Source organism: Stegostoma tigrinum, chromosome 6 (genome assembly GCF_030684315.1).
Source record: "Stegostoma tigrinum isolate sSteTig4 chromosome 6, sSteTig4.hap1, whole genome shotgun sequence".
NCBI classification, from domain to species: domain Eukaryota; kingdom Metazoa; phylum Chordata; class Chondrichthyes; order Orectolobiformes; family Stegostomatidae; genus Stegostoma; species Stegostoma tigrinum.
This window is the reverse complement of record NC_081359.1, coordinates 11,693,890-11,765,978: the sequence shown is the minus strand read 5'-3', so window position 1 is coordinate 11,765,978 and position 72,089 is coordinate 11,693,890. Positions and strand designations below refer to the sequence as shown.

The 72,089-nt window shown below is 42.9% G+C and overlaps 1 protein-coding gene across 1 annotated transcript; it reads left to right on the top strand.

The window, feature by feature from the left end:
• The first annotated feature begins 18,116 nt into the window (after positions 1 to 18,116).
• Positions 18,117 to 68,436, top strand: LOC125453548 (insulin receptor substrate 2-like). Its single transcript, XM_048533288.1, has 2 exons — positions 18,117 to 21,497; positions 66,511 to 68,436. The coding sequence occupies exons 1-2, from the start codon at positions 18,320 to 18,322 to the stop codon at positions 66,513 to 66,515; spliced, it is 3,183 nt and encodes a 1,060-aa protein (XP_048389245.1). The 5' UTR covers positions 18,117 to 18,319; the 3' UTR covers positions 66,516 to 68,436.
• The last annotated feature ends 3,653 nt before the right edge of the window (positions 68,437 to 72,089 follow it).

Here is a 72,089-nt window from a genome sequence, read left to right as displayed (position 1 = left end):
GTGTGGCTCCCTCTACATTGGGGAAACCAAGCGGAGGCTTGGGGACCGCTTTGCAGAACACCTCCACTCAGTTCGCAATAAACAACTGCACCTCCCAGTCGCAAACCATTTCCACTCCCCCTCCCATTCTTTAGATGACATGTCCATCATGGGCCTCCTGCAGTGCCACAATGATGCCACCCGAAGGTTGCAGGAACAGCAACTCATATTCCGCCTGGGAACCCTGCAGCCATATGGTATCAATGTGGACTTCACCAGTTTCAAAATCTCCCCTTCCCCCACTGCATCCCAAAACCAGCCCAGTTCGTCCCCTCCCCCCACTGCACCACACAACCAGCCCAGCTCTTCCGCTCCACCCACTGCATCCCAAAACCAGTCCAACCTGTCTCTGCCTCCCTAACCTGTTCTTCCTCTCAGCCATCCCTTCCTCCCACCCCAAGCCGCACCTCCATCTCCTACCTATTAACCTCATCCCACCTCCTCAACCTGTCCGTCTTCCCTGGACTGACCTATCCCCTCCGTACCTCCCCACCTATACTCTCCTCTCCACCTATCTTCTTTACTCTCCATCTTCGGTCCGCCTCCCCCTCTCTCCCTATTTATTCCAGTTCCCTCTCCCCATCCCCCTCTCTGATGAAGTGTCTAGGCCCGAAACGTCAGCTTTTGCGCTCCTGAGATGCTGCTTGGCCTGCTGTGTTCATCCAGCCTCACATTTTGTTGTCTCCCAGCAGTATTGGTCACCAAAAATGGGATGTCATTTACCAGCAGAGAATTTGAATATTTCCAAAACTTAAATGGCATTGGCCACATAAGGACAGGTCCATATCATCCATCGTCCAATGATCTAGCAGAAAGAGCAGTCCAAACATTGAAGATAGGCTTAAATAAGCAGCCTATAGCATCAATTGATACCAAACTGTCCCGTTTCCTGTTCAATTATAGCACAACTCCACACACAACAACTGGGATAGCTTCAGCAGAATTCCTGATGAGGAGAAGAGTCTGCACCAGGCGAAACCTTGGGTAGGGGGAGCGGCAGGGTGAAATGGCAGCAGGAACGCCAATATTGGCCATATGCCTTCTCTAAGCGAGAGAGACCGTTTAATTCAGGGGATGAGGTTTGGTGCCAGGAGGTTGACAGAAGGTCGGATCCCGTGACTTACAGAGTTCAGGTAGGTGATACAGTCTTGAACAAACACATGGATCACCTCCAAAGCCATTACCTCATAAGTGGGACAGGAGCAAAATTTCCCTGGAGAATCAGAAAAGCCAGAAGGCCTGTCAGAAACTGCAGGTTCTGCCCCTCCATCTAGCATTGAGGAAACCTCAGAGTTCAAGATAGATTCTGGATGTGAGTTTGCTCGCTGAGTTGGAGGGTTAGTTTTCAGACATTTCGTCACTTTTTTTTATTTGAAAAAATATACTTTATTCATAAGATGTACAAAAAATAAAACATATTTACACACCTACCCAGTCATGCAGGCCGCTCTGGGTTACCCAGGGGGTACATACACCAACTAAAGGAAAAAAACCAAACAAAAAAGAAAAAACAAAGCAAAGAAAATACCCCGGCAGTCGTCAACCCGCACAGTCCCCGTTGGCCCACTGACCAGTTGGGGGAGGCGCCAGCTGGGCCCAGTTAGCAGGTAGGGCCCTTTTTACCATTCTGGACGAGGGTTTTCATACCGTGGTCTTTCCCCATCGCGCCTTGGCGGCGGCTGCCCCAAGCTTTAGCGCATCCCTCAGCATATAGTCCTGGACCTTGGAGTGCGCCAATCTGCAACACTCGGTCGGGGTCAGTTCGTTCAGCTGGCAGACCAGCAAGTTGCGGGCAGACCAAAGAGCATCTTTCACCGCATTGATGGTTCTCCAGGCGCAGTTGATGTTGGTCTCAGTGTGCGTCCCGGGAAACAGCCCGTAGAGCACGGAGTCCCGCGTCACGGAGCGGCTCGGGATGAACCTCGACAAATACCACTGCATCTCCCTCCAGACCTCCTGCGCATAGGCACACTCCAGTAGGAGGTGATCGACAGTCTCGTTCCCCCCCGCAGCCACCTCAAGGGCAGCGTGCGGTGGTGCAGAGATTCCGGGCATGCAGAAAGGATCTCACTGGCAGAGCCCCTCTCACCGCCAGCCAAGCAACGTCCTTGTGCTTGTTTGAAAGTTCTGGCGATGAGGCATTCTGCCAAACGACTTTGGCAGTCTGCGTGGGGAACCACACAATGGGATCCACCCTCTCCTTTTCCCGAACGGTCTCGAGGATACTACGTGCTGACCACTGCCTGACGGCCTTGTGGTCAAAGGTGTTTCTTTTCAAAAATTTCTCCACTAAGGACAGGTGGTACGCGACGGTCCAACTATTCGGAGCGTTCCACGGCACCGAGGCCAGGCCCATCCTTCGCAACACCGGGGACAGGTAGAACCTCAGTAAGTAGTGACACTTGGTGTTTGCATACTGAGGATCTACGCACAGCTTGATGCAGCCGCACACAAAGGTAGCCGTCAGGGCGAGGGTGGCATTCGGTATGCCCTTTCCCCCATTTTCCACGTCTTTGAACATGGTGTCCCTGTGGACCCGGTCCATCCTCGACCCCCAAATGAAGTGGAAGATGGCCCGGGCGACCGCAGCGGCGCAGTTCCAGGGAATAGGCCAGGCCTGCGCCACATACAACAGTACCGAAAGCCCCTCGCACCTGACAAGCAGGTTCTTACCCGCGATGGAGAGCGACCGGAGCGTCCACCTGCCCAGCTTCTGCTTCAGTTTGGTGATACGCTCCTCCCAAGTCTTAGTGCATGCCCCAGCTCCACCAAACCAAACACCCAACACCTTCAGGTAGTCTGTCCTGACGGTGAAGGGGATGAAGGAGCGGTCATCCCAGTTCCCGAGAACATGGCCTCGCTCTTACCCCTATTGACTTTGGCACCCGAGGCCAGTTCCAACTGGCCGCAGATGTCCAAAAGCCTACTCACCGACCGACGATCGGTGCAGAAGACGGCGATGTCGTCCATGTACAGGGACGTCTTGACCTGAAGGCCTCTGCTGCCTGGGATAGTCATGCCCTTCAGGCTCACGTCCTTCCTGATGGATGCGGCGAAGTGCACCACACAGCACACGAACAAGACAGGAGAGAGCGGGCAGCCCTGCCTGACTCCAGATCTAACTGGAAAACTGTCTGATTCCCACCCATTGATCGAGACTGCGCTAACAATGTTGGCATAGAGCAGCCGGATCCAATTGCGGATGCCCTCCCCGAACCCCAATTTGGAGAGGACGTCCCTCATGTAAGCATGAGAGACCCTGTCGAAGGCCTTCTCCTGGTCCAGGCTGACGAGGCAGATGTCCACCTGCCTGTCCCGTACGTAGGCGATCGTATCCCTGATGAGCGCGAGGCTCTCAGCGATCTTCCAGCCCGGCACAGCACAGGTTTGGTCAGGGTGAATCACCGACTCCAGGACAGAGCTGACCCGGTTGGCTATGACCTTGGCCAGGAATTTTTAGTCCACGTTCAAAAGTGAAATGGGACGCCAATTCTTAATTTCTTCCCTCTCCCCCTTCCTTTTGTAAATGAGGGTGATGATGCCCTTCTCATGGACTTGCACATTTCCCCTGCCCGAAGCGCACTATCGTACACCTCCAGCAGGTCCTGGCCGACCAGGTCCCACAGTGCGGAATACAGCTCGACCGGTAAGCCGTCGCTTCCGGGAGTCCTATTCCTCTCCAAGGACTTGAGGGCTCTGGTCAGCTCGTCCAGGGATATCGGCCGGTCCAGCCACTCCCTTGTGCCGTCGTCTAAGACCTCCGTGATAGATGACAGGAACGACTCGGAGGCCGTGCTGTCCGTGGGCTTCGTGTCGTAAAGTCCGGCATAGAAGGATCTGCTGATCCTCAAAATGTCGGGCCGAGACGACGTCACCGAGCTGTCGTCCTCCTTCAGCCGGCTAAGCACAGAGCTCTCTTTGTGCACCTTCTGAAAGAAGAAACGCGAGCACGTCTCGTCCTGCTCCAAGGAGCGGGCCCTGGACCAGAAGATTATCCTGGAGGCCTCCGCGGCGAAGAGCGAGGCTTGCTGGCCCCTCACCTCACGGAGGTCCTCCGTGACATCGACCCCCATCAACTGCAGAAGGAGCAGGTTCTACACCCTTTTCTGGAGTCGCGACAGCTTTTCCCGCCTCTCTCTCTCTCGCCTTCTGAACACCCTTGAGGACAAAGAACCTCTTGATGTTCTCCTTCACTGTCTCCCACCAGTCGCCCGGAGACTCAAAGAGGGGTTTCACGGTTCTCCAACCGGCGTACTCCCTCTTCAGCTCCTCGACGTTCTCTGGGGTCAACAGAGTCGTGTTGAGCTTCCACGTCCCCTTGCCGGACGGCTGGTCGTCCTGTAAGTGACAGTCGGCCAGCAGGAGGCAGTGGTCAGAGAAGAACACTAGCTCGATGCCGGTGGACCTGACCGAGAACGCCCGTGACACAAACAGGAAGTCCATCCTTGAGCAGATAGACCTGTCTGGCTGCGACCAGGTGTATCTCCGCTGCGCTCCGTCTGCAGGAGTGCTGAAGACATCGAGCAGCTTGGCGTCCTTCACCATGCCCATCAGGAATCTGGACGTGACGTCCAGTTGACTCCCCCCACCCGCTGTCCCCACACCGGATCTTCCATCTGCAATGATGCATTTGAAGTCTCCGCCTAGGATGACAGGCCTGGACGTAGCCAGCAGGGGTGGAAGCCGATGCAGGACGGCCAACCGCTCACTCCGTACCGCTGGGGCGTACACGTTGATCAGCCTCAGGGGAGCGTTCCTGTAGATGACGTCAGCCACTAGGAGGCGCCCCCCCACCACCTCCTGAACTTGAGAGATGGTGAAGTCGCGCCCCCGCAGCAGAATAGCCAGGCCTGAGGAGTGACAGTCGTTAACCCCGACCAGATCGAAGGCCCACAGGTCCAGGCACCCGACCATTTCCCGTACCTGCCGAGGTGCGGTATCCCGCACTCCTGCAGAAACAGGAGGTCCACCTTGATGGTGGTCAGATAGGCCAACGTGGACACACATCTTGCGGTGGACTTGACACTGCGCACATTAATGCTCGCAACTCGTACCCCCATTGTGGGCAGTGACCGCAGTACCCTCCCCAAGTCCAAGGTCCAGCCCCTCCATCTGTCCCTTCATGCCCATTGTCCGGGCTAACTGCTGGACGCTCTCCAGGCTCAGGAAGCCGTCTGTGCTGCCTTTTGGGTGACATCCCCCCGTCGGAGGTGCGGAGGCAGGAGGGTCCGGCTCTGGGTCAGGCTGGGGATGCGCTGTTTCTTCCTTCCCGCCTGGACGTACCGGGGGGCCCTCCAGTGCCCCAGCGGCACTTGACTGGGTGTCGGAGGGAGCCTCAGGACGCCTCCCGTCACCTGGAAGCGAGGTGCTGCTTTCCTTCTCCCTTGAGATCTTTAACCTCAGCTTCGGGCGGGCCCTCTCCGAATCCCCCTCGTCGGAGGAGCTCTTATAGCCACCCTGTAGCTGCCTCTTCCCGCCTGATGGTTGCGATTCCTGGGCCCACTGACACGCCTTCCTCCTCGCATTCCGGACCGTCGTCCACTCCCCTGGGTAGCCTGTTGCCGCCTCCATCGACTCCGGGATGTCGGGGGGGGAGCGGAGCCTGCAGGGGCGCTTTGCTGGCCTCGGGCCCATCCTGCGGGGCTGGGCCCTCCTGCACGACCTGGCCCTCCTGCACATTAGTGGGGTCCTTGCTGGGCTCTGGTGCCTTCCTCTCCTCTGGGGGTGCTGGCCGCGCATTTCCCCTGCCGGCGACCTGGGCTTAGGTGGTACCCCACCGCGGGCATGCCCTATAGAAGTGGCCCGCTTCCCCGCAAAGGTTGCAGCTTCTATCTCGTGGACAATCCTTTGCAAGGTGACCCTCCTCCCTGCAGTTCCTGCAGATGGTGGCTTTGCAGTCGGCCACCATGTGACCTGACCTACCACACGCATGACAGGCTTTAGGTTGCCCTGCGTAGGTCAGGTAGCCCCTGCTCCCGCCGATCGCGAAGCTGGACGGTGGGTGTGCGACATTCCCGTCTGCGCCCAACCTCAGCGTCACCTTGACCTGCCTCTTCCTGGTCCAGATGCCAAAGGGGTCCACGATGTCAGTTAGGTCCCCTTCCACCTTCACATACCTTCCGAGGAAGGTCAGGACATCAACTGCTGGCACATGCAGGTTGTACATGTGTACAGTCACCATACGGCTCCTCTGTGCTGGCATCACAAACAGCGGGACAGCGGTCAATACAGAGAGGGGGCCCTCACCTCCTTTCTCCTTGAAAACCTCCAGGAAGCGCTCGCAAAGCTTGGCACTCCTGAAGGTTACATCGTAAAAACGTCCTCCGGGGAAATCCTGCAGGCAGTAAATGTCCGCAGCAGCAAACCCACAACAGTCCAACAGGACCCTCTTCACGAAGAAGGTGCGGTCCACAGGTGCACCTTCATCCACCTTCTTTCCAGAAACACGGATGGTGTTCCGGACCCCCTGACCTGGGGCACGAGCACTTGCCGCAGCCATCGTTGCAGGTTGGCTGCTTCCCTGAACCAGCGTTAGGCCGAAGCCAGCATTAAGATCCACTGGTTGCAAGGCTGCACAGCCAACCTGACGTCCTCCTTTCACCTCCAAGACAGCACTCTCCTCCTCTCGGTCCACAAGAGAGTGGGTCTTTATCGTGTTCGAGATGTAAGCTAGTTCACTGAGCTTGCTGGTTTGATCCCAGATGTTTCGTCACCATTCTAGGTAACATCATCAGTGAGCCTCTGATAAAGCGCTGGTGTTATGTCCCGCTTTCTATTTATCTGGTTAGGTTTCCTTGAGTTGGTGATGTCATTTCCTGCATTGTTGATGTCATTTCCTGTTCTTTTTCTCAGAGAATGGTAGATTGGTTCCAAATCAATGTGTTTGTTGATGGAGTTCCGGTTGGAATGCCATGCTTCTAGGAATTCTCATGTGTGTCTATGTTTGGCTTGTCCTAGGATGGATGTGTTGTCCCAATCAAAGTGGTGTCCTTCCTCATCTGTGTGTAAGGATACTAGTGATTGTGGGTCATGTCGTTTTGTGGCTAGTTGATGTTCATGTATCCTGGTGGCTAGCTTTCTGCCAGTTTGTCCGATGTAGTGTTTGTCACAGTTCTTGCAAGGTATTTTGTAGATGACATTCGTTTTGTTTATTGTCTGTATAGGGTCTTTTAAGTTCATTAGCTGCTGTTTTAGTGTGTTGGTGGATTTGTGGGCTACCCTGATGCCAAGAGGTCCGAGTGGTCTGGCAGTCATTTCGGAAATGTCTTTGATGTAGGGGAGAGTGGTGATGGTTTCTGGGCCCGTTTTGTCTGTTTGTTTGGGTTTGTTGCTGAGAAATCGGCGGACTGTGTTCATAGGAAACCCATTCTTTTTGAATACGCTGTATAGGTGATTTTCCTCTGCCCTGCGTAGTTCCTCTGTGCTGCAAGATAGATGCAGCTTCAATACCATTATCACTGGAAGGAGGAAAATCTCCTGGGAACACTTTGGATGCAAGAGGTGGGCTACAGTCTGGAACACATGCCCATCTCAGAGTCTGAAACACAGGAACTGGACCTGGGGTGAAAATATTACAGGAAAAGCTAAAAGCGAAAGATCAGGCCTCATCCCCGGACTTAGATGGGAAGGGGAGGAATGTAAAGATATTAAGCAGGGGGGCCTCATTGATTAGGTTTGTTAACATGGACCAATCAGGAAAACCCCAACTGATCAATATAATCAGGTCATACCTTATGAAAGAGGTGGGCACCACCGGGTGTGGAGTGCTTCCAATTCCAATTCCAATTCCAATTCCAATTCCCTCACTTTTTCTTTCACGTAAACTTTGGCCCTCAGAGGCTCTGTTTGATACCGATTCTTTGGTCACATGGGTGATTTTCCTGGCGGTGGTATGTTAATTAAGTTATTTGCATACTTGGTGTTTTTTTTATTGTGTGTCATGCCTGCACACACACATAACAAGGGTGCTGGGGAAGATGAACAGTACTGCTATGTGGCAGGAGTGAAAGGGTTTTAAAAAATATATAACCTGGGGATGAGAATCTCCTCAGATCAGGGGACTGACTCCAAGCTGGCTGGTCACAGCCAGTGTACTGTGCATGGGTAAACAAGCGGTGATTTGGTGATGGCTACCACCCTTTGTGCGGTTATTTTAATTTCAAAGCATATGGCCAAAAAAACTTATTTATTCCCAAGCACCATCACTTTACATTTAATCAAAATTCAAATAAAGTTTACTTCTCTGTTCAATCTAAGTTTAATTTAACTGTTTATTCACAACTGTTTATTGCCAGATGTGTTGCAAGTCTTTTCCTTGAATACTCACACAATCTTAGGCTTTCTCAGCTTTGAATAAAATATGTAGGATTCTGAAAAACACTCCTGGTTTGGAACTTTTTACACTGATGTAATTTATTCCCCTAACTGCTCTGAACAATCTCCATTCTTAAGAGAGACTATACCTACATTTGACCCCAGCCAGATCTACTTTGAATTTAACCCATATATTTCTGAACATTTTCTAACAAAAGAATTTGCTCATCTTGGATTCTGCTAAAGCTAATAGCTTAATATTTTGTGTTTCCTGTTACAAACCCCTCGTGGTGTAAAGGTTCTGCAATTAACGTTCAGGAGCTCCATAGCACATGATGGTTTAAAAGCCATGGCTCTGGAAAGACTGATCTAAGTTTTTTTGAAATCACGAACCAAAAATCAGCACCCATATGTTGCTAGTTTAAAATTCAAATTTGAAAAAAAATCTATAAATTACACACTTTTCACTACATCAAAATCTTAAATGTCTGCCAGATTTAAAGAGTAGCACTATTTCTATGCTCTAAATCCCATGTGATATACAAAGACATTTTGTATTACAAATAATTTACCACTGAAAAGTAAAACAAAACTGGCAATCACACAAAAGCAGAACCAATCACACTGCATTGTTTAAGATAAAATCATTTTTTCTGGCAAGACTGCAACAGTTGAAATGTACAAATTGTGTTATGAAAGAATTGGGATAAGCATCTGAACTGCATATTTTAAAAGTAAACATCTCATCTACAACCATCAAATCATGGATGTGATTTGTAGCTTTACACATTTATGTAGGTAGTATCCATTATTGAGGGATAAAGAGGGTATAGTAATGAATAAAGAAAATATTCATCAGAAGTGAATGTTGAACTAATGTTCAAACAAAGAGAAATAAATGTGTATGCATGTCTGGCAGATAAAAAAAATTCTTTTGGGATTTTAGGGACCCAACTGCACTGCTTTCTCCATCCAAAATCAGGACTAATGGCTTGGAATGGTAAGGAGTACATCAAATTCTATTAGCATCATACAGCATTTCAGGATATTCAGTTGTGCTTGGGGATTTGAATTTTGTGGCACTGAATATTTTTCTGTGAAACCCACAAATAAATAGTTGTCATTACAGATATCAGTCTGCACAAAATAGATCAAAAGTGGCCACCTGGGGGCAGCATTCACAGCTCTTCATGAGATTACTCTGATCATTCCCTTTATAGATGTTTTCTATCCAACCTGTTCAAGGATGTTACTGCAGATCTGAGGAGCAGGTGGGACTTGAACCCAGACCTCCTCGCTCAGAGGTAGATACATTATCTGTGCCGTAAGAATCCCCGCAAAAAAAACCTTAATTTACACACAAGCAATCTGACAGAGATCACCCTTCATTCCTTTTTGTAAGAATGTAAGAAATTCAAGCATGCTCAATTTCAGAATTCATGTATCTTTTATGAAATGTAGATGGCAACACAATATATCTAATATACCACTTTGAGAGCATATTTTCCTCAATGACATGAGTAATAAGTAAAATATTGTTGATTGACTGACTGATTGATTGATTGTCACATGTGGCACACTTATGTCGCATACTAGGCAATGGCCCAGTGGTATTATCGTTGGCCTGTTAATCCAGAGACCCAGGTAATGTTCTGGGAACCCAGGTTTAAATCCCACCATAGCAGATGGTGGAATTTGATTTCAATAAATATCTGGAATTAAGGATATAATGATGACCATTAGTCCATTGTCAATTGTCAGGAAAAACCTACCTGGCTCACTAATGTCCTTTAGGGAAGGAAACTGCCATCCTTACCTGATCTGGCCTACATGTGATTCCAGACCCACAGCAATGTGGGTCAGTCTGAACCGCCCTCTGGGCAATTAGGGATGGGCAATAAATGCTGCCTAGCCAGCAACACCCTCATCCAGTTCATGAATAAAGGAAAAAAATGTACTGAAATACAGTAAAAAGCTTTGTTTATGAGCAGTACAGGCAGATCACAGCAAACAAAGAATGTACAGATCGAAAAGATTTAGAGGCATACAGTTTACACTATTTGAGGCTAGAATCCATTCAACCATCTGATAATAGCAGAAAAGAAGCTGTTCCTGAACCTGCTCATGTGCGTATTCAGGCTTCTGTATCTTCTACCAGATGGAATAATTGGAATATTGTCTTAAGTGCTCTGAAGTTTTCATGCTTACACAACCTGTTAACTTTAGCAATATGATAGATTATAATGCAGTTATTACACAGCAAAGCAGTGAGTGGAGAACCATTCCAATTACATTTGTGATAACACCAATACCAGAACTCTTCAGATAAAGGATGGAAAGTCCCACAGTTGAAATCTGGCCTTGGATTATAAAGCAAATCAATTTGTGTTTGTCCACTCAGCCAAAGATGCTTTCAGACTCACCTTTGAACAGTGAAGTTTTTTTTAATAAACCATGAGAATTATTAATACAATAAAACATTCTGCACAAAACCAAAATCCTGGATACATTATAAAGTAGAAAATGTAGAATATATATATAATTGTTGATTTAAAGTAGGAAACATAATGGTTATGGCATGGTTTAAAAATGTTGCACTGGACTCCCAAAGCTTTTAGCAATAATTTTCATTAATGCAATATTCCATTGCATCACCTTGAGAACATTACAAACAATTCAAACTGAATTATTTCATCAGTTTGCTCATCATCATTTGATCTCATTTTACCAGCATCCTCAGAGATTGCAACAAGAATAAAACCAATAAGAATAGATTCGAAAAAAAATTACACTATTTCTTCCAAGAGAAAATATCAGTCATGAGATCTTGTCTATGTGAGATTTGTGGTGTAGAAGTCCATGTTCTTTTCTTGGCATCTCTCCTGGAGCTGTCTGCAGTGCAAATGTTTACTTAATTCAGCAGCACAGTTTCTATTGAGTTGACTGCATTGAGAGATCAAGGGATTTTTGGAATACGTGTATGCTTCAGCAGACTTTGAACTTCAATCTGGGAATGGAGAGCTCCAAGTCTACCTATCAAATTGAACATCTATGGAGCAATAGACCTGTCCACTCTGTTTCATGTATGAGAGTCTTGGACTGTATGCCAGCATCATATCACAAAGGTTAACCTTTCACTTCAGCAGCTTCTGGAGAAGAACATCAGGGTTGAGGTCCTTTGTCAAGCTGAGATGTCACACTTCCACACCAATTTGAGACAGTCACAAGTGAGGTGGACTGGTCAGGTAGCCCCAGTGTGTGATACTTGCTTAACAAAGCAAAGCTTCAGTGGAAAGCATAAGCATGGGCCGCAGTCTAAAGACATGCTACAACAGCAGTTTCAAAAATTCACTTGTTTCAGTACTGACTTTTGAGTCCTGGAAGAAGCTCACCCAGGATTGTTGCATCTGGCATGCTCAAACAAATTAAAATAGTGCAATTCTCTTTCAAAACGAGAGAGAAAATGCAAGAAAATTCAGAGCAGAAAACACATGCCAAGCTCCCTCACCTAAGGGGTCCTATCTCACTTACAGCAGAACATTCTGGAAGCAGACTGGCTGTAGCATAGCCACCAAAATACCAAATGCACCAGACAATAAACATGTCCATCTCCACCCTGCAGGATGAACAGGACAGGAATGTGAAATGTGATTGTTGTGCCAAAGATCTGGAAATTCATTGGTGACAGAAATTGATATGTAGGCATGTAACATACGAGGTAATATCAAACAACAAATCAAATTTATTTTAACTCAACTTGAAGCTACATATTTACTTGCAATGTGGCCAATTATCTTATACCATCAAAACTTGCAAGTGGAATGATTTCTAATATAGCTTGTCACCAAAGGAATGAGTTGCAGAATCGTTCAGGGGTACAGGGAGGCCATTCAGCCCATCCTGCTTGCCTTGGATCTCCAAATGAAATTATTATTGTCAATTTCCTGCCTTTTCTCTGTAACACTGAAAATTGTTTTTTTTTCCAAATATGACAATTTAATATCCTCTTGAATGCTTCAATTAAATCTGTCTCCATTATACTCCTTCAAGGTACTGTATTCCACTCATTGCATGAGAAAGCATTTTCCTACCTGACTTTTGCTTATTTTATAAATTACTTTGAATCTGTGCATGAGAGATAATGGGAACTGCAGATGCTGGAGAATCCAAGATAACGAAGTGTGAAGCTGGATGAACACAGCAGGCCAAGCAGCATCTTAGGAGTACAAAAGCTGATGTTTCGGGCCTGGACCCTTCATCAGAAAAGGCTTTTCTGATGAAGGGTTTAGGCCCGAAACGTCAGCTTTTGTGCTCCTAAAGATGCTGCTTGGCCTGCTGTGTTCATCCAGCTCCACACTTTGTTATCTTGAATCTGTGCATTCTTACTCTTGGTCATTTTAACAAATGGGAACTGTTTCTCCTTACCTGCTCTGTCCTAACCACTCATGATGTTGAAAATATCTGCTGTTAGCCTTCTCCTCTCTGACGAAAACAATTCCCAATTTCTTCAATCTCCCATCATAACTGAAGCTTCTCATCCCTGGAACCATTCTCATAACCCTCTTCTGCACTCTCTCCAATGTGTTCAAATTCTTTCTGAAATGTAGTGCTCAAAACTGGACATAATATTCCTGCCGAGGTCTAACAAATGTCCTGTACTAGTTTAGCATAACATCCTTCCTCTTGACAAAAACCGAAGGAACTGCGGATGCTGGAAAGCAGAAAGAAAAACAGAAATTGCTGGAGAAACTCAGCAGCGTCCATGTAGACAAATCAGTGTTCATGTTCAGGTCCAGTGAGGAAGGGTCTGAAGAAGGGTCACTCAACCCAAAATGTTAACTCTGATTTATCTCTGCGTTTCCAGAAATTTCTATATTTGTTTGGATCCCTCCTATTGAATGCTTTGGCTCTATCAATAAAATCTGAGATAATGTATATTTTACTAACGGTTCTCTTCACCTGTTCTGCCATCTTTAATGGTTAATGCACATATACACCTAGTTCTCTCTGCTTCAGCACATCCCAATCACTTCACACTTCTCCACACTGAACTTCACCTGTTTCCTGCTTGACCATTTCCTCCAGATTGACAATATCCTTTTTGGAGTTCTATACTTTGCTCGAAACTTTCCAGTTCTAACTTGGCTCAAAAATCTGTTGTGGGGCATGTTATCAAACCATCTTCACAGGCCTGGGGACACCACATTAACAGCACATTGTTGAAATTATAGCAAAGTCCACGTCAATCCTTCAAACAATCTGGAGAAAACAATCAACACATCTTATAATGAAAACAAAAATCAATCATTGAGCATTTGACCAGTTATTTTTATAAAAAAAACGAAGCACGTAAATACGAGGTTATTCTAAGGGAGATGTTAATTGTGTTCGAACGTTGACTGTTATCACTTGAAACAATTCTACTTCATAATGAGGATTTTTATCCGTTTACGTGTACAGTGAGCCAGATACGACGATGTTATTTGTAATTCAATTAAGAATGTTTGAGCGATCGTCAGGACGGAACTAAAGATTATAGCAAAAATAGAGAACATATTACCATAATGCTGTTTTAAGGTCATGCACACTGACCCCAAATCTCATTCAGTGAAGCAAAGAGCGATTAACTATGTATGAAATTTGAAAAAAAAGTGCATCCGCAATCCTTCTGAAGAATTAATTCAATTTAAACCTGAAATCACAAAACGGCAATGGAAAAATACAGTAATGAATCACTCGGTTTTGCTGAGGTCTGTGTAGATTAGCATTAAACGCGCACGTCAGAGTTTTCACACACAAACGCCAGCTGTAAACAGGGATAGGGATAAGGAAAGTATGTGTTCAAACAGGCGTTTTCATTTTCTCTTTGAAATCGTGCGGTTCAATTACAAATTAACCGTGCTCAGTGCGAGTCTAACTAGATACGGGATTGCGATAATACTTCTAGTCTGGGGACAGGAATCTGCTCCGAGCAAAAAGCCTGCCAGCTGGTAAGCAACCTGCAAAACCACTTGCTTTCCAAAGTCAACGACGTCAATAACTTTACTCCAACGCCTCATTGCTGAGGTGAACTCCGCCCCCTCTCCTCATTTGAAACAACAAGCCCCTGGCTTTTGCTCGATGCTCGGGGGCGGACTTGTCTCAATCCGTGATTTAATCATCATTATATAATTTATTCAGTGTGTAGGCAGGTACAGCAAAATAAAAAAACAGTAAGCTCTGTGTAATTTGTGTGCAACTAGAATATTAAATGGTGTTCTTTTTCTTGCTGTAGAGTCGTGTTTCTGGTGACATGAGTTAACTCCACTGAGCTGTAACACTGCAGCTTTCTATCTGGGAGCTGGTGAACGTCACAGTTACCTGTCACGGGGCTTTGTGTGTGTGTGTGTGTGTGTATAAATTCACACACACACATTTATAATCTCCACATATGCATACAAATACACATATGTATATAATCTTCACATACATTCAGACATGTGTACGCACACACATATACCTTCACATTTATGCACACATTACAGCTATGCACACACCTACATAAGGATTGATCACAGAGAGTGGGCAAGTTGTAACTGTGTTCTGAGTTTCACTACAGGAGGTTTACTCGTCTGAGATGAAAGTGCACCGCCAGCGTCCTGCTCTGCGCTTGCAGCTATGGTAACGCTATTGATCGTCAGCTCAGCCTGACGCATTGGGTGATAAACAAGGAGCTCCCTGTCTCACAACGGCAACTCACTTTAAAAGGTTCACCTTCCCTCCCAGGCCCTTCACAGCCACCTTGATTTGCTGCGATCGTACAGAACCCGAAAACAAAAACAGGGAAAGAATTGAATTGGCGCCTGGATCTTTGGGAACACGGAAATATTTATCCATTGTGAAATAAGCGAATGATTTTGTTGTTTGTTGATTGGCATGATCTGGTTGTATTAGTTAAAAATAACTGGGTGACTGTCACCATCTCCACCCCGGGAGTCTGAGGATAGGGGTTAACTAGGCAGCCTGGGGGCCAGAGGCTGCTGTCCGAACTATCAGTGGAGGCCCCCTCCGTATCTGGTCCATTGATAATTTTTTTTGCTATAATGTTTCTACAAAAGTGGAAGCTTCACCTGAAGTGGCAACTTTCTCTCTCAAGACTGGTTTGTGCCATGGTGCTCAACTCTATTAAGCTCAGAAGCCCCACTCTAGCGTAGCAGTATCTGCTGCCTTTGGGACCCAGGAAGATAGTGGTCGAACTGCTCAATCTATTGATATTTTTATGCAGTCCTAGTTCTCTTTAAAGTTTGCTGGAGGTGGGGGAACCTATGCCTTCCGTTTTGAGTGCAGAAAATTATCAAGATTCACTACTCAGTAGACCTCAGCCCCTTTCAAGTTAATCAATAGTTACAAACGTTGTTCCTATAACTTCCTAACTGCAGTTACCCTGTTGTTCACTTTGAGCAGTGCCTTCCTGTGTGTGGGTGATCAATTCGACCTGAAGTTACCGTAGTTACCACTGTCACATCCCTAAAGATACCTTTCTTTTGTAGTGCAAAAGGCACACTGGTGACAATGATGACTGAAGATGCATCACCCTCTTAGATTATCCTTTCTTACACTTTGGAACAATCCCACATCCTGGACTGGATTCATAAGCATCTCAGTAACATGTGAAGGTGATTTAGACCTATCAGCATTATCAATTGCTGGCTGTATTTTGTTCTAATGGGATTAGCACTTCCAAGGAATGTGGTTTCATGCTCTGACAGACTGGAATTCGCAGCTTGATGGGTGGTAAATACTGTTTATGGTCATACAATTTGCCCATAGGAGTTAAACGCTTGAGACAAATTTACCTGGATACATGCATACGTATTGTGTGGTTGCTTTTACCATGCCTTGAGAAGTTTTTCAGGTCAGTTCACTGCCTTTGTGTTTCATTTCCTGTTTCTTTACCTCCAGGGCCAAAGACGTGTGGAATACCGTGTAGCAAAACATGGCCAATTTCTTACAATTGCCTCCTACAAACAGCAATCTCATTCACCTTCTAAAATGCCTTTTGGAAATCCTAATAAATAAATTGAATTTATTGGTTCCCCTTTATCTACTTTCCTCATTATACCTTCAAACAACACTAATGTATTTGGCAAATGTGATTTAATTGTTCATAAAACCATATTGTTTCTGCTTGATTATTATGATTTTCTAAGTGTCCTGCGATGAATGAATAAATTAATTTCAGTATTCTCCTACTCACAGAAGTCACACTAACTGACCTATATTTTCCTGCTTTCCTGTATTTACATTTTTGGTTATCCATACTGCTGGAAACTTTCCAGAATTTAGAGTCTGTCTTTAAGCCTCTTGGATTCATGTCCTCTTGTCCAGATAACATGTCATTCCTCAGTCTCAATGGTAATTCTTCTCTAGTAATGATTGTTCAAATTCTCCCTCCCCATTTACCCTTGAATTTCAATTATTATGCAGATGCTTTTAATGTTTTCTATCCAGAATCCAGCTACATAATAGAATATTTGTGCAAAGTCCACTTCTAGCCACCGTCCTTCTTCTTTCTTTTCCTCCTTTACCTGCCTCTTCTCTTCTGGGTTTCTCTCCTGCCCAACTCTGTCTTATGCTTCCCTCTATCCTCCAGCCTGTTCCGTTCCCTCCCTCTCATCACCTCCCCACCACTCCTCCGTCTGTCTGTCCTTTTCTCTTCTCCCTTCTATTGATCACATCATCCTCTCTACACTCTCCACAATCTTCCACTATCATGCCTTCCCCTTGTATCGCATCTTCCTCTTCAATCATCTTTTCTTTTCCTTTTCTCCTCTGTTCCTCCCCTCGCTCCCAACTTTCTCTTTTCCTCTACCCCTCCTCCATTCCTTCCCTTATATTTTCATTCTCCTCTACCTCTCCTCCACTCACTCTACCTCCCTCTCCTTGCTCCCTTCTTCCTTATTTTTCGTTCTCCTCCTACATCACTTCCATACACATTTTCCTTAGTTCGTTATTATTTCCTTTTCTCCATCGCTGCCCTCCCTACCATCCTCTCCTCCACCCCTTTCCTATATTTTGTCTTTTCTTTAACCCCGCCACTGTTCAGCGCCCTTAGTCTTTCCTCTCCCCATCTTAGTATTCCCCTTCTTTCCCTTCACCCACCTTCACTTCCCTCCTCCCTTTTCTTCTTCCTTCCCCTATTACACTCCTGCCTAATTCCTGCTCCCTCTTATTCCTTCACCCTATCCCCTCTTCTTCTCCCTTCCACTTCTTCCCCCAACTCCTGTTTCTCTTTTTCCCATTTCCCCTTCCTTTCCTCTTTCCCCCTCCTTTGCTCCATTCACCCCTCCTTTCCTTTCCCTCTCCTCTTCCCCCTTTCCCCCCTCTCACTCTCCAGGCCGCGCTCTCTCTCCTCTTGCAACCATCTCCTCCTCCTCTTCCCACCCCCTGTCCCTCCTCCACCCCTCTTCCTCTCCCTTTTCCCTATTCTGCTCGCCCCTCCACTTCTCTCTTCCCCCCAACCCACTATCCCTCCCCCTACCCCTGCCACCTTCTCTCTGCTCTCTCCCCATCCTCCCCCCTTTTACCCCTCCTCCCCACTCCCCCTATCCCCTCTCACCCTCTACCCTTTCCCCCTCTCCTTCCCCTTTCCGCAATTTCTCCCCTTCCCTTCAGTTCTCCCCCATTGCCCTCCCCTCTCTGCTTCCCACCTCTTCCCCTTCCCGTATTTCCCTGTGGTTGACTCCAGCACCTTCCTTACTATGCAGAGCGCTGCCGTGTGTGTGTGTGTGTGGGGAGGGAGGTCACATGTTGTTTTGCTGTGCAGCCAATATGTGTGTGTGTGTGTGTGTTATTTACAGCTCCCACTTCCACTCTGGTACCGGCAGAGAGACACACACTCACACACAGAGAGGGAGTGAGAAGCACAGAGAACCGGAGGAGAAGCAGCAGAATCTGTAGCGGGCTGGCTGTTGTCGGGGGGAAAAGGATGGCCAGTCCGCCGGTGCTGAAGGCGGGCCATCTGTGCTTCACCAAAGTGAAGAAATGCGGCTACTTGAAGAAGCAGAAACACGGGCACAAGCGGTTCTTCGTGTTGAGGGAGAGGAGCGGGGGCTGCCCGGCTCGGCTCGAGTATTACGAGAACGAGAAGAAGTGGAGGAACAAGTCTGCGGCGAAGAGGATCATCTCGTTGGAGAGCTGCTTGAATATCAACAAGAGAGCGGACGCCAAACACAAATACCTCATCGCCCTGTACACGAAGGACGAGTACTTAGCGGTGGCGGCGGACAGCGAGCAGGAGCAGGAGAGCTGGTTCCATGCTCTCACTGAGCTGCTCACCCAGGACCAGCTCCTCCAGCAGGATGAGGTGGGTTACAGTCTGTATACCCCCGCCTCTACCCTCTACAAGGAGGTGTGGCAGGTCAACCTGAAGCCCAAAGGCTTGGGGCAAGCCAGAAACCTCACTGGATTTTACATGCTGTGCCTTTCCAGTAAGAGTATGGGCTTTGTGAAACTCAACTCCCAGGTGCCCTCCGTCAACCTGCAGCTCATGAACATTCGCCGGTGTGGGCACTCAGAGAACTTCTTCTTCATCGAAGTGGGCAGGTCGGCGTCCACTGGGCCTGGCGAGCTCTGGATGCAGGTGGATGACTCGGTGGTAGCGCAGCACATCCATGAAACCATCCTGGAGGCGATGAAAGCGATGAAGGAGCTGTGCGAGTTCCGGCCCAGAAGCAAGAGCCAGTCTTCGGGTTCCAACCCCATCAGTGTGCCCAGCAGAAGGCACCTGAACTACCTGCCCCCCAGCCAGACTGGCCTCCACAGGAGGTCCAGGACTGACAGTGTCAATGCCCCTTTGCCACCCAATAAGATGGCATCGTGTCGCATGAGGACGGCCAGTGAGGGTGACAGTACCATGTGCCGGCCTGAGTCTATCACCGGTAGCCCCATCAGCCCGAGCATGGTGAGGACACACTTTAGCCGTTCAAATACCGTCTCCAGAAACTCCAGAGCGATCCCGCACCATTCCCTCCACCACAGCCGGTCAATGTCCATGCCAATGCCCCACTCGCCCCCATCGGCCACAAGCCCAGTGAGTCTGTCATCCAGCAGCGGGCACGGATCTGCATCAGACACCATACCACGACCGTCTAGTGGCAGCGCATCCGTCTCAGGTTCCCCAAGTGACGGCGGCTTTATTTCCTTTGATGAGTATGGTTCCAGCCCAGGGGATTTGAGACACTATGTGGGAAACAGGAGCAACACGCCAGAGTCCCTCACTGAAACACCACCAGTTCCTGAAGGCACTGAATTATATGGATACATGTTAATGGATAGGCACACTGCTGGTCAGTTTAATGCTAGCTCTTTTCTGGCAGGTCGGGATGAAAGTACAGAACTGGAGAAAAGCTATAGGAAAAGAACTTACTCTTTAACAACTCCATGCCGAAGGAAAGCCACCTCACAGGTTTCTTCGGTTTCATTGGATGAGTATACTCTAATGAAAGCTACCTACCTGGGCAGCTCTGGACGCCTGTCACATACTGCCTCCCCCAAAATAGCCTACAACCCTTACCCAGAAGATTACTGTGACATTGAAATAGGGTCCCAAAGGAGCTCTGGGTCCACTAACCTTGGTGACGATGGTTACATGCCAATGACACCTGGAATAGCCCCCACATCTAACAAAAATGTTGACTACATGCCAATGAGCCCCAAAAGTATTTCTGCCCCAAAGCAGATCATTAATCCCCGACTACATTCTCAACTGAATGCAAATGGATATAAGAACATTTCTCCGACTGGGAGCTGCTCACCTGATACAAGTGGATACATGAAAATGTGGTCTGGGTCAAAGTTATCGGTTGAAAGTTCTGAGGGAAAGTTTAACCATGATGAATATATGAATATGTCGCCAGTTGACTGTTGTATTTCGGTGACTCCTCCAGACTACTTTTTCAACCCTGTAAGTGACGATGTTCCCAAACCCAGCTACCCCTTCTACTCATTACCCCGATCTTACAAACCCCAGTGCCAGAAAAATGGTGAAAATGATAACTATGTTCTGATGAATTCACCCAGCAGTGTGATTGTTGAAGAACCGACGTTTGATACAAAGTCTGGCACAGCTTGTACAGTTGGTTCTTGTTCACCAGGGAGGCAAAATCAGACAGATAGTTTAGTGTCTAGAGGAAGAGCAATGAGACCCACTAGATTGTCACTGGACAAGCTGAGAGCCAGTACATTACCAAGCACAAATGAGCATCCTTTACCACCAGAACCAAAGAGCCCTGGAGAATATATTAATATAGATTTCAACAACAAATTCGTGTACTCCCCGCCTGCAGTGTCATTACAGAGTTCCTCATCTTCCAAGGAATGTGGTAATGCTCAGAGGAAGTCAGCAGTGTCTGATTATATGAACCTCGATCTCAACTCTCAGTCACCAAAGAGTGGAGTTGTTCCTTGCAGCTCCTTCGATTCAGTAGCTGGATCATCGGTTGCATGCTCTAGCATCAATCACTCGGCCAGTATTTACCTTAAAGGTCAGGTTGGGACATCTTGCCTCTCTAACCCTTTGGAAGATGAGACTGATTATACAGATATGACATTTGGAATGGCTGCAACAGCTCCACTATCAGTTTCACCAAAACATGAAAGTATCCAAGTGGCAAGCCCTACCACTGGTGTGAAAAGGCTGTCCCTTATTGATCAGATGCCTGGGGTTGAGGTTTTCATGCTTCCAACTCTGCCACCAGATCCCAATCGAGGGGCAAAGGTAATCCGCGCTGATCCCCAGGGGCGAAGGCGTCATAGCTCAGAAACATTCTCTTCCACCACTACGGTCACACCTGTTTCACCCTCATTTGCTCATGATCCCAAGAGACACAGTTCTGCTTCATTTGAGAATGTTTCTCTGAGAAAGAATGATGAAGCTGAAGAGGAACAAGGAAGCCCAATGTGCCGCAAAACCTCCACTGGTTTCCAGAATGGGCTGAACTACATTGCCTTAGATTTAATAGATGATGATTTGACGAGATGCGAGAAACTAGTACGATGTCGATCAACTCCTCAAGCCAAAGGAAGTATTAATGGTTCAGATGCAAGCACATACGCTAGAATAGACTTTGTATCAAAGAATTTGGACCGGGCTGCTGCTGTGGAAGGTTTGTTGACTGTATATTTTTACTATTTAAGATTTTTTTGTTATATTCTATGCATTTATTGCTGTGTGTTTGAATATGTGAGTAACCAGAGGTTGATGCTCTTTGTAGGATAGGCTGTTTGATTTTGCAGGCATTCACAATGATTTTTCAAATATAAAACTTGGAAGGTAGGTAGGAAGGTACTTACAGGCATTTGGTTATTCCCCTGCCATTTTACTTTAGAATTGAATGCATGTTTGCACTTCACTCCACTTCACCCCCCCACAAAAAAAATCCATGTGCACTTTTTATTGCTGAACTGCCTGGAAGCTGTAGATGATTGCAGTTACTACTTGAAGGTTGAGATACAAACTGTATACTTTGTGGTTTGTCAAATACTGAAAGTGAAACATCCATGTAAAACCCTGCCTCTTACAAGTTCTACTCCTTACAGATTTTCAATATTCCTTTATACTTTGGTTTATTTAAAGGCAAAACAATGTAGCATTGCACATTAAGCATAAAGCCCTTTTAAAATTGAATGTCCTGGTCCAGCTTGTTACAATTAGAGTGGCATTGCCTGTTGCTTTTCATATTGTGTAAACCGCCTTATCAGATGACAGAGTTCAAGATGCAGGGACATAAAAGAAAAATCAGAGATGGAATACTTGTTTTGGATTTAGCCAGCCAAATTAAGCTTTGTTTAGAATTTAAGCACACCCACAATCAAAAGCAGAGGCAAAAGCAAAGGAGCAGAGATGGGGGTTGGTGTTTGTGTTGTAGAGGAGAAGGAATGTCTTCAGTGATCTGCTTAATTGTGAAATCAATAATAAGAGCAGTCACGGCGAAAGTGCAGTAAGTAGTAAAAAACAGTTAAAGAATGCAAAGTTCGAACTCCACTGCTTAGATTTCTGACTTCTTATGTGATGAATGCTCATGTGAATATTTGTTGAAAATTTGTACTTGTGTTTCAGGATATGCAGAGTCTGAAGCACAAATTTAGCAAGTGGAAGCAATCAGTTTGTTTCTCATTACAGTATTGATTTTCATTTGCTTTGGGATTTTCAGTTCTGCTGGTTAGTCAAACTAAAACCAAAAGCTGAGTAGCAGCTGTCTTTTTGGGTTTGGTTCGATACAAGGAGGCTACTGCAGTGATAGCTAGATTTCACAGCAGTTTGACGTCTGTGCTAGGGAAGATCTGAGACAAATTCTGGATATTTGGACACAGTAGTACCAGTAATTGAGTAGAAATGTGTCTAGATGGAGGTTGCGAATGCCTCAGCATTACGGTGCCAGGATATTCCACATGTTTATATAATATCATGGTTCATATGCTTTTTGTTCCTCTGTATGACTTAAGCAGTAAGTTATTTAAGAACACATGATTTGTGAGATTAACTACTGTGTATGTCTCTGACTTCTGCTGAAATCTGAGCCAGGTACTTTAGTCATTTTGATGGAAAAACACACAATCTCTGATGAATACACTTTTTGAAAGCAGTTTCTTTCGGTTAATAGTAGTACTGTGAGCGCTTCTGATCAGGCTGTGTTCACATTCAGTCCTGTGGAACACTGGTGACATTATTGTCACAAAATACAAAGTGAAATGCTTTTAGTTTGTTAGCAGACTAGTTGGCACAGGTATTAGATGAAAAGAAAATCGCTCTGAACAAGCTGAGGCTTGTTCAAAATGATGTCAGTATGTTATTGTAAGATTCCTATAACACATCTAATCAGGAAGTTGTGTTATTTTATATGGTGGTTGAATTGATCTGAGTGTCTGATTAATCACTGGACTGATCTGTTGCAAAATTGGATCAGCACCATTTAACAAAATGACACCACATTCTGTTCACTCATGTTAAATAGCACATTTGGATGCCAAAAAGGTACTGAAAAATGTAGCTTGTTTGTAACTGGTGGTCTAGTACTACTAGCTGCCAGCCTGTCTGTGATTTATTTACTTTATTTGATGTTTTGCTAGGGGCAACTGGAAAGCTGCTCATTTCTGTACATGGCACTAGTTGGCGTGTTTCTCTAAAGTCATTGAATTGTACGCAGCAAGAAATTGCCTCATTTTAGGGAGATGAAAATGAGAAATAGATTGCAGCATAGGTATTGATGGATTGGAATCTGAGCCACTTTCTGCATCTAAGGCTCTTTTGTTGGTCTGTTAATCTGCTAAGAACAAAATGTACAAAGCACATGAAGTGCGTGCATATGTTCCAGGGCAGAGTGCTTAATAATTTGTTTGCCAAAGATTCCTGAGAGCATCCATAAAGTACTAAAGATGGAAGATGGTAACCGGATGAGCATTCTGGAGAAAATTTAACGTGGCATTATTTAAATGCACAATTGTATCAAAGAAAGAGAATTAACTCACCACCCACACCTCCAAGAACAGGTTTAAAAGGTTGACAAAGGTTAAAAAGGAATCTCCTTTGCCTAATTCTTATATGTATTCTGCTCCCCCACCTTTGTCTTCAGCTGCCACACTCTGCAATTTCATCATGAAAGTCTTGCTGCATTTTTCTCCTTTTAATAACTTAATTAAAACTCATTTTGTAACTAAACTTTGGACCACCATCCGAAAGTGTCCTTTAGCTCAGTATTCATTCTTTCACCCCACTTCTATGAAGCATGTTGGGATGTTTTTCTATTTTAATAACACAGAATGTTATTGAAAGGCACGTTTTAAATCTTTTGAGCCTGCCTGATATTCAGTATGATCATAGCTGCTCATAAACGTCAGTGCCTTTTACCCAGCCCTGTTATGGCACTGAGTAATCAGAAATCTATTAATCTCTAAATTCGCTCAAACATTGAACCTGCACAGTACTGTTTGACACAGAATTCTGAAGACTCACAACACTCTGAATAAAAATAAAAATCTCCTGTTTTCAGACTTAAGTGGCATTTCCTTTATTTTTAAATTGAGACCCTGATTCTGGACTTCCCAGCTAGGGGAAACAGCTTACCTATATCTACCCTGTCTGTTCTTCTAAGTGTTTTGAATGTGTCTTTTCAAGTTTCAGTGTGATGCGTTTTGGGTTGTATGTAGAGCGAGTGCTGATGCAGGCCTGCAATAAGTTGTTGCCCTGTCCCTAAAATGAAGCTGAATTAATCATACTTACAGTGGATGGTCTGTCATTACTTTGGCTTGACAGCAAGAAGTTTAAGTTATGTGTGACATTAAATGTCATTTAGAAAGTGTTCAAGATCATTTGTGCAACCTTCAATACACCTAAATATGGATAGGTTGAAAGCTTCAGCTCCTGATACCACCACCTGGAACTATTAGAACACTTGTAGCCACACAGGCACAGGCCTTGCTTTAAAATGAGATAATTAATGTTCCTGGTGGGCAACATAACCTGGTTATTGTCTGGATTGAATCTTAACCAGAACACCAACTGCAGCGTCACGTAAGAATTCTGATACCAACCAAGACATTTAATTCTGCCTGCCTAAGATATCTAAAAGTATATGCAAAGCAGAAAGGCTTTTGCAGGATAATGGTAGTGATACTAGTCTGGACCAAAGTTCCACCTGCTCCAGAGGTATGTGATAAGACATCTCAATTCATTGATTAAAAATATCTGTACTTAAGCAAATTCGCAGAGAACCCATCTACACTCAAAATCGAAGGAATCTGCACCAAAACGGATCATAGCTTCATTCTTTTATTTAGCTAAAATAAAGGCTGGTCTGGGAAGGAGAATGGAGAAGGTTGGTTTAGTCACAAGGTCAAATGTAGTGCTTACAAAGGCCTGTACCTGGCTAAGACAACAGTGAAAACTTCAAAATTAAAGTAAATTTCTTCACTGGATACAAAATATATTGTTCATTTCTTCAGCCACTAACCCAGGCTAAACTGGTGTAGATTTTGATCCAGTTGTAGCAATGTCTCCCTAATGAGGCCCCTAGTATTCGATGCTCGAATATCTTCAGATTCTTGGATCCCAAGGTGACCAAAGAAATCAATATTATTACTGTTAATCATCTCTGTACAACAGCTACAGGGTAATTTAGTGTTTCTATTTTACTCCAGAAGATTCCCTTCTTACTATAGTGTCAGTTCACTGAATTTTATATTGTTTATAATTAAATTTATTTTTCAAAACATTTTCTTCAATCTTTTACTGTACATTTTCCTGCTGCTTCAGAAATGCTTAGTTTTCCCTGGTAGCTCAGTAAGGGTTGATACCGCTGGTCTGGTAATGGGATAGATGAAGGAGCATTGCATGGTGGGAATGCCCAGGGGCTGGGAATAGTAGCCAGAGGTCCTACTTCAGAACAATATTGAGTTACCCCAGCCTTGCTTGGAGAATTGTCAGCGTATGGGTGTCAGATGAGGACAGAGTCGAAGCTCACTGAGTGATACCCTCAAGCACGTTCCACATGTGCGCTCTGCCCAGGCTGCACATGCAGTGAAGAAATCTCCTGGTTCTGCTATGCAATGACCTTTACTGTACTTCAGCAGAAAGGGATCAGTAAGCCATTCGAATCTCTGTTGGGCGACCAATTTGAGGGAGAGAATGTATGGAAATTGTGTTTGACAAACCTTTTAGCTGAAGAAGAAAAACAAGTGACATAAAATGTCTTGAAAGGCATTATTATGTCATATCTTTTATGTGCTTCCGAACAATTGGTAAAATGGCTTCTTAATGAAAGTTGTATCCTTTTATTGTTAAAAATGGAATAATTGTGTAATCAAATGCGCTATAATGTGCTGGGATGTCCCAAAGTGTCTCACTATTCATGAATTACTCTACAACAACAGTTGTATGAAAAGAATGGAATGCTAAACCATTAAATAGAACTTCTACAGCCAATGATTAAGGAGACTCTATGTAATTCATGTACTTCTGAGCTGTTGAGCCTTCAGGAACTTAAAAATAAATCAAAACTTTAGCAGGGCCAATCCTCAGTGACTCAGCATGTTGCAGAACATCACAGAGTGAAGGCAGAATGTCAGTTGGATTTCCCACTCAGTTAAATTTGTGATCGCCTGTATTAGTATGGGAGCAAACAGAATGGCTTCCACTGTTGGGAGTATGGAGTATTTATCCCATATTAATCTAGTGAGCCACCTAATTGCTTTCATCGGCAGTCCTGAGATCAGCTAGGCCTAACAAATGTGTTAGACCGCCTTGCTCTTGCGAACAATACCTAGACTAATAAAGGCCAGTGTCCCATATGCCTTCTTAATGCTTATTCACCTGTCCTTCTGCCTTCAATGATCTGTCGCCATGCACATCAAAGCTCCTCAGATCCGAGCCTATATGTATGGACATGATGGACTGAATAGATTCCTGTATTTCTAGTACTGTCATATACTGGCTTTACACATCAGTTCCATTCTTCTTCATTTAAAAAAAACGCATTCATTGGATGTGGGTGTTGCTGGTTGGTCCCACGTTTATTGCATATTCCCTCGTTGCCCTTCCAAAGGTGGTGGTAAGCTGCCTTGAACCACTAATTCATTTGGTGTGAATGCACCTCCTGAGTAGAAGGGAGTTCCAGGATTTTGACCCAGCAATAGAGAAGGAACAATGATTATATTTCCAAGCCAGGATGGTAAGTGGCTTGGAAGGGAATTTGCAGGTGATATCTGCTGACCTGTTCATCCAGATGGTCATGTGTTTGGAAGGTGCAATTGAAGGAGCTTTGATGAATTTCTGCAGTACATCTTGCACATTGTATTTACTGCTGCTACTGAGCGTTGGTGGTAAAGCGAGTGAATGTTTGGATGTTGGACCAGTCAAGCAGATTGCTTAGTCCTTTGTCACCACAAAACTTGCTTTACCCTGCATGACAGTCCACCTGAACCAAACTGAAACATGATGTAATAAGCTTGCAAAGCATGTTCGCGGCATAGACTTTTCTCTAGGCTATGCAGCTTCCAAAAACAGAGATTATACAATGCTACAACAGTTGACATGCACACAGCAAGGGAACACGAGTAAACTGTGAGATCAGCTCTCTGAGGCTGTGCAATTGACCAGTTATTGATGATCTACATATTGGAGACCAAGTCTATTTGGCCTGTTGGACTAGATTTTAAGAAAAAGAGCAGTGAATATCCAGGGAGAGGAAAGATCAGTCTTTCTTGTGGGTATGACCGAAAATTTGGCTAGTTGGATGCTTTAATTTGGTTGTATTCTGTATTTTCATTCAAAACATGCAGTAAGGCGAAGTGGTTAAAGCTGAGGGTATCATTCCTAGAGACCAGATTACCAGTCTTAGCTATCTGTGAGAGCAAGTTCTACATACTGTCATGTATCCTGTAGCTTGTGTTGATTTCATTCATTTTTGTAGTTAATTGCATGGATAGTATTAACTAATTGGTGCAAAAAAATTCTAATTGGAATTCTTTTACCTCTGGCATTTTTCTGATGGAAATTAAATTTGTCTTTTAATCTAGGTCATTAGTGTGATATTATAAGTGCCTTGCCATAAGTAACGACAGAGCTCCTTGATAAATAGTTACTAATGAGGTAGACAGCTATAAAAATGGCTAGCTAAGTAGCTTCACTCTTTTAATGAGACGTTGTCCTAATTTAGCTATTGAACTCAAATGTGGTTCTGATCAATTTAATAGCATGACCTGCTCTTCTCTCCTTTTACCAAACTTCAGTGGGGGCAAGCATCTGCTACTCTGTTCCCGCTTGAAGTGTAATACAGAACTCGTAACAGTGAGCCTTGGTTTATCCTGTTGATTAAACACAGAAGGCAGAATAAGTAGGAAACAACTAATGTTGCATTATGAGTATCATAGAATCAGGAATGGTGGAAAATGTAAAAACCAAAAGAACTGTGGATGCCGTAAATCAAAAACAAAAAAACAGAAATTGCTGGAAAGGCTCAACAGCTCTGGCAGCATCGGTGCAGAGAAATCAGAGTTAACATTTTGGGCTGTGTGACCCTTTCTCAGCTCTGATGGTGGAACATAGACTTCTTGAGAATTTTGGGGACTTCTTTTTCCCCTGAATCTAATCTGCTGTGAGGAAACCAGTTAGGCTGCAGTCCGAAAGGAAAACACCATTACATCAGAGATAGTAGGAACTGCAGATACTGGAGAATCTGAGATAACAAGGTGTTGAGCTGGATGAACACAGCAGGCCAAGCAGCATCATAGGACCATGAATGCTGACGTTTCGGGCCTAGACCCTTCTTCAGAAAAAGGGTCTAGGCCCGAAACATCAGCTTTCCTGCTCCTCTGATCTGCTTGGCCTGCTGTGTTCCTCCAGCTCTACACCATTATGTCATACATTTATGTTTAAAAGCATCCTATCCAAGAGCTGCATTACAATTAGTCAATCAAGCAGTTTTTTTCTATAATTTTTAAAAGTTTATTGTGGTTTCCTCTTTCATTCAGTGCTTAGGTTTATTATTGTGAGATATGTAATTTGAACCAAACGTTGTAGGTGTTTAGCATAAACCTAATGGAAAAAGAGGCAAATAAAAATTTCCAAAGTTAATGTTAAGATGAACCTTCAGTCCATTTTCAGCATTGTGTTTTTTGCTTTTACCACTTAAACATCTGTTACATATTTCCTTAGGTATACCATTCATTATTGCAGCAGGCAACCATTAATTGGAACTTATTTTCTCTAAAGAAGTGTGTGTATATTGATATACATGTGTGTTTCGAAGGCATTTTGTGTTTAAAAACTGCAGTTGGTTTCATGTCTTAACTGACTGTGGGCTGTGATTAAAATACTTTGCAAAAACAAGTGAGTCAGCTGCTTGCCAGTTGTCAGGTACTCTGTTTCCTGACTGGAATGCAGACTGTTAGTCCAAAGGTTGAATTGCTTACTTGTTTTGTGACCTACAGAGTAAGGCAAAGGGTGTTTTTGAAATAGGAAGGTTATCTCTACGGAGGTTGGTGCCTCTGACCAAAGCCCTACTCTATGTCCCGCAAATACCACCACTGTAATTTAAACATTCCTGTCAAAGGGAATGGGATGATTTGCTTGACTTTTTTTCCCTTTTTGACCAGAATGCTTACGAGATTCATCCTAATTTCATCCCTGATTTACTTTGAAATGAAGGGGTGTGTGTAGAAAAAGAGTTTTTCTTCTGTAGTTTGTTCCTGCAATGATCGCTTTAAAGTCTGAGAATTAATTTCAGCATTTCTGCTCTCAACTGTTTTAATAGAGTATAACAAAAGAGGACTTTTGAGAACAAAGCATTGTTATCAATCCAATTGCATGTTCTGATCATCCAAATTTCTATAACATGTAGTTATCTAACCAAAATTTTGACTTTTCCCATCTGCAGAATTTTCCCACACGCTGTATGATAGCTTCAAACTAGATTATCAAGGGAGTGATGCATAATAAAACGCTTGTCTTTTGAATGATCTGTTAACAACTTCTGTTTTGTGTGCCTGCTGAATATGCTTTTCATTTTCAATTTGCCACTATGTCTGAAATGGATCTAACCTGATCAGATGCACTGCTGTAACGTAAAAGTGCAAAATAAAACTTAACTAGATTAATCAACCAAGTTGTTATTTTAACGTAATGTTAGAATCAGTTGATTTATCTGATGATGTTTCACAATTGCACAGTGAGTTACCCAATTCAGAAAGAAGTGGGTGAGAGGTTAATAAGTGAATTTAATGTTAATCCACAAAAAAAGGTCAACAATCGATGGTTCCAATGGCATGTGGAGGTTATCTAACACAGATAAATTAAACAGTAGGTTAAGTCTCTCACATCCCCCCCACCCTGCTCTATTTGGTGAGAAGAGGTAAAGATGGGCTTTAAGATAACAGGGCAGTGTGAGATTGTGAGGGGGCAGGTTTTCACATCCTTGTGATATTCCTCCCCACCGTACCATATTGTTTTAATTTCCCCAACTTCAGCCACAGAATGGCTGCCAATCCCTAAAGAGCAGGGAGCTAATTTAAATAGTAGTCTTCCATCTGCTTCAGCTCCTTGAAGCCTTGAGTTAAATGTGGCAACTTGGGTCTTTTGCTGACTTTTGTCCTCGACAGCCAGTGACTACAGTGTCTTTACTGTGACACAAGGGCTCTATTTATGGAAAAACAGTGTTGTGTTTATGTTCAGCAAGGGCAATAAACAGAATCTAAGTGGTGAGCATGCAAGCACTCAGTTCTAGCCATGTACTGGTGAGTTCTTCCTCCCTGGGTAATACTTGCCTGGAGTTTGGTGCAAAAGAGTCATAACACACAGATAAAGTCATGGTGGAATTATACTGTAGCCAGTCATCTGAGTTCGGCAGCTGCAGTAAAGGTGCCAGCCAAGCACAGTTCAAATGTGCTGCCTGACTGTGATTAGAATTGAGCGTCCGTTTGCATGCTTCCATAGTTGGAGCTCTGCCCCCAGCCGTTTATAAATATTTAAAGGCCCCGTGGTCAAGGGCTTCCGGCCTGTGTAAACATACAACTCCAGTAGTGCTCAGTGGGTCAAGAGCTCTGTCAGTGTGTTTTCCAAAAGAATTCTATCACAATACTGGATGTATAAAGCTTTTCCGTAATGCAAAGTTACAATATCATTGCAGGGCTAAGTCAAATAAGGGCTTTTAATTCACCTTAAATAGATTTTGTAAAACACTATCCATGTTTTAGGTATGCTTCAATACAGAGTGATAGGTTCCAATTGTGCAGCATTGGCTTTCATTTCTTAATGGCTTGTTTTCCTGTGTCGATTCTAAGTAAAAGCTATTTCTGACGTTAACACTTATGGTTTGATGCTTCTGAGCATTGGTACAACCATACCATTAGGATTTTAACAAGAATAGTACACTTGTGTAACAGTGGGTGCACATGTTTACAAAAACTGCCAAAAGATTTGGAGGTGTCAGATAAATTCATGAATATAAAAGTGATGGAAACAGCATTATCTGTCCCAGGCTTTTGTTTAATTGATGCCAATTCTGTACTAAAAGGAAATTGAGTAATTGATTGAAATATGACTATTAATAGGCATGAGAACCTAATAGGACATTAAGGTAAACTTTGAGACATTTAAATAGGCAATGATTTGCTTCAAGGTATTTGATGCCATAATTTGAAATTAAGCGATCTCCAAAACACAAGTATATTCATATTTTTAACTAGAATAACATGTTACCTTTGCGTTACGTTTGGAAAGAGTAGACAAATTGCTGTTGGGTTTTATTGGTACTGAATGTAAAGTTTCATGTCTAACAATATTAGGGAAATTCCACTTCTGTTCTTCTTGCTACCTGTAGTGTACAGCTTTAAATTTCAGTTATACCACTGAGCAAAAGCAAACCTGTGTTTTTCTCTTTAGAATTGTTTTATTTTTAATTACAAATAAAGATTTGTTTTCTCTTTAATGTTCTGCCTCAGGCCTTGGCTCATGATATTCTCTGAATTCAATGGTTTGGTGTTCAAACTCAGCTACATGCTAAAGCAAAGTCAATGCAGTATCATCTTTCAGATGGCATTTTCATATCAAGACACTGTCAGGCTCATGAGGCAGATCTTGTGCCACCATTCAAAGGAGAGTAAGGAATTCTAGATCCCTGGACAACATTCAATCCATGAGAACTGCGAAAATACCATCTGTTTGTGTGCATATTAGCTACCGTGTTTGGTTTTGTAACAACAGTGAGATAGACGTTTGTGAAACACCCTAGGCCGTCTGACTGTTGGTATGCATGGACATTGCATTAAAGTAGGAGACTTCAGAGGCCAATGTGGATCCACTAGTGTTTGAATCAGCCCTGATTTCGTTTTTTTATTCTCTAGGGCCTCAGCCAACTATCTGCAGTCAAATTGAAAGCATTCCTCCAATTTTAATGAATGCACACTAATAGGCCATCATTGTCATAATAACAAGGACCACTCAAGATGGTAGCAGGAAATCAGGGTTTGCTCTTTTTTAATACCTCAATTTAGTTCAGTTTCTTTTCTCTCCCGGTCTGCCAGAAACATACTTCATGTTTGCTAATTTAAAAAAATGCAAAAGTGAAAAGTCTGCAAACACTATTCACTGTGGTTCTTTTTTCTGGAACCACTTCTTGTGGAACCCTGTAGCCAGGAAGTGAACAATTAAGATGTCCAAACATATCATTGAGAATCTTTTTTAGGGTTAACAAACCTCGCACTTGGTTTAACATTATCACCTTCTCTAAGTGCCATTCATATAAGTGTCACTCCATCACTTTCTACAAATTTATTTTTAGTCATTTGATTCCTTTTCTTTCCACTCGTGGCCCCTTATGGATGACAAAGGCATTAGCTTTAAATACTAATTCTGCGCTAAACTGAAGTAGGAATTAGTGTTTGTGAAAGTGCTATTTCAGATGTATTAGTTAGCTAACTTGTGTGATCCAAAATTGGAGGTGTGGTGGACAGCGAATAGGGTTATCTCAGGGTGCAATGGGATCTTGATCAGATAGGCAAATGGACCAAGAAGTGGCAAATGGAGTTTAATTTAGATAAATATGAGGTGTTGCATTTTGGAAAGGCAAATTAGGACAGGACTTCTACATTTAATGGTAAGGCCCTGGAGAGTGTTCCTGAACAAACAGCATTTGGAATGCAAGTTCATGGTTCCTTGAAATCGCAGGTAGACAGGATAGCGAAGAAGGCATTTGGTATGCTTGCCTTTGTTGGTCAGTGCATGGAGGTCACGTTGCGTCTGTACAGGGCATTGGTTAGGCCATTATTGGAATACTGCGTGCAATTCTGGTCTCCGACTGTAGGAAGGATGTTGTGAAATTTGAAAGGGTTCAGAAAAAATTTACAAGGATATTGCTAGTATTGGAGGGCTTGAGCTATAGGGAGAGGCTGAATAGCCTGGGGCTGTATTCCCTGGAATTCTGGAGGCTGATGTGTGACCTTATAGAGGTTTATAAAATTATGAGGGGCATGGATGGGGTGAACAGGCAAGATCTTTTCCCCAGGGTGGGGAGTCCAAAATTAGATGGCATAGACTTAAGGTGAGAGGGGAAAGATTAAAAAGAGACACAAGGGGCAACATTGTCACACAGAGGGTGGTGCGTGTATGGAATGAGCTCCGAGAAGAAGTGGTGGAGGTTGGTACAATTACAACATTTAAAAGGCATCTGGCTGGGTAGATGAATAGGAAGAGTTGAGAGGGATATGGACTAAATGCTGGCAAATAGGACTAGATTTATTTAGGATATTTGGTCTGCTTGAATGAATTGGACCGAAGGGTTTATTTCTGTGTTGTATATCTCTATTACTGTAAATTCCACTGGCTCATTTGTATTATCAATGTGAAGCTGATGTTTTATGTTCACATTCCAATCTTTCCCCATTGGAAAAAGGACTGGCCACAACATATTTAGAAAACTAGCCAAAGCTTTCAGGGTTTTCTGCCACCAAGCTATGAATTTTCTGCCATATTGCCTTAATGGACCTACATCTCCAATCCATTCTCTCTTCTTGTGTGGAAAATCTGGTATTAAGATGAAGATTGTCTTGTACTGTTCGTGGCATGGGTTTCGGCACATCTCTGAAGCCAGGCTATCTGAAAATATCAGCTATGTACTCACTGTAAGTCATAGTGTGCATTTTCCCTTTGAAGAGCGAGACGTGTGCCATTCTACGAAAGGTGGAGAATTTTTAAAAAATTCTTTCTTGAGATGTATGCAGTTCTGGTAGGACCAGCATTTGTTGCCCTTGAACTGAGCGGTGCGCTCGGTCATCTTTAAAAATTCAGAGACAGCAGGAGCTGCCGATGCTGGAGAATCTGAGATAACAAGGTGCGGAGCTGAATGGACATGGCAGGCCGAGCAGCATCAGAGGAGCATTTTTCTGAAGAAGGGTCTAGGCCCGAAATGTCAGCTTTCCTACTCCTCTGATGCTGCTTGGCCTGCTGTGTTCATCCAGCTCCACACCGTGTTATCTCTTTAAAAATTCATTTGTGGGATGTGGGCATTGCTGGCTGGGCCCGCATTTATTGCCCATCTCTAGTTGTGCTTGAGAAGCTAACTTCTCAAAAGGCTGTGTGGTCCCCCTGCTTATTTAAGAGGGCACTTAAAGGTAATTCTATTGTTGTGAATCTGGAGTCACATCTAGGCCACATCAGGTGAAGATGGCAGATTCCTTCCCTAAGTGACATTAGTGAACCAAATGATTATCCAGAATGGCCATAGTACATCCATGGATGTGGCCTATCATGTCAGCTATCTGCACCTTCACATGCACGTGCTGCTGGGTACGGGAGGTATCTGCAGAATAGATTTCCTTGTTTGTCGCTCGCTCTGTCCCGTGGCTGCCTGCTCCTCTTCAGCCATGCCTGTGCCTTTCTGACCTACGACCTACTATTCCACCTCTCCATCGCTGCTGAGGAAGGAATGATCCACCTCCTTGCCCGCTGATGAAGATGGCTGCTGGTGCATGCACACATCGGACCAGTGACATCGCCTGACCACGATACTGTGTTCTTGCATAGCCTGTTGCTACACAATAAACATGCTCATTAGTGACCCTGATGAGTGTTAAAACCAATCAATGGCAGCTGAGTGTAACTTGCAATTCAAGACATTTTATTAATTGGACTTAAATTCCATTGACTGCGATTCAAATGCATATTTCCAGAGCTTTAGCCTGGGCCTTTGAACCACTAGTCCAGTGACTAGATACTACACTACTGTGTCTCTGATATAGTGGCTGAAAGTCCTGTTATTACAGAGGAGTTTAAGAAGCTTAATTTGCCTTCTAAGGCAGAATTAACTTGGTCCCTTTGATTATACCTTCTAAATGTTGACTGTCAGCACTGCATCTTTGGCCTAGTTTCCACCAAGGAAAGAATGTACTCTTCATAAAAGTGACACCATAAAAACAGTAAGACAGCAATCATTCAAATATGATTTCTGCTTCAACATTTAGCATTCTGTCATAATTTAGTGGTGCCCGTTTCTGACCAGCTGTTGAGAAGAATGTATGTACATAATTTATTACTTCCCCTTTTGAATATCAGTAAATGTGATAAAACCCGTACCTGATTGATTTGAACAAAAAACTGATATCTATACGGTATTGGCTTTAGATTATCTACAGTTCTTTCCTGTGGAAAATCCTTTAAATCCAAACTAAAACCTGACCAATAGAGGAATAAAATTCCTAATCAATCACAAATGCATTCCAGTTGGATAAACCATGTGCCTGTCCCACTGTTAGCCTTTCCGGTTCTGTTGCCTTAATCTGTTAGATTATCATTCTGTTGGTAACACAAAACATTTCTCCTGTACAAAGTGTGTATTTTTCATTAAAAAAAAACAAAGCTGCTCAATCTGCCACGGACAGATTTAAAATTGTCAAATTTCTTCTGAATGGAATGTTCAAATTGAATGAACCAGTTTAAATATAATCAGTTTTGATTCTTCACTCTTCCAATGTTTGCTGTTAATTCAGTTACTCCAGGAGCCAGTATTTCTCTCAATTTCAAGATGTTGAATTTCGTTTCTCTTGGTAGTTTTTCAACAAAACTGATTTGTGTGTGTGTGTGTGTGTGTGTGTGTGTGTGTGTGGTCAGTCACGGTAACCTGAATGTCGATGCTTTGGTGGGGGGGTGGGGACATTAGACTTGCTTTTAAGCCTCTCCCAGTCATTGCTGGACTCCTTTCCTTTCAACCCTATTGTAACATCATTCGAAAATGTGCACACATGGCTCAAATGATCTGCACAGTTTCTCACCGTCACCACCCCCCCCCCTCAATCCTGATGTCCAATTACAGAAGAGCTGTGGCTTCGGAAGGTAGTAGCTTCCAGGCTGAAGCCGTCTTGCAATTCCTGCCTACTTCATGAGCTGTGAGCTTGGCATATAAAGGACAGAGGGCTCTAATTCATTTAGGAGATAACAGCCTTCACTGAGTGTTACAAAGAAGGAATAATGAATGAAACACGCAGCTATTTTTAGGCTCTGCGTCACTCCCATCAAGCAGACCATAAAAGGCTGAAGGGGAAAGGAAAATAGAGTGTTACAGAGGGCAGCCTTTTATTTTGTTGTTTAACAGAGGCGCAACCTGTTCAGCATCTCAGCAGAATAAACACAGAACATTTACTTCCCAGCAGATGGCAGTCCCACGGTTGTGCACCTGCCGTTATGAACACAGTACATGAGTAATCTACCCTCCGTTGCTGCTGACGATGGGGCTAATGATTTCAGGCCATCTGCCTTTCAGTTCAAACAACACAGGAAAAGTATTTGTCCTTCAGCTGCGAAATAACAACACTTAGATACAGTTGAGAGGTGGGCATATTAAGAAGGAAAAACGTTTACTACAAGACTGAACACCTCACCCTTTGATCTTTCAATGCATTATGCTTGTTTTTAAGAAGCCATGATCAAATTTCTCGTGGTGCTTTGTTTCGTTTTGTCCGCAGTGTTGTTTCCAGTCACACCACTGCAGCCAAGTGCAGAAGCTCCATCATGCCTCTTTGCATCAATGTGATTTCTGGTTGTTTGCTGCTGGTTTCAGGAGATTGCATTTTAGTCAGGTTAATTACCTACATTTAGGAGCATTTAGTGATTATGTGAAATATTTTTACATCATAAGTTATGAAATGATGATGCAGCTAGGTCACGATGTTCTTGCTGAAGATGCAACTATTCATTACGTCGAGTTAGCACTGTATCAGGAAAGATTACATGAGGTGGTAATTAGACAAAGTTGAGCAGCCTGCTTTTGTTCTGTGATCAGTGAAGGGAGGTCTGGTGCTTTTGTGTTTACCAAAACAACAGTGGGACTTGCCGTGACCCAGAGATTTTTTTTGTGACGAGCAGGTCAGCTCAAAAGACAGAGGCTTTGGTAATGGACAGCTTTTCCCTTCACCCTGATAGATTCTGACAATTTGCCAAGCAATGCAAATAGAAGTAAGATTAAGGTCTAAGTATAGTAATATAAGTATAGTAAGTACAGCTAACTCTGACTGGCAACAGGATGATAGAATGTGTCACTGTTCTAAATGCATTGCCACACAGTGTGAGGCCCTGTTTGTTTCTATAACAGTGCTATAAAATAAGGAGAGTGTGGAGAGGTAATACAAAATAAAGGGTACGATTCTAAAAGGGATACAGGAGCGGAGAGACAAGTGGTACATGTACATAAATAATTGAAAGTTAGACCATAAGGAATAAGAACAGGAGTAGGCCATTCAGCCCCTCGAGCCTGCTCCATCATTCAGCAGGATCATGGCTGATCCAACATTACTATGGCCATTTTACTATGTTTTCTCTATAATCCTACTATCAAGGGTCTACGTATCTCAACCTTAAAGATGCTCAGGGACTCTGCCCCCAAGGAATTCCAAAGACCCTCAACCTTCTGAGAGAAGAAATTCATCCCCATCTCAGTTTAAGGTATTTGGGGTCTATGCTGTCTGGCCCTAGACTCTCCCAGGACATTTACCCTAACAGCACCTAGTTCCAGATGGAATAAAGGATTGAATATCCATTTGCCCTCCTCAATGGCAACTCATTAGAGTAGTAACACCCAGGTTTAATACAATTGTAGACAAACAGGAGGCTGGAAGAACACAGCAGGCCAGGTAGCATCTGGAGGAAAGGAGCAGTATAAGACCTGAAACGTTGACTGCTCTTTTCCTCCAGATGCTGCCTGGCCAGTGGTGATCATCCAGCTTCCTGTTTGTCTGCCTTGGATTTCAGCATCTGTGGATTTTTTGGTATTCGTATTTGGTGATCAATCTCTTGATTGCATTGGGCAATGGCAGCTAATGGCATTTTCCTGCATCATTGTCCCACAATAACAGTTAGGCATTGTTAAATCCCTCATGCTGAGCCAGCTTCTGAATGTAATCCATGTTTATTTGTGCTGGGTAATTGGTTTTTCTCTGTAGTTCCGTTTCTGTTGGAGCCCAGATTCTTTCTCATATTTCGTAAAGACCAATTGGAGAGGCCTCACAAATCCTTAAGGGGATTCTCAAGCTTCTTAAGAATCTTATATGACTCCTTCTATATGGCTGAGTTGGGTTCCCCAGTAGACAGAAGAGGTCAGGTCTAGAGCAGGGAAAGTGGGGTGGGTTGGAGGTCAGATCCAGAGCAGGTGAAGAGGGGGCTGGTTCCAAAGCAGGGAGAGGGTGCTGGGTCCAAACTGGGGAGTGAAATAGGGGGGTCGTAGCGGAATTTTGTTTCTGCCTAGCAATCTTAAGAGCTGTAGATGAAATGCTAAATGAAATTTGACCACGTTAAAAGATATTTATTCTATCCGTGCTCTACCTCAGAGGGAGATATCAATATTGTCATTTGCCAATTCTGCTTTAAAGAACAGTACCTCTCTGCTTCAACTTACGTAGGTTTCAGAATGGCATGTTAATTTACATTTCTACGAAAACAACCATGTACACTTAAGGTTTAGAACTTATATATCAACTTATGAGAGCTAATTTAAAAGTACATAATGTAATACTAAAGTAGATATTCTCCCACAAATGGAAGCACTATTTTGCCTTCTCAAGATGAAGACTTTGATTTTAACTCAGTACTGTTGAAGACTTGTAAGAAGTTTGTAATTTCTGAGTCCAGTGAACTCAGACAGAATTGTGATGTCATTTGGTGTTTGGTAGATCACTAAATCTTCAACAGTTATTGCAAACCAAAATAACATCTTACATGTACATTGAATATTTCTGATCCTCCCAGTCACACTCACATTTCTGTACTAATGACTGGTGTTTGAGAATGAACGCGGAACACCTAATGTGTCTTCGATATGGAGGCCATTTTGGTTGAAATTCTGTAAATGCATTCCAGTTTAATAAAGTTACGAATTGTTAGAAGTTATTTTAAAAACATATTTTTCTATATAACCTTAACAGGAATGTGAAAATTAATTAAATTGCACAGATGTACTATATTATTGAATTTGCTTTCATTTCTTGAAGTGTAGCGTATGTCTTCTGAGATCTTTAATAACCTATTGCAATTAGCGCTTGTTCTCTCCTGAATTAAACTCTCGTGAACAATTGATTAATTTTCAGACTTGAGTGACATAGAGTTATAGGAATTTTTTAGCTGAATCCACAGGTGACTGTAACATGGGACAGTGAAAGATAAACTGCTCTTGCATTGGTAGGAAAGTATTAGCATCCCAACATTCCGAAAAGACAGAGTTGTATGAAGTGTTGAATTTGTTTTGAAAAGTCCTGCAACTTATCCTGAGCATCTCCAGGGACAATAAGGTGTGGAGCTGGATGAAGACAGCAGGCCAAGCAGCATCAGAGGAGCAGGAAAGCTGACGTTTCGGGTCTGGACCCTTATTCAGAAAGACCCTTTTTCTGAAGAAGGGTCTAGACCTGAAACATCAGCTTTCCTGCTCCTCTGATGCTGCTTGGCCTGCTGTCTTCATCCAGCTCAACACCTTGTTATCTCAGATTTTCCAGCATCTGCAGGTCCTACTAACCCTGAGCACCTCCATCTTACTGTCCTCCTTTTAAGACCGTTTGTTAAAAAGCGTTTCTACCAATTTTTTGGGTTATATCTTTTAATATCTCCTTTATTTCTGAACCATATTAATGGTCCTACGTCAGTCCAAGTTTTAGTCATCATCACTGCTGTCATTTCAGTGTTCTGTGCTTCCACAAGTTAGCTGTACAGTGTTGATTAAAGTTGTTCGGTAATGGTAAGATATGCTGTTAGCCAACAATTTTCTTGCCCAGTGCTTCAAAACCCCATCTGATGCTTAGGTAAATTAGGAAGATTTGCTGGAGACTTTCCCATGTTGGTTTTCTGCTGAATGTTCTTTTTAACCACCAACACTGTGGGGTGCCTTTTAGCAATGCAGCTTTGGTTTAAGCCTTGTGCAGGGTAAAGAAATGGAAGCCACAAGTGGCAATTTGCTAGCATTGCTAACACTGCATGGATGGTATTTTGGTTTTATCATGGAACATTCTGATTCAAACAGCTCCCATCCCCTCTCTGATTAGAGTCTGATGTAGCAATCATGACAGAAATATTAATTTTAGCAGCTATAGTGTTTCCCATCCTATACATTGTCCTACTATTTCTAGTGAGTTGACCAGAGTGAAGAAGAGTAGACAATGTTTCCTTGATTTTTTTTAACTCACAGGGATTTTCAGGAGTTCCAGGAGACTCCAGGAATTCCAAGAAGGTTGGCACCTCTAATGTCTGAGTAGACTCAAGCTAGTTCCTAGCTCTGATGAAGGGTAATCTAGACATGAAACATTAGCTCCCTCTCTCTCCTTGGATGCTCTCTGACCCGCTGTGATCTCCAGCATTTGTTGTGTTTGGTAAAGAATCCAGCATCTGCAGTAATTTGCTCCTACATTGATTGGCAAAACAGTTTTACTGTATAAACATTCATGTGACTTTTAACTATTTCTGGTCAAATAACAGACGGTAAAAGAATTTGTACGGTTCTATTGTAAATGTCTACATCAGTGATTGGTTTGCTGTCAAATGTACCCAAGTACACTGAAAAGCTTTGTTTACATTCAGTACAGGCAGATCACAGCTAGCAAAGGATGTACAGATCAAAACGACTTAGAGACATACCGATTACATTGCAGTTTGCATTATTTGAGGCTAGAATCCATTTAACAGCCAGAAAGAAGCTGTTCCTGAACTTGCTTGTGCGTGTGTTCAGTCTTCTGCTTGAGGGAAGAGTTTGTAGGAGGTCATTACCAGGGTGCAATGGGTCTTTAATGTTGACCGCTTTTCCTTGGCAGTGAGCTGAGCAAATAGGGTCCATGGATGGAAGGTTGGCATCTGTGATGGTCTGGGCTGGGCATACCAGCCTCTGTAGTTTCTTACAGGTCTAGGAGGAGCAGTTGCCATACCAGGGCATTATGCACCCAGACAGAATGCTTTCAATGGTGCATCTGTAGACCCTGGTGAGGGACCTTATGGTCCCAAATTTCCTGAGCTGCCTGAGGAAGAAGAGGCATTGTTATGCCTTCTTGACTGTTGCATCTACGTAGGAAGTCCAGGGCATGTCGGTTATCATCACTTTGATGAACGTGATGGTCTTCACTCTCTCAACCTCAGTTCCTTTGACATAGATGGGGGCGTGTTCTCCTCCCTTCTTTCTGAAGTCGACGAACAGTTCTTTAGCTTTGCTGACATCGAGAGACAGATTGTTATCATGGTACCACGTCACCAAGTGCTGTATCTCCTTCTGTATTTTGACTCGGCATCGTTAGATATCCATCCCACTACTGTGTAGTGTCGTCACTGAACTTGTAGATGCTGATTTCATTTGTATGAAATTATGAAAGGTTTATTAATATTTAGATGGATTTTTAAAAATTAGTAGCTCAAACCATCTAGTCTCCAGATCGCCAGACATGTGACATACCTCACCGACATCCTGTCCGTAAGAATTGCCCAAGGAGTTGCACAGTAGGCACATTTCCTGTCTGCAATGACCCTTAACAAAATGTTCGATTCCGAGCTAGAGTTAGTGATTTTGCAGACCCCCACTGTATTTGCCTGGTGTTACCCAGAAAATGTTAGACAGACCACTAAGTCCTAGATACCTACACAACTGATCCCCCTAACTCCCTGACTTTTCCCTGGCCCAACATGACTAATGCTTACCAGTCAATTAATTCCAGAACCCAACTCATTTAACTCCTTATCAGCCAACTGCCACCTCTGACCAATCTTGACTAGTCCCTACCAAACTGTTGACAGGACAACTTTCCCTGACCAAAACAAAAAACAGAAGTTGCTGGAAAAGCTCAGCAGGTCTGGCAGCATCTGGGAAGAAAAAAAAATCAGTGTTAACATTTTGGGTCCAGTGATCCTTCCTCAGAAATTCAAAACATATGTCCCACAGTGTACTGAGGAAGGGCCACTCGACCCGAAACATTAACTCTGATTTTTTTCTGTGCAGATGCTGCTAGACCTGCTGAGCTTTTCCAGTAACTTCTGTTTTTGTTCCTGATTTACAGCATCTGCAGTTCTTACGTTTTTTTTATCGAAACTGACCACACCCTTACCCATCATATATCCAGCTTTATATCTGCCATACTCTAACCCTACCTACTTCAGCTAAAACCCTGCTCACATGCTTTGCTTAACTTACCGAATCATTCGTTCACTAAAATTCATTCATATTGGACGTGTAAAGTTACGTGCAACAGCGACTGTGTTGTAAAAGGGGACTTGTCCTGTCTTCTGCATGATGCTGCTGTGTTGCGGTAGAACTTTCGTGGGACTGTATGCTTTGAATTTCTGAAGACACTAGGCCTGGAATACCTGGCGAGGAACACAAAACAGCATTGCAAACTCGCAAGCAGTATTGCGATCTGACAATCATTGCCGGTCTGCAGAAGATGCAAGCCAATGTTTGGTAGAAATAGAAATGCTGATTTGTTTTAATCGATTGACGCTCTGACCATTTTCAGCAGAGATTAACTAACGTTGCCTCTCTGATGAAGGGTCTAGGCCCGAAACGTCAGCTTTTGTGCTCCTGAGATGCTGCTTGGCCTGCTGTGTTCATCCAGCCTCACATTTTATTATCTTGGAATTCTGCAGCATCTGCAGTTCCCATTATCTCTAACGTTGCAAACTGTTGTGTTGCTCCCCAAGTCTTTTTTTGTGTTGGGATTAAGATTTTCGTTTAAATGGAGTTTTGCATTTTCATATAGGGGATGGCGAGGAGATTTGAACTGTAAAACCTCATTACTTGTTTTGCCAAGTCTTAGACCTTCTGAACTCCCATATTTATCATGGATGAAAGGACTTAATTTTAGTGCAAATAAATTCAATTTATTTAGACAACGTATTTTTGTGTTGAACTGTTTTAATTGAGCTCTTTTGAGCCAGAGCCCATTTATATTTTGCCTTTGCCTTTTCAATAGTTAGTAGGAGGTTTAGCTGGGTCAAGGACAGTTTAACGATAAAACTGTAATGGAGAAGGAGACAATGATTTGAACCTGATTCTAACTGCATAGACAAAGCAATGAAAGGACAATAACCAGCTCCTAACGTAATGTGTGTGGAATGTAAACAAGATCGAGGCTTGTGACAGGAGGCAGTGCTGGTGATCATTGAATGCCTTGATGCTGTCAGTGAGTGGCTGGCAAGCAAGTTTGAATTAGATTTGTTTCAGAATATTCTGTCCTGGAGTTATACAAATCTCCTTTCAAAGCCTATAATGAACTTTTAAAAAATAGTTTCCAACAATGGCAACTGAATGTACATATTGCTGCCACAATCCAAACTAAATGCAGGAAATACAGGATCAGCTGGCTTTAATGCAATAGAGGAAAATCGCTTTGTAGTCTCACTGGGAGAGTCTTTTGTAATTAATATATTTTATTGCATACCAATGACTAGTCACAGGTTACGTTGATATGTAAAACATTTTTACAGAGAATTTGTGGAGGACCAATTATGTCTCACTTCTTCAAGATCCTGTGCTTTCTGTCCACAAATCCATACATCATTACGATAGGTGGTGTTTAAGGCACTCCTAGGTATTAACCCTTTCAGACCTAGATACTACATGCAGCAGATTGTACTGCCTTTAACTGTAAAACTCAAGTGAGTCAGATGGTCATAATGAAAAAGCATGCCTTGAAACAACGTGTGTTAATGACTGAGCAACAAAATATTATAAATTTCCATTGTCACCACACTCAACCTCAGCATTTGACTCATTGTTGTTTACTGATGGTTAAATGGTTTCTTCATTGGTTATGCACAAATAAAAAGGTGGTAATGTGGTGTGAAATAATTTGTCAGCCATCGCTGTTTACCCTTGAGAAAGTGTTGATGTCGATTCATACGACGGCAGTCCTGGTATAGATACAACAACATTGCTGTCAGGGAGGGAGTTCCAGGATTTTGCACTGGTGTTTGTAAGGGGACAATGATATAGTTTGTGACTGAGAGCCAAACCTGAGAGCATACACCTTCTGTGATAATGGGAACTGCAGATGCTGGAGATTCCAAGATAATAAAATGTGAGGCTAGATGAACACAGCAGGCCCAGCAGCATCTCAGGAGCACAAAAGCTGACGTTTCGGGCCTAGACCCTTCATCAGAGAGGGGGATGGGGTGAATGTTCTGGAATAAATAGGGAGAGAGGGGGAGGCGGACCGAAGATGGAGAGAAAAGAAGATAGGTGGAGAGGAGAGTATAGGTGGGGAGGTAGGGAGGGGATAGGTCAGTCCAGGGAAGACGGACAGGTCAAGGAGGTGGGATGAGGTCAGTAGGTAGGAGATGGAGGTGCGGCTTGGGGTGGGAGGAAGGGATGGGTGAGAGGAAGGACAGGTTAGGGAGGCAGAGACAGGTTGGACTGGTTTTGGGATGCAGTGGGTGGAGGGGAAGAGCTGGGCTGGTTGTGTGGTGCAGTGGGGGGAGGGGACGAACTGGGCTGGTTTTGGGATGCATTGGGGGGAGGGGAGATTTTGAAGCTGGTGAAGTCCACATTGATACCATTGGGCTGCAGGGTTCCCAGGCGGAATATGAGTTGCTGTTCCTGCAACTTTCAGGTGGCATCATTGTGGCACTGCAGGAGGCCCATGATGGACATGTCATCTAAAGAATGGGAGGGGGAGTGGAAATGGTTTGCGACTGGGAGGTGCAGTTGTTTACTGCGAACCGAGCGGAGGTGTTCTGCAAAGCGGTCCCCAAGCCTCCGCTTGGTTTCCCCAATGTAGAGGAAGCCACACCAGGTACAGTGGATGCAGTATACCACATTGGCAGATGTGCAGGTGAATCTCTGCTTAATGTGGAAAGTCATTTTGAGGCCTGGGATAGGGGTGAGGGAGGAGGTGTGGGGGCAAGTGTAGCATTTCCTGCGGTTGCAGGGAAAGGTGCCAGGTGTGGTGGGGTTGGAGGGCAGTGTGGAGCGAACAAGGGAGTCACGGAGAGAGTGGTCTCTCCGGAAAGCAGACAGGGGTGGGGATGGAAAAATGTCTTGGGTGGTGGGGTCGGATTGTAGATGGCGGAAGTGTCGGAGGATGATGCGTTGTATCCGGAGGTTGGTGGGGTGGTGTGTGAGAACAAGGGGGATCCTCTTTGGGCGGTTGTGGCGGGGGCGGGGTGTGAGGGATGTGTTGCGGGAAATGCGGGAGACGCGGTCAAGGGCGTTTTCGACCACTGTGGGGGGAAAGTTGCGGTCCTTGAAGAACTTGGACATCTGGGATGTGCGGGAGTGGAATGCCTCATCGTGGGAGCTTATGCGGCGGAGGCGGAGGAATTGGGAATAGGGGATGGAATTTTTGCAGGAGGGTGGGTGGGAGGAGGTGTATTCTAGGTAGCTGTGGGAGTCGGTGGGCTTGAATCGGACATCAGTTACAAGCTCGTTGCCTGAGATGGAGACTGAGAGATCCAGGAAGGTGAGGGATGTGCTGGAGATGGCCCAGGTGAACTGAAGGTTGGGGTGGAAGGTGTTGGTGAAGTGGATGAACTGTTCGAGCTCCTCTGGGGAGCAAGAGGCAGCGCCGATACAGTCATCAATGTAACGGAGGAAGAGGTGGGGTTTGGGGCCTGTATAGGTGCGGAAGAGGGACTGTTCCACGAAACCTACAAAGAGGCAGGCATAGCTGGGGCCCATGCGGGTGCCCATGGCCACCCCCTTAGTCTGTAGGAAGTGGGCCCTCCCAGATGTCCAAGCTCTTCATGGACCGCAACTTTCCCCCCACGGTGGTCGAGAACGCCCTTGACAGCGTCTCCCACATTTCCCGCAACACATCCCTCACACCCCGCCCCCGCCACAAACGCCCAAAGAGGATCCCCCTTGTTCTCACAGACCACCCCACCAACCTCCGGATACAACGCATCATCCTCCGACACTTCCGCCATCTACAATCCGACCCCACCACCCAAGACATTTTTCCATCCCCACCCCTGTCTGCTTTCCGGAGAGACCACTCTCTCCGCGAATCCCTTGTTCGCTCCACACTGTCCTCCAACCCCACCACACCTGGCACCTTCCCCTGCAACCGCAGGAAATGCTACACTTGCCCCCACACCTCCTCCCTCACCCCTATCCCAGGCCCCAAGATGACATTCCACATTAAGCAGAGGTTCACCTGCACATCTGCCAATGTGGTATACTGCATCCACTGTACCCGGTGTGGCTTCCTCTACATTGGGGAAACCAAGCGGAGGCTTGGGGAGCGCTTTGCAGAACACCTCCGCTCGGTTCGCAATAAACAACTGCACCTCCCAGTCGCAAACCATTTCCACTCCCCCTCCCATTCTTTAGATGACATGTCCATCATGGGCCTCCTGCAGTGCCACAATGATGCCACCCGAAGGTTGCAGGAACAGCAACTCATATTCCGCTTGGGAACCCTGCAGCCCAATGGTATCAATGTGGACTTCACCAGCTTCACAATCTCCCCTTCCCCCACCGCATCCCAAAACCAACCCAGTTCATCCCCTCCCCCCACTGCACCACACAACCAGCCCAGCTCTTCCCCTCCACCCGCTGCATCCCAAAACCAGTCCAACCTGTCTCTGCCTCCCTAACCTGTTCTTCCTCTCACCCATCCCTTCCTCCCACCCCAAGCTACACCTCCATCTCCTACCTACTAACTTCATCCCACCTCCTTGACCTGTCCGTCTTCCCTGGACTGACCTGTCCCCTCCCTACCTCCCCACCTATACTCTCCTCTCCACCTATCTTCTTTTCTCTCCATCTTCGGTCCACCTCCCCCTCTCTCCCTATTTATTCCAGAACATTCACCCCATCCCCCTCTTTGATGAAGGGCCTAGGCCCGAAACGTCAGCTTTTGTGCTCCTGAGATGCTGCTGGGTCTGCTGTGCTCATCCAGCCTCACATTTTATTATCTAGCATACACCTTCTGTCCTTGTTCATCTAGGTGTGAGAGGTCGTAGGCTTGGAAGGTGCTTTGTGAGTTGCAGTTGAGCATCTTGACCTTCTCCTCTTGCACTTCACAATCTTGCACTCGTTTTCAACCAGGTTACAGTCTTGGGTATCTAAAAGAGTTGGAGGCTCAAGGTTAAAGTTGGTGTAGGAGAAAGCAAGAGTTGCATCAGTGACCGCTTAAAAATCCGATAAGATTGTGGGATCGGGGGCAAGCGATGGATTAAGTAGGAACGTCCTGCATAATTTCAGCACCTGCCGATCTTGGCCTCTACTGTAACTGCTGTAATTTCACCAACACTACCCCCTCATGGCCATGCAGCCATCTCTGTCCTCTATTTAAATGCTACCTTCACTCATAGGCCACCTCGTGCTGCCAGAGAGAGTGAGCAATGTGCCGGGGGAAAGATGCCAGTCACAGTTGAAGAGCTGGTATTGTATCCAAGCTGAGAAATTTGGGTGTGAGGCTTGCAGCGATACAGACTGTGTGAGTGTAGCAAGAAGCTTTGAATGTGAAGGATGAGTTCTGCTTAATGCATTTGTTAGAAGGTAGATGCAGATGGCAATGTGAATGGAACAGGGTTTGAGGATAGTTGTGTTTGTATGAATATGGTATTTGAAGTTGCAGCTCAAGAAGGTGGCTGATGAGTACTTTCTCAGGACAATTAGGCCTGGGCCTGGGCAGGATGCTGTTTGGAGGGTTGGTGTGGACTCGATGGGCTGAATGGCCTGCTCCCACACTGCAGGATTCTATGATTCTACTGATCATCGAACCCTCCAGGAGAACATCTTTGTGTTAACGGAAACTTATCTAAAGCAGGGCAAAATACGTTTCAGGTGAGTACCATGGATTGATTGGCTCTGCTTGCTGTTGTCAGCTCACAGATATTTGCCCTTTTATGTAAATCAGTATCTGGCACAGAAGAGGCAGCTCTGTTTTATGGAATTGGCTGTTTACTGTTCACCTTAAACGAAGCATGATGTGATTAATGAGTTAAATAGATATCTGCTATTAATGCTTCCTTCCCAATTACTTCTAAACATCCTGGTTTGAACACAGTAAGATGTTAGAAACAATAATGAAATAAATGAAAATCAGTTTTGGTGATGTTGGTTAGGGCAAATGCACAGCTTCCCTGTGCCTGACCATTCTGAAGTGCATCTTTGAGTATCATATATTTAATATCAGCTCCAAAGTCTTCTTTCAGTTCTGTATGCAGAGATTGTCCAGGTTATTGATCCAGATTAAACTAATGGGTTCAAACCCAAGTTTTTTTGTCTTAAGGCGGGTTAATGTTACAATTGGGTCAGACTGCTCTTGCAAAAGTATAATGCATCACCTTTGACCCTGGCTATATTTTTGATTGATGCTGGTTAGACCAACTAGCAATTTTAATGCTGTATGCATTTTCGTTACCTTAAACCATACTTTTAAGGATGAACACGCAATACTTTGTTCCTAAAGAGTTAATATCACAATAAGTCAGAATATGTTTCATAATTTTCATAAACAAGTTCAGTTACCCTCATCTGATAAAAGATAATGAATTTGAATCAAAATGGCAGATGAGTTTTCCAAAGCTTTCAGTCAATCTCAATCCATTAATGAAATAGGAATTGCCATTCAGGACTTACCTGTAATATTTATTTCTTTAGTATTTAAGTTGTCCAATAACATACATAAGTAACAAAGCTTTCATTTGTTCACAATATGATTTGCACAGAATGACTTGGGAAACAGCTGCTCCATCCTTCTTTTGCGATTTGCACATAGATGTCCTGTTAGATAAGTTAACTAAAGCACGTGATGCGTAATTAACACCTATCTGTATAGCAGGAAATGCAGTCCGTATTGAAAGGGCTGGAGGTGGATGGATGGTGATGTGCAATGGTGGTGATTCATCAGCATTTGTTTTGCTAATCTAACTCCTGCTGCCAGGTGAGGGAAAACAAGTTCTTGTTCTACATTTGCATTTAAATTGACTCATTTTCTGCCATTATGTGGGAAGCAGCATTTTTTGATTGGCTGGGATAGAATGTTAAAACGTGTGGCTGCACTGTAACTGTGTAGGGGGTAATGTATTGGTATGGAAAGAAGATTAACTGGCTAACAGGAAGCAGAGAGTAGGAATAAACAGTAGGAATAAACAGGTCTTTTCAAGCTGGCAGGATGTTACAAATGGTGTGCCACAGGGTTAACTGCTGGGGACTCAACTCTTCACAACTTATGGATATGACTTGGATGAAGGAACTGAAGGTTCGGAAGTTAAGTTTGCTGATGACACCCCGAATAATGTGAAAGTGATTTGTGAAGAGGACACACGGAGCCCAGAAAGCAATATAAATAGGTTAAGCGAGTGAGCAAAGAGCTGGCAAATGGAGTACATTGTAGGAAAATGTGAAATTGTCGATTTTGGCGAGAAAAAAAATTGAAAAAAAAACACATTATGTAAATAGTGAGAGGTTACAGACCTCTCAGATGCAGAGAGATCTGAGCATCCCAGTGCAGGAAGGTTAGTATGCAGATTCAGCAAGTAATCTGGAACGCTAGTAGAATGTTATTTTATTACGAGAGGCTTTGTATATAAGGGAGACTGTGCTTCATTTATCAGAACATTGGCAAAACACATGTTACTGCATTGGAAGCAGATCAGATAAGGTTTATTAGATGAATACTTGGAATGAGCAGGTTGCCTTATGGGGAAAGCTTACATAGGTTAGGCCTGTAACCTCTGGAATTCAGATAAATCAGGCGACATAATTGAAACATATAAGATCCTGAGGGGAGAAATAATGGGATCAGAGATAATGGGAACTGCAGATGCTGGAGAATCCGAGATAACAAAGTGTGGAGCTGGATGAACACAGCAGGCCAAGCAGCATCTTAGGAGCACAAAAGCTGACGTTTCGAACCTGGACCCTTCATCAGAAAAGGGGGATGGGGAGGGGATTCTGAACTAAATAGGGAGAGAAGGGGAGGCGGACCGAAGATGGATAAAGGAGAAGAGGGGTGGAGAGGAGAGTATAGGTGGGGAGGCAGGGAGGGGATAGGTCAGTCCGGGGAGGACGGACATCTCAAGGGGGCGGGATGAGGTTAGTAGGTAGGAAATGGCGGCTTGAGGTGGGAGGAGAGAATAAGTGAGAGGAATAACAGGTTAGGGAGGCAGGGACGAGCTGGGCTGGTTTTGGGATGCAGTGGGGGGGAAGGGAGATTTTGAAGCTGCTTGAGAACCCTGCAGCCCAATGGTATCAATGTGGATTTCACAAGCTTCAAAATCTCCCCTCCCCCCACTGCAACCCAAAACTAGCCCAGCTCACCCCTGCCTCTCTAACCTGTTCTTCCTCTCACCTATCCCCTCCTCCCACCTCAAGCCGCACCTCCATTTCCCACCTACTAACCTCATCCCGCCCCCTTGACCTGTCCGTCCTCCCCGGACTGACCTATCCCCTCCCTACCTCCCCACCCATACTCTCCTCTTCACCTATCTTCTCCTCTATCCATCTTCGGTCCACCTCCCCCTCTCTCCCTATTTAGTTCAGAATCCTCTCCCCATCTCCCTTTTCTGATGAAGGGTCTAGGCCCGAAACGTCAGCTTTTGTGCTCCTAAGATCCTGAGGGGACTTGACTGGGTGAATGTTGAAAGGATGTTTCCATTTGTGGGAGAATCTGGAACTGGGTCGTCATTGTTTAAAATTAAAGGGTCACACATTTAAGACAAGAGATGTGGAAACTAATTTTCTTTTAGGGTTGTGAGTCTTTGGAATTCCCTTCCTCCAAAAACTAGCGGATGTGGAATCTTTCAACATTTTTGAGGCAAAGATGGATAGACTTAATGACAAAGCGGATGAAAGGTCACCGGTAATATACAGGAATATGGAGGTTAAAATCAGATTAGCCATAATCATTAAAAGACAGAACACACTCAAAGGGCCGACTGGCCCCTTCCTGTTCCTAGTTATTTGAGGCAAGTAATCTTTGTAAATTCATTTAATTACTTGGGAATTTTCCTATCCGCTTCCTTTCACATTGTGAATTTAACAAAATAAGAGTGCTTAGTTGCGTTATCATTTCAAAGTAACATCAATGTGTGGGAATTTTTAAAGATGCAGGTTAACTGTTGGTGACCAGGTATTTATTGTGAACGCTGCTGTAGGTCAACTCTTAGATGTAAAAGCCCAAAATGAGCTTCAATACTGTTTAATCTCTCAAAGATCTCATTCATTTTTTTTCACCTAACTATTGGGCTTGTTTACTCTGGTCAATCCCCCAGTGACCCCCATCGCTGTGAAAATGGTGGATGCTGGGCTCAGAGATGGGACTCCTGGAATCTGGACTCAGATACCTTTTGGCTTTATTATCTGTGACTATGTAAATCCCGACCACAGTGCCCAATTTTAACTCTGTGCGACTCCAGGGATGTTGGTTGGGTTAAATTCAAGTCCTTTGATAGCAGGCATTTTTAGACACAGCAGAAATACATAGCCCATTTCCTTTCTCTCAGAAAGGTAGTGAGTTAGATTTTTCCAACTATCTGATATCTCCCACCAGTTGTCAGTTCTATTTAATTCAATTTCAGAATTTTGCGATAAGGCATTTTGGGTAGCAAATTCAGGATCCTATTATAGCTATTATCCTGTAACTCCCTTGCTGAAATTAATAATGAAAATCAATTGGAATTTCACTAATTATTACCATAAAGTACTGGGGGCAAAAATAGCTCGCTTTCACTTGGAGAAGTTATTTCTAACATCTTGAGCATTGTGGTTTGGATAATTCAAACATGCAGATGGATTTGTTTCATCAGCTTTAAATGTCTAATTCCAGGGGCATGCATTTAAAGTGAGGGGTAAGTTCAAAGGAGATGTGAGGGACAAGATTTTGTTTTACACAGAGAGTAGTTAGGAGTCTGGAACACCCTGCCAGGAGAGGTGGTGGAGGTACGTATGATAGGGACATTTAAGGGACTGTTATGTAAGCACATGAATGCAATGGAGGGAGATGGACCAAAGGCAGGCAAAAAGGATTAGTTTGGCATTATGTTGTACACAACATCGTGTGCTGAAGGGCTCATCCTTGTACTGTCCAGTCTTATGCTGAATGCTCCTCGAAGCAGAGAGTTAAAATCAATTTAACTATCAAGGCATATTTGATAAACTTAATTTTTCATAGTTCTAATGTAAAATAACCACCTGAAGATATCGTCAGTGATTTTACCTGAGATAAAAATATTCCTGAAGAATATTCTGAGGCCCTTAAGAAAATTTTTTTAAAAAGGCAGTCTGACCATTCTGGTAACAGGTATTGCGCCGTCCACTCAAAAATTCTGGAAAATTGATCCACAGGCAAATTTGAACTGTTCTTTGCAAAATGAGGAAGTGCCTGTACTTGGTGTGTGGAGGGCACAGGAAAAAAAGAAACAAGAAAACACTGGATACGTAAATACACTGTTTGAGAAAGATCATCGAAACAAGTGGTGAAAATAGTAAATGGGGAACATTTTTCATTTAAGTTGAATTGCACCCGAGTAAATTTTGCTGCATGTTCATATATTTTACAGCCTCTGAAAAGCACTCTAAAAGAATTTGCAGAAGAAACTTGAATAACTACATAGGGAAGTTAGTCTGGCTGTAGGATTTTGGCTACTAGTACATGATAATCCATCTGTTTTAAAACATCATTCCAGCAAGATGGCAGTGGGGTGAGTCGCTCCATTCGGAGGTCCACTCTGCTCGCCAGTTCTCTTTAGCTTTCTTTCTTTGTCCATCCTTTTTTTTCTCTCCCTTCTTCTCTCTCCCTCTGCAGTAATTCCGTATCTCCCCAACACCCCCACGACCCACCCCTTTTAATTACATACTTAAGGACTTGGAAAGAGCCGGGCCACGATCAGAAATCACATGGCGGGAGTTGAACGCGCAGGTTGTGTCCTGCAGCGACAGTGGATCGAGTGTTGGCTGGAGCAATGCCAGCGGATCAAGTGTGGGCCGGCGAGAGAGGGACGCTGAGGCAGCGGCAGAGGCAGCCCAGAGACGGACACTAGTGGAGGCATGGCATGGGCTGGAAAAGTCCGGAGAGGGACTCTGGCGAAGGCACAGTGAGGGATGGAAAGCCTGGAGTAGGAGTCTGCTGGAGGCATGGCAAGGGATGGAAAGAAGTGGAACTCTGGCAGAGACATGGTGAGGGCAAAGGAGCAGGACTCTAGCAGAGACATGGCAGAGGATAGAAACCTGGAGTAGGGCTGTGGCAGTGGGAAAGGGAAGTTGGACTCTCTAAAGTTATCTTTTTTTCTTGTGTTATTCTAAGTTAATGTGAATGGGTCTGTCTGTGCACGGTGAAGGTGCACACTTTTCACGATATTTTTTTCATTGAATGAATGAGACAATAAATGATTGACTTCGGTTTCCTCAACCTTTTAGCTCAGTATTGCATCACAGAGCTGAATAGTTACTTCATGATTTTTACTGGTGTTAATTCTGAAGAAACCTCGAGATTAGAGTCAGAGACAAAAGTCAAGAGCAGGTGGTTGGACTCTTATCTCTAATATTAATTTTAGTTCAAAATAATCTCTATTAGTACAATGAAATATTGTAAACAAGTATTTTCTCATCCACTCTAGGATATTTCACAATAGCTGAGGAAAACTGTTACTACATCTTTCCTGTCAGAAATTGCAACTCTTTTCTATTTCAGTTGGGTAATTAGGCAAGTCCCACATTGCATCAGAATACTTAAAAATAAAGGAAGTAGTTTTCCTTGTTATATTTTACTGAAGATGAATTATATCCTCTGTTTTCCTGACTTCAAACCCGCAATTTTCCTTGAGTTTTTTGTTTCTTTGATTCCAGCTTTTTGTGCATCCACTCTTCCTTTACGCTTTGCTGTTTTTGACCTATTGTGAATTCCATTCTGGGTGAAACCTGCATAATCAATTCTGTCTATTTCATTCCCTCTTCCCCTTTCAAATCCCGTCTCTGAACTTCCTTCATTCCTCCTCCATAAATATAGCATCCACATTTTGCCTGATTTTGCCTGCATCAAACACATTGTATATTGCATTAAAGCTGCTACGTGAACAGAAGGTATTGTGTTTGATAATTCAATCTTTGTTCTGCACACCCTTATCTTCCTTCCCCTTTTAGCCCTTTGTTTTCGTTTGCGATTTACTTTGCGTTTTTTTCTATCAGTTTTGTCTTCTGGTATTTTTTACACATGTGGCTATTTTACTTCCATTACTTTAAGCTTATTCAAGATCACCATTCCTTTCACTTTTGTTTCCAGTTTCTAAATTCCTGATGAGGAAAGCTGCCACATAAATTCATGCTTCCTATTAAAACCAATCTGTTGAAGGGATCTGAATCCTGTTTCAACCAATCCTGCTCTCAAACTGCTTAATATTACTTAATTATCAAGTTATAGTATAAAATCAAAGTACTGCAGAAGAAGACAGGCGAGATATGATGTACAAATAAGACAAAGAACTGCAGCTGCTGGAGATCCAAAACAAAACAGGAATTGGTGGTGAAATTCTTCCAGACTGGCAGCATCTGTGGGAAGAAAGCAGAGTTAACATTTTGAGTTCAGTGACCCTTCATCAGAATTTCTCACAGACGCAGCCAGACCTGCTGAGTTTCTCCAACAAGCTCAACCTGAACACTATCTTTGATTTCATGTTCAACACCATATGAGGTTAACTAATAATATACTATATTTGTATATTGTGGACACTTCCTAATCTATCTCACTTGATTCCTCTACACTTCAGTGGACACCCAGACTTGTCATGAGCAAATTCACACGTGTTGTGATAATGTAATAAATGTTCAAATGCACCATAGCAACCTTTATAATACTATGAAGAACTTAAAACAAAAACACTCAATAGCTGTTACTAGCTGTAAAGTTTTACTTTGAATTCCTTGGGAAAAAGTACATAAATTTACCTTGCAGCTCTCATGATCATTGAATATCTCAAAACTCTTTATCACCAATGAGACAACACGGGAGTTTAATCACAGTTACAATGTTAGGAATGGTGCGGCCAATTGTCATGCAAAGAGCAATGTGATAATGACCAAACACCATTTTTTGCTAATGTTGAACAAATGTTCATCAGGGTAATTCTCTTGCTTTTCTTCAAAATAGGGTCTTGGGATTTTGACATCCAAAATCAAAAGAGCCTCGATTCAACTTTCCATCTAATGGCCCGACTCCCCCTCAGCACCACTGGAAAGTTGACCTTGATTTTTGTGCTAAGACGGGGTAGATGCAGGGAAGACGTTTCTGATAGTGGGTGTGTCCAGAAACAGGGGTCACAGTCTGAGGATATGGGGTAGACCATTTAGGACAGAAATGAGGAGACATTTAAGACTGGAAGAGTGGTGAACCCGTGGAATTCATTACCAATGGAAGTAGATGATACTAAAACATTGAATGTATTCAAGAGGTGGCTAGATACAGCACTTGGGGTGAGCAGGATCAAAGGTTATGGGGAGAAAGCAGGATTAGGCTATTCATTTGGACAGTCAGCCATGATTGTGATGAATGGCAGAACAGGCTCAGAGGCCTGAATGGCCTCATCCTGCTCCTGTCTTTTATGTCCGTCAAATGCAAAGGAGAGATATTATCAACTGAGCCATAGCTGACACTCTAAGTTTCATTTCATTTCATTTCATCTTCTGTGTCAATGCTGCAGTTATTTTTATTTGGTCAAGTTGAGATGTATAGGACTAAGTAGCTGGATAGGCTCAGGGCCTGCTCCATCATTCAGTGATGTTATGGCTATTCTGGTCACGTTCTCAGTTTCTTTTTTGTGACCCCTACCCTTGACATTCTTATCTATTAAAAATCTTTCTCAATCAGCCTTGAGTAAATTCAGTGACCTAGCCCCTGCTATTTTCTGATGAAGATAATTCTACCTACTAACGACCCTAGAGTAAAAGAACTCCTCATCTTCTTCCTAAAAGAGCAACATTTTATTTTCCACCAGTTTTAATCTTCCCCATTAAGAGGAAACAGCTTCCCAGTAGCCACGTTATTAAATCTCCCCATGATCTTTTATGTTTCAGGAAGAACACCTGTCCTTCTAATGGGGATGGGCCCAAATTGTTCAACCTTTCTTTATAAGATAAGCCTTCATTCAGGACTGAACCTTACAATTCTGGAAATTGAGCCTCTTTCTGTGCTGTAAACATCTCTGACTGTGATATCATGAATTAAGACTTTTCCTATTAATTTCCTCATTCATTAGTTCGGCTTGATCATTAGGAATTAGCAAACTTTTTTCTAACCATTGAAAATGAATCCAGTGGAGGAGAACTGCCATTTAAATAGTGCTGTCCTTATTGTGACAATTCCCCATGAGCAAGTAGTACTGCAGACTGCTCAGGTCTCTCTGGGAATGCCTATGAAGTTTAATGCCTCTGGGAATCAACGTAAATCTGTGATGCTATGCAGCTGAATCTTTTCCCCAGTATTTTGGAAGCTGCATTCACTTGAACTCAGTACCCAAAGGAAATTCACATTTTTCCTTGAATTGCCTCTCTGATGACTGATGACAAATGCATGAGTTCACATCATGTGGAGCTCTGGTTTGTTTGGTTTGGTAAGAACGTTTTTATACCTTTTGTTGTCGAAGGCTTAAGTGAAGCAGTCATCAGCATTGCAAAATGAACTAGTTAGTGGTGAGAGTGGAAGTGAATGAGTAGGTTGGTAAAGGCAAGGCAAACAAATGAGTTAGCTATCTGTCTGTGCTGTGTAATGGAAATCTGACAGAGTGAATGATGACTTATCAGCTGGGTAACAGTTGCAACAGCATTGCAAAAGTCACCAAGAAAAATGCATGAGTTTGCTTTCATGCCTCTTGAAATGCTTTGTGCATCAAATACTTGAGCGGTTGCTGGGCTATTTGCTGCAAATTAACCCCATAAGTAGCCCCCACCCCACCTCCTGATTTACATGATCCTTCCTAAGGATCTGTTGTTTTAGACGTGCAAATGTTTTCAATACATAGTTTCTGTCGTAAACATGCTGCTTGAATATTGTTGGCCAATTTCACTGCTCTCTGCAATTGTCAAATGTCATAAAGGGCAAAAGAAACAGTTTTCACCATGTATGCCTGATAAAATGCTGCAAAATAGAAAAGGAGATGGTTGGTAGAGCATCTGACCAACTTACAGGCATCTGTTAGCCCAATAGAATATGGTATTAAAAGAGCTTTGGGATATTGCTGGAAATTTAAAAATAAATTTTTAAATTTACTGCGGGGCAGCATGGTGGCTCAGTGGTTAGCACTGCAGCCTCACAGCACCAGGGACCCAGGTTCGATTCCACCCTCGGGTGACTGTCTGTGTGGAGTTTGCACATTCTCCCTGTGTCTGTGTGGGTTTCCTCCTGGTGCTCTGGTTTCCTCCCACAGTCCAAAGCTGTGCAGGCTAGGTGGATTGGCCATGCTAAATTGCCCGTAGTGTTCAGGGATGTGTGGGTTATAGGGGGGATGGTTCTGGTTGGGATGCTTCAAGGGGCGGTGTGGACTTGTTGGGCCGAAGGGCCTGTTTCCACACTGAAGGGAATCTAATCTAATCTAAAAATGGTAAACAGAATGAAAAATTCAATAATCATTGCTGACTAATAATTCCAATCTCCAGAACCTTTTTCCCCCACACAAATTGAGTTTTTGCTTTTGTGTATTGTTACATAAAAGATGAATTCATGCATTAAATTAAATTATTTTTAATGTCACTGTCCCCTATTAATATGTTTAAGTTGGATTTGAGAGTAAAATTAATCACCTGTTAAATTAACATTTTGGTATTTTTCAAATTTGCCTTTTCACAAAAATTGTCAACAAATTGCTGTTGCAATTTTACTCACATGTCTAGTTTCCTTTTTTAAAATCATTTCTTCCATTGTGCAAAGTTGTTTCTACCCATAAGTGAAATTCTAATAAGTGCCCCTTCATAGCATCTATTCTGTTATCTATTCACTGAGACTCATTTTTTTAATGAGGTGGAGGCAAGGAGCATAGTGGGGAGGAGGATATTTGGTGATTGGTTTTTAACTTAACATACTCTGTTCACAATCTATAACAGATGCTAAGTATTTCCGAACGGTAAGCCATAATCCTCTTTTAAAACCTAAAGCTTGCAATTAACTTTACAGGCATCTTCTCCCTTTTGGTTTTCTTCCTCAGCATGATCCAAACCATGAAGGGGAGGCAGGTTGTTTTAAAACATAAAAGGAAATAACTTGGGTGGATGTTAGTGACCTAATTTAAGTTCTAAGATGAAAATTGAAACCACGTAAACCAAGTTGTAGAAATGGGTCACAGTTACACGTTAGAATCTTAAATTGTACCTGTTTAATTCCCGGACAAGGAACTGAATCAACTTTCCTGTCAAATTTCTCCTTTGCCTTGTTCTCGCCTTCTTTTGCCTCAGTACTAATTTTTCTAATGCATTAGGATAGAATCAGTGTTTAAAATAGTTACTTCATACACACGGTGTGAAAAATGCATTTTTAAAAAACATCTAACAATGCCAGGCTTCCAGTAAACAATAGTTAGCTTATAGACAATATGCAATGCCAGCAAAATTATAATGAATTGCTTACAGTAAGAAATTATGTTTTAAATAAAATTGACGAAGGAACCAATGTGAGATTTCCTGAGTCTATAACATGTCCCAAATTGTATCTCATTCTGAATTAGTCTAACAAGCTGTTGTAATTGTTTAGTCAAAGTACAATTAACACAGCTATCAGCTGTTGAAATTTCCTACCTTGTGACTAGTTGATTACACTGGCTACACAATTGAGATAAAAGCTTTTGGAAAACCCAATGCGATGAAAGTGTTACTTCTGTTTTTTCCTTTCCACCTCATTTCATTCAGTGAACTACTGTACAGATGAACAGTTGTGATGTTATGTTATGGAAATGTTTCCACTGCTGTTTTTGCTGTTTTGAAGAGACATCAAAATTTACATCTTTGAGTAAACCCCTGTAACTTAACTCTTTTCACTGACTTTTTCCCCTTCAATTTCCTTTAAAGATTCAGGATATCATTTGAAGGATGGAGAAGTTGCTGTTGATTTTGAAGTACATTTCAACCTATCTTGCAAATACAACTTAAGCATGCTCCAATTTTCCATTTTAAATGATAAATCAGCAAAGTTACCCAGTCTTCAGTCAAAAATTTATTAGGTTATTGTAATTCTATGATGGAATTTATTGAACATCATTTTAGCATGTTAGAAAAAAATGTACTGACTCATACAGTGCACTGATGTGAAATTTATAGAAAACTCTAGTAATTCTGCTGCTGGAGAACAAATTCAGCCAGTGTTTACTTTTACAGCGCAATCCATGATCGATCATGATTTCTGAACTCAGTTTCAGTAAATCTTTTAAATGATGCACTTAGTTTGTTTTTCCTGTTACATGGAATTCTGATATGAGTGGATAGTTATTACACAGCATTACTTAAGAGTTTCTAAACCAAGTTGCCTGTGACTACGTGCAGACATTTTCTGTTTGCCAGTTTTTCACCCTATCCTTAGAGGGCCTCATCTCATTTACTCATGTCCAGATTAAACTAGACTTAAGGCATATTTCAATTGCATCGTATTGCAGCCACCTACCAGCACAGCACATTATCACCAGCTGAAGTTTTTAGTTTAGCTGAAATTTAAACAACTGATAACTGTGACAATTGTACTTTGACTACACAATTGCAACCTCTCATTAGTCTAATTCAGAATGAGATACAATTTGGGACATGTTCAAGACTTGGGAAACCTCATGTGAGTACCTTCAATTTTATTTAAGAACATAATCTCTTACTGTAAGCAATTTATTATAGTTTTGCTGGCATTGCATATTGCCTACAAGTTAACCATTGTTTCCTTGAAGTCCAGCGTAAATAGATGTTTTTGTTTTAAATCACATTCTTCACACTGTGTGTTATGATGTAACTATTTTAAACACTGATGTTGTCCCAATGCATTAATACATTGGTACTGGGACAAAAGAAGAGGAGAGACAAGGCAGAGGAGAAATTGACTGTGTATGGTTGAAGCTGGTTAGATAATTTATGTGTGTTATTGGTTAGATTCTTCTGATTGCTGTTATTTGTTGCACAAGTTAATATCCAGCAAATCAAAGTTTATTCAGAGACTCTTCAACCCTTGGTTGAAAGGTATCCCCTATCTGTATTGATGCATCTTCATGAATGGTGTTGCCTCATCATTCTGAGCTAAGGCTGACCGACAATGCAGTGACTATATGGTTCTTGTAATTGGCACAAGAAGACGCTGATTGTTGATGAGAATGTAAGGTTGACTGAATCTATTTCATTGACTTCAACAAACTTTGCTTCTTTTATCTCTTTGCCAAATTGTTTTGTACCATGATAGGTAGCTGCTTAAACAGAGATAGAATTATGCTAGGGATAGTAGGAACTGCAGATGCTGGAGAATCTGAGTTAACAAGGTATAGAGCTGGATGAACACAGCAGGCCAAGCAGCATCAGAGGAGCAGGAAGGCTGACGTTTCGGGCCTAGACCTCTAGGCCCGAAATGTCAACCTTCCTGCTCCTCTGATGCTGCTTGGCCTCCTGTGTTCATCCAGCTCTACACCTTTTTAAAACATAGGATTATGCTAATTGCCCAGCGTACTTCACAGAATGTTACTTATCTCTAAAAGATCACTTACGCAAAAAAAATCAAGGGAGATAACCAAAAGCTTTGTAAGACGTAAGTTGTAAGGAAAATTTTTAGAATTTAAAAGGAGAAAGACAGGTAGCAGGAAAATGAATTAGAGAGGCAGTTGTAGAACTTGGAACCCCAGGAGTGAAACATAGCCACTAGGTATGGTGCTATTGAGACTGAGGGTGTTCAAGAGGCCAGTACAGCATTAGCTGAAGCCAAAGGAAATTACAGGGATTAGAGAGGACAAAGCCGTAAATGGATTGGAAAATAAAGATAAAACTTTAAATGTGAAGTGTTTCTTTAAAGAGGGCAATAGCATGTCAGCAAGCACAGGGATAGCATGTAAACAGAACTCAGAGGCAAGTTAGGCTGTGGCCAGCAGAGTTTTGCTTGACTTCAAATTTAAGGAAGATCAAAACAAGGAGTAGCCAGGAACAGCTGAATCTCACAACAACCTGAGGGACAAATTAAGTTTTTAGGAACAGGTGAGCTGAGGCATGGATAAGATTAAGCAATTTTAGGGAGGTGGAAGTTGTTGGTGTTAGTGGTGGCATGGAATAATGATTGGAAGTTGATCTCAGGTACTGAGATGGTCAATCAGTCTGGTTCAGCCTCAAACTATTAGCAGCAGCAAGGAGGAGAATTAGAATTAGGTTTTCTGCCCTGTGTCCTCAAGTACAGGAGTACAGTGAAAGTTTACAATGTTGCCCTTCTCGGTGCCATCTTAGCTACAAAGCACCTAGATATAAATTTTAGATACAAAATAGAGAAATAAAGAAAAAAAATTACATTACCTTACAGTGATTCATAATGTAAGTTGGAAAATAAGAAATAAAGTTTAAAGGATAAACATCACAGTCAAATTAAAAGATTACAGAGAAGGGAAAAAGAAGTAACTTGCATCTTTTGTGGCCTTGGCATGGCCCAAAACGCTTATACTTCGAAAGTATCAATTTAGATATAATGTACATAAATGTAGCCATTACATTGCATATAGCAATGATCAGCACTGAGAGAAATTAACTGTTAATCTGTTTCATTTATAATGCTTGAGATATGAAAGTTAGTCAGTACACTTGGGAAACTATCATGCTCTTTCCCCAGTGTGAATGGATATTTTACAGCTGCCTAAGAAGTTAGATGGGGCCTTGGTTTAATGTCTCATCCATAAGACAGCACCTTTTCAACTGCAGCCATCAAAGCCACTGCACTGAAGTCTACGCTGAGTCTGTGCGCTCAGGTCTGTAAAATGGTACAGTTGACTCTAGATATACAAGTATTAACACTCAGATAATAAAATGTGAGGCTGGATGAACACAGCAGGCCAAGCAGCATCTCAGGAGCACAAAAGCTGACGTTTCGGGCCTAGACCCTTCATCAGAGAGGTCTCTGATGAAGGGTCTAGGCCCGAAACGTCAGCTTTTGTGCTCCTGAGATGCTGCTTGGCCTGCTGTGTTCATCCAGCCTCACATTTTATTATCTTGGAATCTCCAGCATCTGCAGTTCCCATTATCTCTGATAGTATTAACACTCAGTCGGTTTTATGTTTATAGAAGTTATAATAGGTGTTAACAATACTGGTTTCACAGTATCACAGTACATTACTGTATCTTAGCACCATAACTGGTTTCTTTTGTGGTGATGTGATAATGGGAACTGCAGATGCTGGAGAATCCAAGATAATGAAATGTGAGGCTGGATGAACACAGCAGGCCAAGCAGCATCTCAGGAGCACAAAAGCTGACGTTTCGGGCCTAGACCCTTCATCAGAGAGACCCTCTCTAATGAAGGGTCTAGGCCCGAAGCGTCAGCTTTTGTGCTCCTGAGATGCTGCTTGGCCTGCTGTGTTCATCCAGCCTCACATTTCATTATCTTTTGTGGTGATGATGGCTCTGACCAGCATTTGTTTTATGTCGGTACTCTACATTCTAGAATGCTGCATTTCTTAGCTGTGGCGGGAGTCTGCAAACATCCTGCTTAGTTATACTGGGCAATACCTACTTAACCCTCCCTCGCTGTAATTGTAACTGAGCAGATTGTGTAAACTATGCAGCAAATGCTTTGGTAGTGATTTTGCATGGGGCATATTATTCTCAGCTTTTGAGAGAATTTCTGCAGTGGCCAAGTGAAAGCTTAATTCAAACAGGCAACATGTCGAGATTGAAGTACATTAATTGAACATACAAAATGATGCTAGACAATAGCTTGGTCAAGTTGTGAAACTAAATTGGAAAGTTTTGCGACAATTTTCCAGCACATCAGTGAGGCTTCACCTGCAGGTTTGCTCTTAAGGAGAGATGTGTTTGCATTGGAAGTAGTTCAGAGAAGGTTTACAAAGCTGATTCAGGGTTTGAAGATCATGTCTTACGAGGAAAGGTGGAGCAGAATTAATCTATACTAGTTGGAGTTTAGAAGAATGAGATGCAACCTTATTGAAACATAAAGATGGACGTGATAGAAGCTGAAAGGATGGTTTCTGTAGTGGGGTAATCCAAAATGACGGTCATCATTTAAAATTATGTTGTCTCATATTTAATGTGAAGGTAGGAGGACTTTTCAATCTCTTAGAGGGTCAGAAGTGTTTGAAATTCTTTGCCCTGGAGACCAGTAGAGACTGGGTCTTTGAATATATTTAATATTGAGCAAGATGATGCTGACCAACAAGGGAGCTGAGGCCCCAGTGAGATCAGTTATGATGATCTTATTGAATGGCAGACCGGTCTCGATGGACACACTTTTATTTCTTATGATCTAAATGTAGTAGCTGATCATTTAAGTGACTATGAATGATCTCGTGTTGTCAACAAATTTGCTCATGTTCTTCAGGGAAGGGAACTCACCTTGATCTAGTCTGAACTGCATGTGATTCATGATACAAATGTAGATGACCCCCAAATACCCTGTCAAATAGATGATACCCCTCCGGTCAACCAGCCATTGATAAATTGCCACGTTGTGACAACCACTAAATGAAAAGTAAGAGTTGAATGCCTCACACCCTTCATATTCTATTGTTCGAAAACAAAATAATATGTTAGCTAGGGACCTCTTAGCAAAATAACCATATGATGCATGCAGGATTGTGGACTGTCAGTTGTAGTAATGCACTCTGAGAGCTAAATTTTACACAGAACCCCTCCAATGCAAAGCTGGGCAGGGAGTTTACCTCCACCTGGCCAGCTCATCCTCCGCCACTTTACGGAGGGCCAGGGCCTAAAGTGCCTGGCCAGTAAAATTCTCTTATCTCAGCAGGTTACTGGGAATGGTGGCTGGCATCTGGGGAGGTGAAGAGCTGTGGAGTGGGCAGCTAGTGAATCAGAGGCCAATGCTTTACTTTTTAACAGTTATTACTTTGCGCTGAAGAAGGCTCTGCTTTCTCTCTCCACAGATTCTGCCCGACCTGCTGAGTTTTTCCAGCAATTTCTGATTTTTGTTTCTGATTTCCAGCTTCCTCAGTTCTTCCGGGTTTTTGTTTTAGTTTTTAATTTTAATTATCTTGAAAAATGTCGTCAAGAATTTTAAATTTCAACCAATTAAAAGTGGCAGTGAGACTTGGACTCAAGTCACCCAAAAAAAAGCTTTGAATTGTTGCTCTGTGATCTTAGTGACAAGAAGTGTGGCTAGACTGAAACAAAGTCAGCTATTGATACACCAGTGCTGTTCCATGTTGCTGCCATAAACTGATTTCATCCTCTAAATGTTTATCTTGTGCGTCAAAACCCTCCTTTCAAGAGTTTGACTTTCGAGCAGCAGATTGTTCTGCATCTGATAGTCATTATCTTCTGAAGTTCTTTTGTTAAAAATTCAATAGGATGTTGAAAAACAAAAGAACCTTGTGTTCGAGCTCCTGATAACTGCACTTTAGGAAATTGAAAAGAACTTGTGCCAACAGTAATATTTAGAGCACAGTATTCCCATTGTAAACACCAGACCCAAACTTTCCAGAAACCCCTCTCACTGCTTAGGCTTTGTTCTCATTCAGTTAGTTGAAAAGTCAGACCTGAATCATCTTGAGAATCGAATCTTCTGTTTTAGACTTCATCTCACCTGTTAGCTATCTGTCAAGTAGAAAATTGCAGAGCTTTAATAATAAAAAGTTGGAATTATACAGCTGCATATTTCGACATCATAAATTGTCGAACCAAGTTGAGGGTTAAACATAGTTACTCCATTTTAAAACTCCAGTCAACCTTATCATTTTTCGTATTAAAAAGGGGCAAATATACTTTCAAAAATAGGGCAGAGGTTTTCCAGGTTGCAGTTTGAAATTGCAATCTAATCAAAGCATAGACATGACTTCCAGTATTGTATGTCAGATTTTCAGACTCTTAGAAAGTTCTGTTGATTTAGACTCTCATTCCAGAAATGTGAAATTACTACACAGTGCAACTACAATGTTCTTCATGTTCCGCAAACCACCCACTTGCATTGTTTTCTAAATTCCTTGCCTTAATCCTTAAACTTCTGTTTTGCTGCAGAAATAAACATTGCCTCGAAAGCAACATTTCCCATGTGAATTGTTACTATGCTTAGCTAACTAACCAAACAACTTTTTGAGAGGGGTTTCACAGATGCAAGCTCAGGCACTGGAAATAGCTGCAGCTCGTTATCTGAGCCTTCTGTGTATGTAAATAGTTTATTAAGTAAATAAAACAACTGCAAAGAGTCAGTCTAAGCAAAATCAACACGTGTGAATGTCTACATTGCAGAGTTTACGTTGCTGAAATCAGAGACACATTGCTGAAGCTTTTTTGGTACTCACTAGCATAAGTACAAAAATAGCAAATTTTACATAGTAATTTTTACAACAGGAAAAAAGGGTACTAATTTGTTTGCAAGTTGACTTTGACTGACTGGGGCACGGCCATGGAAAAAGTAATGGGGAATTATAGGTTCTCCATGATCCTGGGTAATGGAAAGAACACGTTTGCATTGTTTATAAGGAATATGCCCCTGGGAAGAAATAGATGCCACTTCCAACAAGTGGGAATGAGATATGTTATGAGGTGGGTTGATTAAGTGAAATTGGAATAAAATCTGAAAGAACAGCGGGTGCTGTAAATCAGGAACAAAAACAAAGTTGCTGGAAAAGCTCAGCAGGTCTGGCAGCATCAGTGAAGGGAAAAAACAGAGTTAACGTTTCGGGTCCGGTGACCCTTCCTCAGAACTTAAATTGGATCAGCACATTCAAGACTGTCCAGAAGTTGATGTCTAATCGCAGTATTATACCTCAAAGTAGATAATTTAGTTTGGGTTCTGCAAGCATGGGCTGGTTGGGTATGGACTGTACTTTAGCTTTTGTTAACTGCAGGAGGAACATAATCTGCCAGAGTCAACTTGCTGACCACTGTCTACTGTCTATAAATTCTATGACGGTTTGAAATTTGGTATTCTTAAATTTGTCCTGATGGTCTGAAGGAAAGCCTGGGTGACATGCCTATTTTTAGGTGATATTCAAGATCTGTGTTCCCAAATGAATTGTAAAGTTATACGTTGTTTCAAGCAACACTTTTTTTCTTCTCTCTCCCTCAGACTGACAGACCCTTCATCATCTCTGGAACCTCACACAAGCGATGCTGCTCAGCAACACCTTTCGTGGAATGCTGCTCAAGTTTACCTTCTTTCCTCATTGTGAATGGGTAACCAATAATGCCTCGAGACTGTTATAACACTGCAATGCACAGCATACCTTCAAGGACAAGGAAGCTTTCTGCCTCATTAGTTTTTGCTATGGATATTGATCACCCTCATCCTTATCTGGGTGATCACTAAAGCAGTACTTATTTAGCAGTACATTAGTTGTTGCCAGTTAGGCCTGTCTTTAAGCTGAGATTCGGCCAAATTTTAGTACCTTCAACTTTCCCAGTTTGGTAACATGTTGACCACATTACTTTTCTGAAATGCTTCTCACACCAGGAACCGACTGAACTGGAATGTTACTGACCTGGTATCAATCCTACCTCGTTTAATTATTAAAGTCAGCCTTTCATGGGAGAATGTGCACAAACTTTGCTTTATTGCTACTGAACTCCCGAGACACAAACCCTAGGCCTTAACATCTTGTTTAACACCTTGAATATAGTTAACTGTGTGATGAGCCAGAAATTTGGGCTTTCCTCGTTCAAGAAAGATCTCGTGTTGATTAGTTTGAGCCTAACTTAAGATAAAACAAAATGGTCTTGTAAGTGGGAAATTAAGTGCAATTTCAGGACATTGGATTTGAATCAAAAGATTCATGAAAGACCCAGCAAGATGCAGCCAAGCGCTCTCACTAAGACCAGGAAGGTAACCTTCCTCAAGTTAATATAGGGAGAGAACTATAATATTTCAAATGTGGGCGATAAGGATTTTCACATATTTTGAGCTGCATCAGAATGTAAATATTAAATGCAATTGAATGCAAAACATTATCAACTGTAAAAATTATTTAAGATGTATGTTTGATTCCTTCAGAGGGGAGTCAGCGGGTTTTGTTTAAAAGATATATAGAGAATAATGCTCTTGCTATTTCTTAACCACGAGTGCTTCTTACGTTGAATGCAGAACTTGGACTGTTCAGTACTGCTTTGGTGAATGTGGCTCCTCAAGACCTTTCTGCTAACTTATTTATTAATACCAGAACAGCTGATGAAAGTGCCAGATATTTCTGAATGTAGACACAATTTTCTGCAATGCCAGTAATTGAAGTTACAGACCAGTGTGAAGGCTTCTGTATTAACAAAGGTCAATTCCATTATTGTTATGCCTAATGGTGTGTGTAAATATACTGTACAAAGAAAATCAGTACTGTGAGCATTGCTAATTTTTACGTTACGTAAAATTGGATTGAAATTAATCTTGATAAAGTGGCCGAATCTACATTAAAAGCCACTTAGAACAATGGCACTGAATGAAAAATGCTGACTACCAATTACATTAACTGAGACAACAGCAGAGTATGGAATGTAATGAGCTAAGTAACACTTGCCACTAATTAAGAGTTTCATAACTTCACTGTATCAAAACATTTAACTGTATGCAATATTTTACATCATTAGTTTACAGTTCTGAATGCAATTTACTATCTATCTGTATACGCTAGTTACAAAGATCACTAGAGTGTACAGCAAAGTTTGCTATCTGTATATTTTGCCCCTTTTAGTTCAGTGCATTTTTATTTGTCTTGATGCTGTTTAAACTCTAATTAATATAAAAGCAGTGTTTTCATGTTTTTATTTCGTTTTCAGTTGTCAGGAAATACATTAGGTAATATTTCTTCTTGTGACCAGACGAGAGATAATTGCAACTTTAACATATCTTGCTGTGTCTTCCGTTGTATATATTGTAAGTAACGTTGAATGTAATGCTGCCGGAAGATGAATAATTGATTTAGATTAGTATACTGTACTATATCTGTATTGATCTTGAATGCTGTCTCCATAGCCATATGCAATAAAATAGCCTACAATATTTATGAAAGCAGTTGTTGCTCAGATTTTGTTGCATAAGTGTACTTAAGATGCATGAAAAACGAGGGCGATTCTGCACATTTCTACACCACCCTTTGTCCAATGTTCACTTGGACAAAGCATGCACACTGCGGTTAATATTTACAGTGAGAATCCACATCCAGTGACAGGATAGCGCTGGAAAACTAAACATATGCTACTTGAGACTAGCTGGGCTATATAACTAAGATGTCAGTGCTGTTGTTGAGGACACTCAGCAGCTAACAGTGCACATCCAAAATGACTGCACAGCCAGCCAACCATTTTCCAAAGGTTCAATTGGAAGCTCAGTCTTCTGGTATTGCAGACCTATAACATTACTCTTTAGGGATACTGGATGCTGATGGCTGCTGGTTATAAATAATACATTCAAACAGTTCAAGATGAATGCAAAATCTATGAATTCAAGTTCACAGCTAAATTGGCCCTGTTTCCTGTTGCTATCACCTTGTATATCTCTTTTTTAAGAAACACAGAAATTTAGCCGATGTACATCTTTCTTCTTTGACTTATAATGTTGCATTTCTCCTTTTTATCCCGTAAATCATTATGTTGTTCTCTTCAACTTTCTATCATTGTTCTCCACAGTGTTCTGTTTAATCCTACAGTGTGGAATCAGGCCATCCGGCCCATCATACCTGCACCAACCCTCTGAAGAGGCACACCTTGCTACCCTATCCCTGTAACCCTGCATTTCCCATCCCTGAACAATGGGCAGTTTAGCAACACTGATCTATCTAACCTGCATGTTTTTGGACTGTGGGAAGAAACCAGAGCAAATCCATGTAGACACTTGGAGAATGTGTAAACTCCGCACAGACAATTGTCCAAAGGTGGAACCAAACTGGGTCCCTGGTGCTGTGAGGCAGAAGTGCTAAACCCTGCACCACTTAAATATTTATTGGGTTTTTTTTGTTTTAAATTGTGGCTTGTATTTTGCTTTAGTTTTATTGAAAAGGTAAAGATAAATTACTGCCAAAAGGAAACAACCGTGCAAGTTTCCACTTTTGCCTTTATAACCCAAATGGCGTAGTATTGTTTCTACAGGAAAAAATTGCTTATCATCACTTCCAGTGTTGCCTGCACCTGCCTCTTGATGCTCTCTGAAGTGGCTTTATCAAAGTCACAATCAAAAATTGCCATTCAGCAGCGTGAGCAAAATTAGCATCATAGGCCGAGCCTCAATTCCTATCTTTTTCAGAGGTCAGTAATAACATCTCTGAGCAGGGTGATTAGAAAATATTACCATCACAACATGGATTGCAACAGATCAAGGACAGTCCTTGTCCTCATTTGAACCCAGGTAGCCTTACAGTCCACATACTAAACACTCAATTTGAAAAGAAACACCCATCAGCTACTTGCCCCTGTACAATAGTTCAAAGGATTCCTATATCTTCGAAAAAAATGTAAGAGTGTTAAGTGTTGGGTTTAGTTTCATGTCCTCTCATTCTAGCTATGATTTGTCTTTTCATTATGCATACACCAAAAATTCATCTATTAATATGTAGTACATTTCATAACCAAACCAGCTTAATTTTACATTTATTTTAATTTCTATCAATGAAGTTTGGTATTTATTCAAAAACCATCTTCCCACATGTTAAGTAGAAAGTCCAGACTCCTGTGATGAAGTCATCTTAATGCCATGTGTTTGTTTCATGTTCCTTCCATTTTAACCACCTCTTAAACTTATTTTTAAATGCTGACTCCTTGCACAGGGCAATGAGTTTTACAAGTTTGTCAAGGGTTGGGAAGTAAAAACAGTTGGAACTATCAGTACTTTGAGAAGTCAGCAGGACCCCATGGACATCCAGCTTTATTCCGTGCCCATCTTCAACTGGTGCGAAAGTTTTCTTGGTTTTGCAATTTTAATACATTGAGTGCTTATAAACTATTTCAATTCAACACTTTGTACGTAACCTTCCATGTTTTTTCCCCTCTGTATTTTCTGGAACATGCCTTATAAAGCAAGATGAAACACCAGTGAGAGTTAATTGATTGACAAAATCACAGGAAGAAAGGCTTTAAAACTGAAATCTGACAGCGCCAAGTGAAATACTGTTGAACACAGGATTTATTCTGAGCGACAATAACAGAATTGCTGGAAAAGCTTAGCAGGCATGGCAGCATCTGTGGAGAGAAAACCAGAGTTAACGTTTTGGGTGGAATTCACTCCACGGATACTGCCAGGTCTGCTGAGCTTTTCCAGCAATTTCTGTTTCTGATTTACATCATCTGCAGTTCTTTTGATTTTTATTCTGTGTGTGTGCTTTCGGCACTTATTGTTGATTTCCCAAACTTTCAAGTTTATTTTTGCCACCTTGGAATTTTTGCCAATGGGACTTGAGTGAGAGCAGCATTAGTCTTTACCTCAACGACCTCTTGCTTCACAGGACTGAAGGAACGACTACAGATGTGGCCCTCAAGAAGTATCTTGTTGACTGGACATCACCAGTCTCAAGAGGCTCAGACTTTCTAGTGAGGTAGTTATTGTCATCTGCAACCTTCGAAAGAAGAGGTCAATGATACTCAGCGTTACAACTGCAAGGGACCTACTTAGTAAGTCCTTGTTGTTTCTCTCAATCTATTGTTATAAGTGGAACTTATGGGCACAAATGTGATGTTTTGCAATGTCATCACCTCTGTGTGCTATTGCTGATGAGGCAAGTGAAATGGGAGCACTCACAGATTTACTGGTCTTGCTAGATTCCAACAGACTGTAGATTGCACACATCATAATCAAAGGTGTTACTGATCACCTGAGAGATTCCATCAACGTAAAGGGATTCCAATGTTCAGCTCATCTATAACCACCATCATGTCTAGACAAGATAGCTAGGGATAATAAAGTGTGGAGCTGGATGAACACAGCAGGCCAAGCAGCATCTTAGAAGCACAAAAGCTGACGTTTCGGGACTAGACCCTTCATCAGAAATGGGGGATGGGGAGAGGATTCTGAACTAAATAGGGAGAGGAGGGGGAGGCAGACTGAAGGTGGATAGAGGAGGATAGGTGGAGAGGAGAGTATGGGTGGGGAGAGTATAGGTCAGTCCGGGGATGACGGACAGGTCAAGGGGGCAGGGATGAGGTGCGGCTTGAGGTGGGAGGAGGGGTTAGGTGAGAGGAAGAACAGGTTAGGGAGGCGGGGACGAGCTGGGCTGGTTTTGGGATGCAGTGGGGGGAGGGGAGATTTTGAAGTTGGTGAAATCCACATTGATACCACTGGGCTGCAGGGTTCCCAAGCGGAATATGAGTTGCTGTTCCAGCAACCTACGGGTGGCATCCTTGTGGCGCTGCAGGAGGCCCACGATGGACATGTCGTCTAAGGAATAGGAGGGGGAGTTGAAATGGTTCGCAACTGGGAGGTGCAGTTGTTGATTGCAAACCGAGCGGAGGTGTTATGCATAAGAGGTTCCCAAGCCTCTGCTTGGTTTCCCCAATGTAAAGGAAGCCACAACGTGGACAGCAGATGCAGTATACCACATTGGCAAATGTGCAAGTGAACATCTGCTTGATGTAGAAAATCACCTTGTGCCTGGAATGGGGTGAGGGAGGAGGTGTGGGGCCAAGTGTAGCACTTCTTGTGGTTGCAGGGGGAAGTGCCGGGTGTGGTGGGGCTTG

Bases quoted from the DNA above. Each gene is read 5' to 3' on its own strand.
- LOC125453548 (XM_048533288.1), top strand. From the start codon at position 18,320: ATGGCCAGTCCGCCGGTGCTGAAGGCGGGCCATCTGTGCTTCACCAAA.